We start from the raw sequence: 72,089 nt of genomic DNA on the forward strand, positions 1-72,089 counted from the left end.
CTTGGCCATCCAGTGAGTAATATGTATCTTAGTTTTTTATAGTAAAAGTTTAATATCAATAGTGCATACTTGTGTTTTGACACAAGATTGCGCTGGTGGCTGACCAGAGGACCTAAAAAGCTTTCAGTATTCCTGGCTGTTTTAGTGGTAAGTAATTGGGCCCTCCCCTTATGGGATTGATGGGCCAATATTGGCGATCCTCCCGGGTTAATTTTGTTATATAAAGGCGCAGTATTGACGTGTGTGCGTGCCCCTGATGACGTCATATATGACGAAACCTGTAGGGCGGAGCCACACGCATGCACGAATGATGGCTGCCCATTTTAATTCCTATAGGAAATATGAGCTTTGATGTGTCACGGAGCTTACCTTTGTCGGAGTCTGTAACGCAGAGATGTACGCTCACCCTTGCAGATATCCACAGTCCAAGGTGACCAGGTAAGAAAGCCACCTGGGGTGTGAATTTGTGCACGGGGGCTTGGCAGGGACAGTGCTCCAATAGGCAGGACCGGCAGGAATACAATGGGAAGGGAAGTCCAGGAATAACTGTAGTCACTGGATGACACGGGTCCGGATAAGGATCTCAGGAACAACAAGGAGTGAAGGAAAGGATGGAAGCCGGGGTCAGTCTGGAACACACGCTTGGGAAACAGGAACACAGGAGCAAAGTCTGTCAAACAGGAACAAAGATCAGCAACACAGGAACAAGGATCAGCAATGAACTGACATGGCTCTAGGCGAGAGGCAATGTTATATAGCTTGCTTAATTGAGCAATTAGCTTCAGGTGGTCAATGAGAGACAAGAGCACACTCAGGTGAAGTCCAGCCCCCTAGTACTGCAGGCAATACTAGATTAACAAGACAGGATCCATATGAGCTGTAGTGTGGCTCAGAGGTAGGATAACAGGACAGAATGTCAAAGTACACAGGTTCAAATCCCATGTCAGGTACTTAACGGCGATCATGCCTGACCGTCTGAAAGCCATGGCGGGAACCATGACATGATGTTTTACATGCATGTGATGCTCCTATTTATGTGAGTGTTATTCTTTTAATGAATGGATCCCTTTTATACAATACTACACAGATTATATTTTATTGCATGTCTCCTAATATGGATTTATCCCTTGTTGGGAACCTGGATCATTGAGGGCAGTGTTGGCGGCTTTATTTGCTCACTTTCCCAATGGTGCGCTATTACTTGGAGACAGTGGGGGAGAACCAGTAATTTAAATCATTGGCCTTGATATTGTAAATAAGACATGAGCTGACCGCTATTAATAAGGGGGTCACACGATTTCTGGTAAGCGCAGAATTAAATGTAACTGGTGGCACCTGCTCTATCCTGTTTTTCAGCTACCATCACGGCATGTGGGGCTCTTTATCCTGATATACCATCTTGGAATACTCTCAGCTTTGGGACTTTTTTTTTATATATACAATATAATTTTTTCTATTTTGCACTATTTGTATCGTGTTTTTTTGTCAGGCGTCAGGACATGGTGTTCAGCAGCTTATTTTGTATTTTTCACCATTAGCAGAGATTTTTTTTGTTTTGTTGTAATGCAAAGGGGTAGCAAACATTTTTTTTTTTGGAACAGGAGCAAAAATAGAGTCCTTTATTCACCTGCCTGCAAAGGCTCCTAGAGCAGGCATTTCTGAATTAAAGGAAAATATTTTAGTTATCTTTTATGACTTAAAGGGATCATGTTAGGCTGGTTTTGGGCTGGTGGTGGGATCTTTTCTGACTAAAGGTTAGCACTGAATGCAGTTTGGTTCTTGCTTTAAAGCTTATCTGCACAGGGAGGAAAAATCATCCTTTGTAATGGGGCTGCCCCCGCACTGCGAGGGTAAAATGCTTATTCAGGTCTGGCATCTGGTTCTCTTTTCTCCTATGCTCTGGCAGTGGACTGTCCCCCGGCATCCTCACCTCCTCTGCAAGACTATGATAAAGTGTAAAAAATCTGCGATGTGTTAAATATATACTAACAAAGGCAGCTAACACAAAGACAGTATAACAAACCTCAAAAGCATTTACACTATATTGCCAAAAGTATTGGGACACCTGCCTTTACACATGAACTTTAATGGCACCCTAGTCTTAGTACGTAGGGTTCAATATTGAGTTGGCCCACCCTTTGCAGCTATAAAAGCTTTAACTTTTCTGGGAAGGTTTGTCTATGGGAATGTTTGACCATTCTTCCAGAAGCGCTTTTGGGAGGTTAGGCACTGATATTAGACGAGAAGGCCTTGCTCGCAGTCTTGCTTTAATTCATCCCAAAGGTGTTCTATTGGGTTGAGGGCAGGACTGTGTACAGGCCAGTCAAGGTCCTCCACCCCAAACTCACTCATCCATGTCATTATGGACCTGTAGTACAAGTAGTCCGTAATTAGGTGAATAGGATATCAAAGCATTGTCCAAATACATAAATAAAAAGAAAAACGTAAATGGGATTCCAGTGAACTTGGAAGAGTATATCAAAATAGTGTTCAGTCCAGCTTCTGCATGTCGGCGCTCAGCTTCATCCTGATCAGAGGAGGACAAGGAGCAGAGTCCCCGGCATGGAGATGAGTGCCAGCATGCAGAAGCTGGACTCCATCTACAGCTGTCCATGGAAGTAACATTTACAGAGGGATTTAAATATACTGTAAGGCGCATTTGCTCCTGTGTGGGCAGCCATTTGTTCCGGTGAGTTTGCAGGTCACCTGTTGATGGCGGTTCAATCACTTGGACACTATTTTGATATACTTTTCCAAGTTCACTGGACTGGTGGCATCACATTTATGTTTTTCTTTCCATTTATGTACAGTGCATCGGAAAAGTATTCACAGCGCTTCACTTTTTACACATTTTGTTATGTTACAGCCTTATTATAAAATGGATAAAATTCATTATTTTCCTCAAAATTCTACAAACAATACCTTCCAGAAGAACAACCATCTCTGCAGCACTCCACCAATCAGGCCTGTATGGTAGAGTGCAAGACAGAAGCCACTTCTCAGTAAAAGGCACATGACAGCTCACCTGGAGTTTGCCAAAAAGCACCTGAAGGACTCTCAGACAATGAGAAACAAAAATCTCCGGTCTAAAAAAACAAAGATTGAACTCTTTGGCCAGAATGGCAAGCATCATGTCTAGAGGAAACCTGGCACCGCTCATCACCTGGCCAATACCATCCCTACAGTAAGGCGTGATGGTGACAGCATCATGCTGGGGGGATGTTTTTCAGTGGCAGGAACTGGGAGACTAGTCAGGATAGAGGGAAAGCTGAATGCAGCAATGTACAGAGATATTCCTGAAGAAAACCTGCTCCAGAGTCCTCTGGGCCTCAAACTGGAGTGAAGGTTAATCTTCCAACAGGACAACGACCCTAAGCACAAAGCCAAGATAACAAACAAGTGGCTATGGGACAACCCTGTGAATGTCCTTGAGTGGACCAGTCAGGACCCAGACTTGAACCCAATAGGACGTCCCAGTAGAGATCTGAAAATGGCTGTGCACCGACGCTCCTCATCCAACCTGATGGAGCTTAAGAGGTCCTGCAAAGAAGAATGGGGTAAATTGTAAAAAATAGGTGTTTCAAGTTTGTAGCATCATACTCAGAAAGACTTGAGGATGTAATTGGTGCCAAAGGTGCTTCAACAAAGTATTGAGCAAAGACTGTGAATACTTATGTACATGGGATTTTTTTTCTTTTTTATTTTTAATAAATTTGCAAAGATTTCAAATAAACTTTTTTCACGTTGTCATTATGGAGTATTGTTTTTAGAATTTTGGAATCCATTTTGGAAAAAGGCTGTAACATTACATTACAAAATGTGGAAAAAGTGAAGCGCTGTGAATACTTTTCGGATGCATTATATTTGGACTATGCTTTGATATCTTTTTCACCTAATTATGGACTACTTGCACTTATGAATATCATTTTCATTATTTGGAAACTTTAATCACTTTGTCACTTTTATTGTGAATGTTTGCATATCAATGCTGTACGGATTGTTTGCACTTATGATTGCTTTTACTATTATGGTTTAAACATTTTTTGGTGCTACACTTTCACATATATATCTGCAAGACTATGGGCTTTACTTTGCAATTGATGACATCAGAAGACCTATGACCACAGAGTGTAGGGTAGAAGAGGCTGCAGGGACCAGTCTAGCAGCATGGAAGGAGCCTAGATAAGCAGGGAATTCGGTAAATAAAAGTGTCTTTTTCCGGTACCTTGGACTCTTTCCATGGGAGGATTCTCTGATCTCCAATGTATCATTATAATTTTCCGAGCTAGAAAAAAGGTCCTAGTAATAGCCTCTCTAGTATGATTCTACTGTTCAAACTTGTCTAGTAGGTTAAACAAACAAGATTTGGGGTCCAAAGGAGGGGACACTTGAATTACACTGTTCAGGGTGTCCATGACCCCCGTCCAATATAAATGCAATTTTGGGCACCTCCATAATAGGTGTATTAAATCACCATGATCCTGTCTACACCTAGTGCACATTGGTGTAGACAGCAGTCCCATAGTTTAATCTGTGGGGGGTATAGTACACTCTCAAAAGAATATAGAGTTGGGTCTGTCTTTGAGACCACATTCAAGGAGGAAGTGGTCACAGCTTGTAGAGCTTCCTCCCATTGATCCCCATCTAGCTACTGACTAGTATTCTAATGTTTCTCTTCTCCCTCATTTTTCTCCATCACTCAGCTAATGTGACCCCAATGCTGAGGGGCAGGGAAGGGTCAAACAAGGATGCTATGCAGGCGACTGACATCCTCCCTATTAACTGATGACACCATTGGTCATTAGGATGCCAGCAGCTAGAAGATTGTAATGGTGCACAATGAAATCCTGTGACTAAATGGCAGGCTTCATCCACACGTTGGCTTGTATACAATATTTGGGTGATTTTTAGGCATTTTTCCAAGTTAACCCTTGAAGAATATTCAAGGGACCCTGTTCAGAAAAGGTTGCTGTAATGTGAGAAAGAAAGCATTCGATGTATTGAAAGATGAGAGTGCCACACCGGACTGCACAGGCCATAAATGTTTATTCAGAAAACAGAAAAGCCAACGCATTTCTGGGCTCACATCTTCCCCTTTATCTGAGCAACAAATCAAGGAAAAATGTAAAAGAAAAGAAAAAAAAAGAATGACAATTTTATCATTCTTTTATCATTCACAAAACTGTGATATTATCATTATTTTATCAATTATATATCATTATATCACTTTTTTAATTGATTTCGGAGCATGGTTTATATAGTGAGTTTGTTGGGTTTTTTTAAAATCGGATTTTTCATTTTTACTTTTTATTTTATTTTACGCACACATTGTTTTAATTTACACACACACTATACTCTGTACCTTATATTTGCCCTGAAGAACATCAGACATGTTAGTATTTACTTTGAAATTATTTTTAGTGAACCTCATGTCCTTTTTTAATTTTTATTTGTAGTTCTGATGAAAGGGGACATGGGAGCCCCCAAAACACATTGGCTTTTTGTTTTCTGAGTAAGCAATGTATGGCCTGTACAATCCAGTGTGGCATTCTCATCTTTCATAAACTCTAGTGATCACTAGTGTTGAGCGAACACGGACTGTATTATTCGTGTTCGTACCGAATAATTGGATTTTTTGTACCCGAACACGGACACGGACACTTTACTGTATGTTCGGGTAAAAATCCGTGTTCGGTCGTTTTATTTCCGGGTTTTGCATGCTTTGGCGCTCTTTTCATGGCGGGCTTTCAACAGCCAATCAACAATCGTTTAACTGGTGTGCCTTAAGCCATCCCAGCCATGCCTGCAAATGTCTCAGTAGCTGTGATTGGCCGTCTGAAGCATGTGACCAAGTCTTTATAAGTTCGAGGCAGCCGCAGCTGCGTCATTATGCTGCTTAGATCAGGGACAGAGCACACATCAACGTGCTGGCTGCTGATTAGGGAAAGATAGGCAGGAAAAAAACATTTGTGTCCGGATAGAATTGAGGGACAGGTCGGAGTGTTTAGGCAGGGCGAGTTGTAGGCATTTTAGGGATAGAGTCTGCTGAATTATAGGGTCAGTGTCTTCTACAAACTACAATCGATATTGCTGTGTGGGGGGTGGGGTGACTCTGCACTCAATCCTGATCTACGATCTCTTCTCAATCCTGTTAGGGAGAGGCTGCTGCTGCTGAATTTTAGGGAAACTGTGTTCTACAAACTACAATCGATAATTATTTATTTATTTATTTATATATATTTATATTTATATATTTATATATTTATTTATTTATATTTATTTATATATATATTTATTTATTATAATTATTTAATCAATGTATTTAATAAATAATTGTATTTATTTAATTTCATTCTTAAATTATGTTTTAATGAATACACAACTGAAATAAACAGCAATTGTTTAATTTAGCTACATTTTGGTTTTATTGCACTTATTTATCAGCTACACAAGTGGTCTAACACTGGTAGAAAGTGGCAGTGTCATTCAGTTTCCTGTTACTGAAATGACGGAAGCCCAATAGCGTTTGACATGATGTAAAGAAGTACTTTATTACTGGACACGATGCAATACATTCTTCCATTCTATTAACCACAGACCACAGAGGCTGAAAATATCACAGTCTCCTTTTGCTTTTCTGTGATACAGTATGTTACCTATTTGAACTATTTAAGCTGTTGCAAATAAATTAGCAAAATATGATATCGTGTTTGGGCTTTTTTTTTTTCATTATTTATATGCATATATATATAATTACATCTATTTAAAATATTTTTTTTTTCACTGTACTAGCAGCCATCATTGCACCTGTTAAGCAGAATCACTGATCGAGTGGTTAACAGAGTGGGGATCGAAGAGCCAATCCACAAATCCCTGACTCGCTGACTTCCAGGTTGGTTGCCAGAAATAAAAACAGCGATCACATGAACACTGCTTACCCCTTGCACAAGAGTAACCTTGCAGAGGACTGGCTTGTTCTCTGCGCTAGGGTCTCAACAGCCAGCTTGAGGGAGCGTGTGTCTGATTGAACACAGAGCTCTTCTGAGATTTAGCTAGCCATAGTAGACCCCGAGTAAGAATACAATGCCTTGAGAAAGTATTCATACCCCTTGAAATTTTCCACATTTTGTCATGTTAAAAGCAAAAACGTCAAATGTGTGTTATTGGGATTTTATGTGATAGACCAACACAATGTGGCACATAATTGTGAAACGGAAGGAAAATGATAAATGGTTTTCAAAACGTTTTACAAATAAATATGTGAAAAGTAGGCATCGACCGATTATCGGCAAAGCCGATTTATGGAGGGCCGATATCCACTTTTCCCGATTTATCGGAATCAGTCCCCGAGGTTACAGATATTGCCGAAAATGCATGTCCTGGAGTAATGCCTGCAGCTAGAGGCATCACCCCAGTACCGGCGTCCATAGCCAATGGTCGACTGTCTTGTATGACAACCAATGCAGCTGCGAACCTGCTCGGCTGTCATTACAAGGAGTGGGAGGGGACATCCTGGGCAACCAGCCTGCACAGCTGCCGAAGACCCGATCAAAGCCACATTTGGCTCTGATCGGGTTTCCATGCAAAAACCCGGAAGTGATGTCATGAGTGACATCACTTCCGGGTACTGTCTGGCGCCAGATTAAAGAAAAATTACAGCATTCAAAACAGCCAAACTTGGCGTTTTGAATGCTTTTAAGTGCAGAGGAGGGGTTTGGGGTATTTTAGACCCCCAGATCCCTCCACAAAAGTACCTGCCAACAAAAAAAAAACAAAAAACATTTTTTTTAAATGTACAAAAATATCAGCCAATATCGGCCGATACAGATATGCATTGGCCAAAATATCGGTATCAGTATCGGCAATGAAAAAACTATATTGGTCGATCACTAGTGAAAAGTGTGGTGTGCATTTGTATTCAGCCCCCGAGTCAATACTTTGTAGAACCACCTTTCCCTGCAATTACAGCTGCAAGTCTTTTTGGGGATGTCTCTACCAGCTTTGCACATCTAGAGAGGGACATTTTTGCCCATTCTTCTTTGCAAAATAGCTCAAGCTCTGTCAGATTGGATGGAGAGCATCTGTGAACAGCAATTTTAAACTCTAGCCACAACAAATTCTACTTCCACTAATTGGATGTAGGTCTGGACTTTGACTTTGGGCTATTCTAATACACGAATATGCTTTGATCTAATCCACTCCATTGTAGCTCTGGCTGTATGTTTAGGGTCTTGTCCTGCTGCAAACTGGACTTCTTTCAACAATGGCTTTCTTCTTGCCACTCTTCCATAAAGGGCAGATGTGTGGAGTGCATGACTTATAGTTGTCCTGTGGACAGATTCTCCCACCTGAGCTGTGGGTCTCTGCAGCTGCTCCAGAGTTCCCATGGGCCTCTTGGCTGCTTCTCTAATTAATGCTCTCCTTGTCTGGCCTGTCAGTTTAGGTGGACGGCCGTGTCTTGGTGGGTTTGCAGTAGTGCCATACTCTTTCCATTTTCAGATGATGGATTGAACAGTGCTCCATGAGATGTTACATAGTTACATAGTTAGTGAGGTCGAAAAAAGACGTCAGTCCATCCAGTTCAACCTATGATGTGTGTGTGTTTGATGTTAACTGTACATTGTATACGCCTTTATGTTGTGGTCTTTAAGGATAGTTATATAGTTAGTAAGGTTGAAAAAAGACATCAGTCCATCCAAAGCTTTGGATATTTTATTTATGACCTAACCCTGCTTTACTTTCTCCACAACTTTATCCCTGACCTGTCTGGTGTGTTCCTTGGCCTTCAAAATGCTGCTTGTTCACTATGGTTCTCTAACAAGCCTCTCAGGGCTTCACAGAACAGCTGTGTTTATACTGAGATTAAATTACACACAGGTGGACTCTATTTACTAATTAGGTGACTTTAGTAACGGGTATCAGAGTAAAGGATGGGCTGAATACAAATGCTTTCCACACTTAATACATATTCATTTGTAAAAAATGTTGAAAAACATTTATGATTTTCCTTCCACTTCACAACCATGTGCCACTTTGTGTTGGTCTATCACATAAAATCCCAATAAAATACATTGACATGTCTACATTGACAATAAAATACATGACAAAATGTAGAAATGTTCAAGGGGTATGAATGTTTTTTCAAGGTACTGTATATATTGGGTCATTTTGGAGTATCCGCAGTGTGGGGAGTTTGTAGCTAGTGACAGACATCTGCTGGTTAGGGAAAATGTAGACTAGGGGATCGTTTCTGAAGAAAAGGGATAGAATAGGGACAGTCTTGCATTCGCCTTGGGGGACCATTTGGCATTGGGGAAGGACCTTTGTGATCCAGCCTGTTATCTGATGTTGCACATGTTGTGCACCATTCTGCCAGCACAGCACCCTTTCTGTAGGGCTACAAGTTATTAGCCTCAAGGTTACCTGCCCATAGAATCAATTCTTGAGCCTCCTCCAAAAGTAAGTCTTGCATTACTGTATATAAGTGCCTTACTGTCCATAGTGCAACCTTGGGAAGGCATATGGATTGCTGTCATACTGACCCCTCATTACATAAACAAGAAAACCTAAAGAAGTTTTCCCACCTTTAAGTCACAGCTTCATGGCCAGCCTGCAGACATGTGGGCAGCCATATTTTATCACTATATATACAGCAGTGGTGTAACTAAAACCTTCAGGGCCCCCTGGCCTCAGCCTGGGTCCTTCCCTCTGGGCCCAGGGCCCCTCCCACTGACCTCAGGGACCTTTACTACCATTGCGGGGCCCATTATTACAGTCCCGCTGCGGGCTCCGTTCCTGCCATTTTGGAACCCCCCAACTGTGATAGAACATCAGGGCCCGATTGAAAGTGAGACGATTGCAGCCCTGGTAGTTTCGCCACTGGTGTCAGTAGTTTTTTACTTTTGTTATTTTATTATTTTACCATTTTATTTTTAATTATTTCTTACAATTTTTTAGGAGCCCCTTTGGGAGGGGGGTTGGTGAAATATCAGGGGTCTAAACAGACCTCTGATGTTTCGCCTTTGAGACAGAGAAAGGAGATTGAGGACACAGCCTTTAATCTCCATCTCTGTAGCTTCAGCTGCACAGAATAAATGGATAGGAAAAGCTCTGTACAGAGCTTCCCACAAACAGTTTACTAGGCCCCAGCTAGTGATCGCCGCAGCAGTTGGGGGAGAGGGGAGGAGGGAATCTATCAGCACAAATAACAAAAACATAAGCACTCTATAGCCTGAGAAGAGGAGGGCATATGCAGGACTAAGTTCTGGTTGAATTGTCAATAAAGTTCAAGCATGGGCTGATTGCTGGACCATGGAGAAATACTGGATGTAGAAGGCTGCAGGCTCTGATGAGAGCTAGAAGGAACAAGAGAGAAAAGAGAGCAGCGCCATATAAGTGCAGTATAAAAGATGCATTTAATAACAACAGACAAATGCAAACTCACAAGATTCAGCAGGGATCCCACTCCACCTTCTACCTGGAAGTGAAGTTAGCGGCTCTTCTCTGAGGGACACCGCATACCCGGAAGTGCTGGGAACCACGAGTACAGCCGGAACCAGCGAATACTCCCCAGATCCCCACTGCTCGTCCTCCCATTGGAGTGGATGAACCCTTTACATGCCAGGTTATTATGCCCATCTTGTGAGTTTGCATTTGTCTGTTGTTATTAAACACATCTTTTGTACTGCACTTAGATGGCGCTGTTCTCTTTTCTTTCTTGGGGAACCCATCAGCGCTGCGAGGGGGGTGAGGTGGGGGCAGGAGAGCACACTGGAGCCTGGGGGCAGCAGGACCTGGATAGGGGGTGGTGGGGACCGCATATAAAAAAGCAGATATCCTCCATTTTCCTTCTGCAGCCACTAAATGGCTGTGGGAGGGGGAGGAGGGGAGAAGCACGCTTTCAGGAGGAAAATAGAGGGCATTGGTTCGTCTATATGCCACTGCTCCACTTATCCAGGTGTACATGCCCTCTGGAGCATAGGACTGGGTTGCAATTGCAACCCCTGTGACCCCTGTAGGTACATTCCTGATATACAGGCTGTACTTGCTTCTTTTCAGTGCTACATAATGGTTGCACTTTACTGCTCCTTCTCATAGTGCATCAAATGAATCAGCTGACCTACTTACAGCAATGACGAGGCACAGTCTCTGTGTCATGGTCTACTTTACACACTGGATTAAAGCATGCAGTATCTGCTGAGAAAGGTAAAGGACATATCACTCTGCAGCAGAATGTAAGGTTCAAAAAATATTCCACAAAGTACGTGGAGACAAAGAGGTTATAGGGTTGGTTCACCAAATAGGCAGAGAGACAAATTAAGTAATTTCTGTAAATTTAATGGTGATAATAAAAAATGTGCAAATACATGAACATGCAGGTGCTTAGGCAATAATTAATGAATAAAGAAGTGACATAAAACACAGAAGACAAGACTAAAAACACATATACACAGAAATTTCAACGACTGGCCAGTGTAAATTGATATCAATTGTCAGGGGCAAGGAGACATTCTTATGTCTGTTTTGGAACGCACCTATGTCAAATCCAAGAACTTTTTTGCCAACCATCACTGATTAACTATATGAAAGTCTTAATGATATTTGAAGTTCCCTTTTTGTATAATAATTATGCCTGATGCCAGAGCAGCTGAGGAGACATACACTTAAGGAATCAGCTGCCTGACATCCAACGTCCAGACGAAGCTATGGTATCCAATAGCGAAATGCGTTGATGTCATCAACGGCGGTGTCTCGCTTCTAAGAACTCCCCGATGGACGGCGAACCCTAAGTAAAGTCCCGGAATCCACGTCTAAGCAAGGAGTTCATCATTTTTTATTGTCATCATTAAATTTACAAAGATTACTTAATTGGCCTCTCTGCCTATTTGGTGAACCAACCCTACAGCTTCTTTGTCTCCACGTTCTTTATGGAATATTTTTTGAAAATATGGGTCAGGTTGGGCTGGTTTACACTTACAAAGTGGAGGCATCGTAACCTGCATCTAATGTCAGGAAAACAAAGGAGATCATAGTAGACTTTAGAAGAAGCGTTGCCCATTCTCCTATATTAATAGATGGTGAGGGGGCTGAGTGGGTGAACAGTTTTAGGTTTCTGAGAATAGTTATTACAGATGATTTTGTGGAAAGTGCACACGTTAGCCCTAGTAAGTAAGGTACAACAGAGACCTTATTTTCTGAGGAAACTAAGGAGTTTCCGGACATGTACTCCTTGGTTGTTACAGGAGTGAGATAGAAAGTATATTAACATATCATGTCGAAGAAGACATTGCTCATTGTATACTAGCACCCTCCTTATTTAGAACAGGCTGCCTAAAAAATTTAGTTTGGCTCCTCTGTGTAGCATTGCCTGATTGTTTGGGGCTGCTCAGGGTTTCACAGGCTGCTCTTCTGCTACTCCCACCCATCTTCTAGAGCAGCCTTTCTCAACCTTTTCAACACAGAGGAACCCTTGAAATAAATTTCTGGTCTCGGGGAACCCCTGCTAAAAATTAAAAATCTACAACTCATGACACATCAGTGTGACAGTCAGTGAGAAGAATTATCCTTACTCTTGTCATCATTGGGAAGAATTACCCCCTTACAGATAGCTAAAAGGAACAATGGTGTCATTGGAAACTTATCTGAGAGGCAGAAATTGCTCAAGGAACTCCTAGAAACCTCAGGAGGAACCCTGGTTGAGAAACCCTGTTCTAGAGGCTTCATGTTGCATTTTGCGTGACAATTGCACGGCCATGCAAAACTGTACTCAAATGAAATTTTTATAATTTTTTTTTCACACAAATAGGGCTTTCTTATGGTGGTATATAATCACCACTGGGTTTTTATTTTTTACTAAATACATCAACTAAAAAAAGACTATTTTTTTTTAATTCTTTCACTTTTTTTATTTTTTATTACATTTTATTTCTATTTTTTTACAATTTTTTTTAAACACACTCTGAATAGTAACACTGTACAAATCTAGGGAAGGAATCAGGATTTGTTTTAACACATCATGTTTGCTTATACCAGTGAATTTCACTGGTATAAGCAACCATTTTTACTGAAAGAATAATTTAGTGTGCATTGTTGTGATTAGCTGTGATTGGCTACAGCTAATCACATAGTACAATTGGGCTGTAATTGGCCATGTCTGTACCATGTAATCTCTGTGACCAATCACAGCTAGCAATGCAACTGTACACAAAGAATGGCATGAATCAAAGCCACTCAATGTTTACAATTGTCATGTGACCTGCTGTGATTGGTCAAAGCAGTCACATGGTACCGGCAACGGGATGGTACACTGATCAGTCATCGGCTGTCTCTGGTGGACACAACCAGCGACAGATCATGCTGCAGCACGGCCCCACAGTCATGCGAGGAGAGTTCTAGGAGGACATCATATGATGTCCACCCAGAACGACAAAGATCCAATCCAGACGTCATTTGACAATAGGCTGGAAGGGAAGTGGCTAAAGTGGAACTATACTGCGGCTGAGCACCACAAACCAAAATGCTATTTAATTTATTTCATTTATGTGGATTGTTGTGATTAGCTGTGAATGGCAACTGCTAATCACATAGTACAATTGGGCTGTAATTGGCTCTGTCTGTACCATGTAATCACTGTGACCTATCACAGCTATCAATACAACTGTACACAATGAATGGCATTAACCAAAGCCATTCAATGTTTACAATTGTCATGTGATTGGTCACAGCAATCACATGGTACCGGAAGTGGACTGGTGCACTGATCAGTCATCGGCTGTCTCTGGTGGACACAGCCAGTGACAAATCATGCCACAGCACGGCCCCAAGGCCACGCAAGGAGCATTCTAGGAGGACAACATATGATGTCCACTGGGAACGACAAAGGTCCCACCCAGCCTTCATTTGACTATAGGCTGGAAGGGAAGTGGTTAAACAGGAATTATACTGCGGCTGAGCACCACAAACCAAAATGCTATTTAATTGATTTAATTTGTGTGCATTGTTGTGATTAGCTGTGAATGGCAACTGCTAATCACATAGTACAATTGGGCTGTAATTGGCTCTGTCTGTACCATGTAATCACTGTGACCTATCACAGCTATCAATACAACTATACACAATGAATGGCATTAACCAAAGCCATTCAATGTTTACAATTGTCATGTGATTGGTCACAGCAATCACATGGTACCGGAAGTGGACTGGTGCACCAATCAGTCATCGGCTGTCTCTGGTGGACACAGCCAGTGACAAATCATGCCACTGCTAGACCCCACAGCCGCGCGAGGAGCATTCTAGGAGGACATCTTATGATGTCCACCAGGAACGACAAAGGTCCCACCCAGCCTTCATTTGACAAAAGGCTGGAAGGGAAGTAGTTAAATTGAAACTATACTGCAGTTGAGCACCACAAACCAAAACTCTATTTAATTCTTTTTTAATATTCAAAGAAATCGTACCCATCCATCCATGGAGAAATCACTTTCAAAAACACCCCCCCAAAAAAGTCTAAAACGTGTAAATATAATTTACTTTCCTGTCTATTCTATTTCTTGTTTAATATGCTGGTGATAATGTGTTTTTTACATGTAGTTTGTTTTTATGTGGAGTAAGAGGGAATTTCATTGTATGGTTTTATATTGTATAATGATAATTATAATAAGATTGAAACCTTTAATCAAGTATCATTAAATGCAAAGTCCCCGACTCATCACTCCAACAGTCTTTTTTCCGCCATTATCAAAAAATCTTTATGTACCCCTAACTTTACTGTTGCATATCCCAGGTTGGGAATGACTGATTTACAGAATTAAAGTCCAGTTGGACATTCTGTACATGTTCTCTTAGCTGCTAAATTCATGAATCAGCCCCGCTGTGACCAGCAAAGGACAGGATGTTCGATACACGGAATATATATGTGAAAAGGGCAGGAAGTCAATCACAGATCACACAAGTCATCTAAGCTGCTACTGGTAACCAGCAAAGGAAAAATGACAGCCAAAACGTTGATCGTGTTTTATATTTATATGCATGGTAAGTAAATAATTTCTTCATTCAACAGTGTCTAGTGAGAATTTTAAATGGACAGATTGTATTGTATTCTTTTTGTGAATGCTCTTTACATAAAAGAAAAAGTATATGGCTATATAAAAAGTATATGGCTTTTTATAGTAGCTTTTTTATATTTTATATTTTATATATATTTATATTTTATATATATTTTATATATATGTTATATTTTATGTTTTTTTTTTTATAGTAGCTTTTTGGAACAAAAAGTATATGGGTCTATTTGTGTGTCAGACTTTCCATTGGGTTACGCTTATAGTTTTTATTTCGTATTTTTCTTTCTTTTGCAGGTAAAAGAAAGGGGTTGATTAAAGGGGTTGAACATCTTCACTATAAATAGTAGCTGAATTTACAATTAATTACCCAGTTATGCAGATTATTATTTACTTTTTTTATTATTTACCTTTTCTTAGTGAGCATTCTCTTCTCCTTTAGCAAAAAAATATATAGCTAAGTTACTAAAGGATTTGAAGATGTTTGCGCAATAAAATGTGGAAGATTAATTTTAATTATCCAATCACGTGCTCAAAGAAAATAGAGACATTCTGATCACATGGCTAGATAATTGAAGCAAATCATTCCACATTAATGTAGAAATAAAAACGAGCTACCAAGAGCGTGCCATAATCCAAATAAACAGACAAAAAAAAAAAAGAAAAAAGCCCGGTTGTAGGAGACAACTGAGCACAATGGTGGACTTTAAAGGCACATCATAGGATAGACTTAAGCTGGATCAACACTATACAATTTTCTTTAGATTTTTTCCTTTAGATTTACCAAAACCATATAATATGAGGTCACATCTAAACACTTTCAATTTGGGTGCAATTAGGGCGGCCCTTCTACTACATTGTTAAAGGTAAATCTAAAGGAAATAAAACAACAAAAAGTTGTATAGTGTGTATCCAGCTTTAGACACAAAAATGATATAAAAGAAGCATTTATTAAAAACGAGCTACCAAGAGCGTGCCATAATCCAAATAAACAGACCAAAAAAAAAGAAAAAGGCCCGGTTGTAGGAGACAACTGAGCACAATGGTGGACTTTAAAGGCACATCATAGGATAGACTTAGATACAAAAAAATTATATAAAAGAAGCATTTATTAAATTTAATTTAAGTCTCAGACTTTCGAGCAGACATATATTCTCATACTCACGCAATGTTTGATACGTAATCCAATGCTTATATATGACCAACTATTGGGTCAGGAACATGTACCTATATGTGGGATGACTTAGAACTGTTTTGTTTGGTCAGGTTCATCCTTTTTATTGTATAAATTATTTTAAATTTAATTTAATAAATGCTTCGTTTATATAATTTCTGTGTCTAAGTCTATCCTATGATATATCAAATGGAGAAAGAGTGGGGACAAGAAAAAGGGAGTAGAGAAATCCTGAATACTGGGATATTTTCTCTACAATGCCTTCACAAATTAAGTGGGGATCAGCCTAACCAAAAAAACGCAAGCAAAAAATATATCCCACCTGAGAGTGGGAAAGAAAGAAGGTTATACGGCTAGATCCTTAGAAAAGGCAGAGAGACAAATAGATGATTCTAAATATTTATTAATCATTCAGTAAAAAATATGTCAATACATAGACATGCAGGTATATGCAAAATATCATGATAGAGTGCAGTGACATGAAACATATGCTTATATATGACCAACTATTGGGTCAGGAACATGTACCTATATGTGGGATGACTTAGAACCGTTTTGTTTGGTCAGGTTCATCCTTTTTTATGTAAAAAATGATTTTAAATTGAATTTAATAAATGCTTCTTTTATATAATTTTTGTGTCTAAATCTATCCTATGATGTGCCTTTAAAGTCCACCATTGTGCTCAGTTGTCTCCTACAACCGGGCTTTTTTCTTTTTTTTGTCCACATTAATGTACATACACTGTAATAAACATCCTTTATAAAATAAAAAAAAAAAAAAAATTTTTTTTAAAATAAAATCCTTTAGTAAATCAGCCTAATACGGTCTATAAAAAGTATTCTGGGTACATTACTTTTTTAAGCGATCTCACGATAGCCGATCAATTATGATATAGGAAAGAAAGGAAACTTTAAAATCTTCTAAAGCGATCTCATGATAGCCGATCAATTATGAAAAGGAAAGAAAGAACACTTTCAAATCTTCTAAATAAATATTTTCCATTTTATAACACTGGTGTTCCCCATTTCCTGAAATGGTATGAATTGTTATCACAGTCCTCTTTGTATAAACAGATATATATATGTAAACCAGATGTATCAGCCGAATGATCAGACAAGACTAAATAATAGAAAGGAAAGTTTTTGTTGCGTTGTCATCAAATAAATCTCATTAAAAATATATATCATATATATAAAGTGTCTCACACCAATATGTGACGTGATAAAATAAAAAATACAAAATTGCAAAGAGAATATTAAGTCGGGAACACCTGTATGGTAAATACTGGAATAATCCCCCTGATTGATTAGAAAGACAAAAAGGTATATCCCAGGTCACCCCACGGGGAAGGGGGAAGACACTGGGAAATGGAGATTTTAGTTTGCCCAAAAGACAATCACTATATACCAAAACTAAAAGCAATTATTATTTTATTATTTCATACAAAAATTTTAAAATTACAAAAAATATAGTTGACATAAAAATATGTCACGTTATACATATCACCATATGATAGAATAAAGTGCATTTGGGAAAATACCACAAGATATGGATTGACACGTTTCGCCCAAGGTGCAGGCTTCGTCAGGATCCAATTTTTTTTTAACTTTCTATTTTATTTAACAACGTTACAGGGGTTTATTCATTCTCCTCACTGCGCAGTCTGGCGTTGGGATTTGTCACTTTGATGGCGAGCTGTGTTGCTCTTTCCACAATAGTCTTGCGGTTCTTGGAGGAGACGTTATGAGTGATTTCAGAGCAGAATGACTTGTTTCTCATCATTAGAACTTCGAGTTCCTTTACGTTGTGTAGAAGGAACTTCTTGAAGCCGGTGGGCAGCATGTGCTTGGTTTTCTTGTTGCTACCATAACCGATGTTGGGCATCAGGACCTGACCCTTGAACCTTCTGCGGGCTCTGTTGTCAATACCTCTAGGCTTGCGCCAGTTGGGCTTAATCTTAACATAACGGTCTGACTGGTGACGGATGAACTTCTTCGTCCGCTTCTTAACAATCTTGGGCTTCCTCAGAGGTCTAAGAGCCACCATGGTGCCGATCCGGAATGTCCGCCTTCTGCGCAGACAGCCCGAGAAAGAGAGGATCCAATTTTTAAAGTTTCTAAACCTCAAAAACAAAACCCAGAAATACATGTATTATAGGATGTGTTGTGTGTATATATTCTAAGGGATCTGAAAGATCCTCTGAACCAAGGTAAAGCATTAAATCTAAAACATCAGTTTGAAGATTATGAATGGGATCGCCATTAGGGGGACAAACATTAAATTGGTCAAGTGTGAAAAAGAGGGGAGATGAGTGAAATCAACAAGCCCTCCCCAAGGAGGCACCAAGTGCCAGGAAAATAAACCCTCAATTAATGTCCATACTGGTGAAAATCAATTGTGGTTAGTGGCGTCCATAAAATTATCCCTGTCCCAGGTCCAAAGGATAAAAAATTCAGTGCAATCATTCACCCAGTGACAACGTCTCCTACAACAAAATGTACGTCAGGCGGAGGAAGTACCGGTGACGCCAGCAGGCCCACTGATACATGAATGACTTATCTTTTCAGCTCTTGAGAGTAGATATCCTTTAGTTAATGTTTTTCTACCGGACATTGTTTAATGAGGATTTCTTCCCATCTGCTATGCCTCATGTGAATGGTCGTCAACACTTTCTGGTAAAATGCCATTTGGTGAAGGAGACTCCACAGAATGTGTCCAGAGCAAGTGATCACCTATAAGGGCTTTTCCTGCTGTGATTTACTTCATACACCTATAGTGGGGGGTACTCACTAAAAGCAAGGCCAGACCCATTTAGGGTCTCATCTTCTGGTAAGAGGCCAATTTTATCTGTCTTGGAGTGGGTCATTTACAGCAGTGGTCCTCAACTCCGGTCCTCGGTGCCCACTAACAGGCCAGGTTTGCAAGATAACTAAATTACATCACAGGTGATCTCATTTGCTGCTCATTGATTTCAGTATTCTAGTCTTCATCTCCCCAAGGTAATATTTAAAATCTGGACTGTTATTGGGCTCCGAGGACCGGAGTTGAGGACCACTGACTTACAGCACCAGCATACTGAAGATGAGCAGAACTTGATCATCATACTCTAATTTATTAATTTTGGGGATTTTTTACCTCTTCTTTGGATTTTTTTACTTTTTCTTTGGATATTATCTTTGCATGATTGACTGGAATTTTTGTATGAATTTTGTATATTTATTTTATCACATCACATATTGGCATGAGACACTTTATGTATATGATATATTTTTTTTATGAGATCTATTTGATGACTGTTTTTTTTATTTATTTTTTTTATAATGGTATGTGCAATATATTTGAGTGCAGCTGTAAACACTTACCAAGATACATCTGACCACAGACACGTGGTCTAGCAAACATGGGCAGGGAAGGTATATAGCTTTTACTGCCCACTGGGTGAACCTTCTGATGGCTGTCAGGCATGTAACCCGTGGCACCCATCTAGATTTGGTTTTACCGCCACGGATTGCATGCAGGCCTTCCTCTATACCTACAGGATAGACTGACAACGTAAAGATGATGGTAATCGGGGTTTGTTAAAAGCACAGACTAAATAACAGGCAATGCAACAATAACAGGAGCTGCCTTGGAGAAGATCCCCAATAAGGACACTTGGTGGCTTCACAGTACAGTCTATAAGACTCATAGAAATTCTATAACAGGCTGTCCCCGGGTTACAAACATCCGACTTACAAATGACTTCTACTTACAAATGGAGGTGAAATCTACCCCTAGGAAGGAAAATTCACTCCTGTAAGAGTTCTCATGGGAAAAAGGTGTCTCCACTGAAGCTTTATCATCAATCCTTGTTTCCATAACAACATTTTCAAAATCCAATTGTCATGGGGACAGAAAGTGGGGTGAAATCTTCTGAAAACTTCTGAACAGGGGCACAGACAGAAAAACAAATGTTACAGGGGTGTTAACTATTCCCTATGCTATCCATAAAAAAATAAAAAATATTATTTTGGCTTGAGCTACACTTGAAAAATGTACCTGTTCCAACTTACAAACAAATTCAACTTAAAGCGGAGTTCCAGCCTATTCACACACTCACCTGTCCCACGGTCCAGCGATGTGCCGTCTTCTCCCTCTCTGCTCTGCGGTGCTGGCATCACTGGTGTGGGCACCCGGCTGTGACAGTTTGTGGCTTCACAGCCGTGTACGCACTGCGCATGCGCGAGTTGCGCTACGCGTCGTGATTGGCCGGCAATTTTCTGGGACCTCTGACATGTCTCAGAAGATCGCAGACAGGGAGGGGGAGAGGAGAACTTCCGGTCAGGGCGCCGCGGCGCTCCGAGTGGAAGAGGGAGCGGGTATCTGTTAAAACTAGGTAACCTCCCCCCCCCCCAAAAAAATGACATGCCAAATGTGGCATGTCAGGGGTTAGAACTACCTAAAGCGGAAGTTCCACTTTTGGAACTTTTAAGAACAAACCTACAGACCCTATCTTGTTCGTAACCCGGGGACCACCTGTACAGGGTTTATGAAATTCTATAAAAGTACAAATTACTACTTTAGTTTCCCTTGGGGCAACACCTCTCTCACAAGTAGGTAGGCTCTCTCTGATAGCCCAGGTGGCCGGCTGAAGGATTCCCCAAATCTGTTCCACAGGAAAGTGGCATAAAGGGATTGTTATATGTCACATTTGCTTGTGCTGAGTAAAATATTCTTATTGATATACTTATCATTGTGATAATTCTTTGCTCAGTGAAAAATATTTATATTTAGATTTTAGTGGTATTGGGTCAGCCTTATGTTAAAGTGATAGTAAACTGCCACAAAAAGAAAAAAAAATCAGGTCTTCTGCAGGTTTTACCCTTTCGCTGCCAGATCCTTACATCGTACGGACCTGACAACAGGGGGTATCACACACTGGGAGATTGTGTGTAAAACTGACAGACAGGCAGAGGGCTGCCGCCTGATTGCTCTCACACACCCCCAGCACCAGTGCCCCCATTGTGCGTGCCATGCTTACCAGGCTCAGCTTCCCCATCTGCGGGTCGGGGAGCGAGATTGTGGGTGCCGGCGTCAGTGGGAGAAGGAGAAGAGTGGACACATAACCCCTCTCCTCCCCTTCTTGCTGTGACCTGGAAAGCGACATCCGTGAAGTCACTTCCAGGTCAGCATCTAGGTTTCCCCAGCTAGCTCAGCCAGGAGGAATGCTTTGCAATGCGATCTGCATTGCAAAACATTTAGTGGAGTCCAAAGGTGACATGCAGGGTCTTTTGGACCCTGCATATCTCAATAAAGAGTACCTGTCACTAAAAATCATAAAAGAAGAAAAGGGCCGCACACCACCACGGAATCCAATAAAGAAAAGTTCCTTTATTCATATAAGTGGTACAAGATACAGAAGGGTAGGACAGTAGATTTGTTTCACACGATTGCTACGTGCTTGTTCACTACAAAGATCATCACATAGCCGGAAACAAACAGGAATATGCAAAGATATGACAGTAACTTAACAACCACTTTAACTGTAAGCACAAGTGGACTTTATTTCCCCTTTAAAGGGGTATTTAGGGTTTAAAGGTTAAATATAAAGACGAGTTTATGTTAAGAATTACATTTAGAGATTGGGTCTATGGATTCGATTTACTCCTCTTTATCACTATTAGCGACTGATTGTATGATTACTTGTTGATCACATGGAATGATACAATTAATAAATATAATATTTTTCATGTCATCTTGCAGGTGTATTCACAAGTGAACTTGCCCAGAAGTTTCCTTATGTCCAATTTGTGAAAGCTGGGGAGACAGTCACCATTCTTTGTAATAAGACTGCAGAAAATCATTTTGCTAGCGGGCAGTGGTACAAAGAAAAGGAAGATGGAGGGTTACAGGATGTGGCACAAAGCACATGCTCATTATCGGCACCATCATCATCATCAGAACGAATTGTACCAAACTGTAAAGGAAAACAGCTTGCTGTGGAAATTAAAAACGTGGACAGATCTGATTCGGGAGTATATTATTGTTCCGTGCCCGGACTGGACCAGACCTTTTATGCGGCCAACACAATAATTGTTACAGGTAGGAAATCATGTTGCACTCATGTTCCACTGATCACACAGTGTCCCTCCGGCCCTCAATCTTTCAACTACTATACAGAAGATGAATAAGCCCATATTAATAATCACATGAGATATAGTATATGCTTGGCGGGGACTTCAAAGATGTCAAAAAGTGTGCATCTCCCTGTGAACTACCTAAATACTTCTTATTAAATAATAATTTTTATTAAATGTTCACAAAGACAAATTAATGGTAATAAGAAAGCACCAAGTACCTTCTGATAATACCATTCTCTGAAGGAATTCAAGTCTATCACCAGCGTCTCATAATCCGTTGAGTTTTTTTGTGTGATAACATTCCTGCAGTTGTTTGGACACACTAGCTTCATGACCATTTATGTAAGTATACTCCCAAAAAGCTAATACAAAACATAACGCCCAAAAAGCTAAAACGTATGCTTAACTTTAGCTTAACACCAACCATAATTTCATTTTAAGACATAATATGTGTATATAGCCAAACTTGTTTTCAAATTGGATAACATTAGGAAAGTTAAAGCCCTTGTCAGTTTATTTTTGCTTCCTGTGTCCCATTGGAGAGATTTTCTTTCACTTCATGTGCCCTGAAAGTGCCCATCTTGCTGTGCATGGGTGCACTTTTATGAACAAGCGAATGTGCATGCGCATTCACCATTGATACTTGTGCCAAGTAGCTTATATACTGTAGCTGGTTCATTGATGTCTGATCTGCAGCTACACCCGTGTTCCTGTATCTAATTCTGCTGATTTGCTTAACCCAGCTTGTTCCTGACCTTGCTTGAAAGCTACCTACCCCAACCTTGGCTTGTCTCTGCCTTCGGCTCATCTGCCTGATCTTGCGTTGATGACCTCTGCCTGTATTCTGCTGATTCTCTTCCTGCTGTCCAAACCTGTACCTGTCCATCTGTTGCTGACCTGGCTTGTCTGACCTTGCATCCAGTTGTTCATCTGTCCTGCTTGCTAGTGATCGACTGATATCGTTTTTTTGTTGCCGATACCGATATTTTGGCCATTGCATATGGGTATCGGCCGATATGGGCCGATATGTGCGTACATTTTTTTTTTATTTTTATCACTCGACAGCTACTCTTGTGGAGGGATCTGGGGGTCTAAAAGTCCCCAAAGCCCTCTTTTGCACTTAAAAGCATTCAAAACACCAAGTTTGGCTGTTTTGAATTCTGTAATTTTTTTAAATCTGGCAGCAGACAGTACCTGGAAGTGATGTCATGACATCACTTCCGGGTTTTTACATGGATAATAGCTGAATGCGCCTTTGATCGGGTCTTCGGCGGCCATGCAGGATGGTTGCCCGGGTCTCCCGGTGGGATGGGAGACCCGGGCAAGCCATGGAAGGCGGCGGGATGTCCCCTCTGCTCCTTGTAATGACAGCCGAGCAGCTTCTCAGCCGCATCGGTTGTCATTGCAAGACATCCGACCGCCGGCTATAGACACCGGTACTGGGGTGATGCCTGGGGTGAGTTTACGAAACGCTGTACATAATTACATAGTATTTAAGGTTGAATAAAGACAATAGTCTAGTTCAACCTGTGTAGGTGTGTGGGGTCGTAATCATCTCTCATACCCCTTAATGTTCTGATCCTTGAGATGTATGTCTAAGAGTCTTTTGAAAGCCACCATACTTCCCGCGGAAATATGCTTAAATTCTCCTGACTCCCTATGCCAGCTAATTTGCATTACTTTTCCTTCCACCCCAGTTGATTTGCTAGCCTCTATGCCAGTACACCTAGACCAAAGGACTGGAAGCAAAGCATTACTATTTTCAGCAGTTTGATTCCAGATATATTGTTTAAAACAATTCTGGTTAATATATTTGGCATACAAATGTTTGGCCAAAAATTATTTAATTGAAAAAAAAATTCCTGTGAAATAATATGCATATTTTGTTCACATTAACTGTATTAGCACTTACTATTCCCACAATAGTACAAACAAATCTTTAACAATTAGACAATAAAATATTAAAATCAAATACAATTTACTTGGCTGAATTATAAGGGGGTAATTTTTACAGTGTTTTTAAATTATTTTAAACCGATCATCATTATTCATTTAAAGTGAGCATAGGCAAGGCAGATAATTGCTGCATTCGAAAATTATCCCCTATATGTCAAATAGTAATAAAAAGTAAGTCAACTTTAGGCCTCATGCACACTGGACATTTTTTCAGCTGCTGTTTTTGGCTTTAGGCGTTTTTTTCTGCAGCCAGTAAACTTTCCAGCATGTTATCCTATGTGTCCATGCATACATAGGTTGTTATCAGCATTTTTTGGCAGGGGCGTTTTCTGGCTGGAAAAAAAAAAACAGAACTAGTGCATTTTAGAGGAGTTTTTCAGCTGTAAAAACGCTCTAACTCTGATAAAAACACTGAAAAATGCTAAAAAACTTGGCTAGTAGACATTTATCAGTGTTTTTGAGCTATAAGCTTTTGTGGGAGTATAGTTTTGCTAAAAAAAAAAGCTAAAAAATGCTACTGCTAAAAAACGCAAAACTCATTCTTCAGCTACAGCTTCCTACAGCTAACGCTACTGGCGTTTTATAATGTCCAGTGTGCATGAGCTTATAGCTATCTCATTGTGAGCAAGCAGCAGGTTCCTGAGTGTAGGGTTGGTGAAAAGAAAAAAAGAAAACAACAATATATATTATTATATTAATATTATTATTGTAATATATTAAAATAATATTTAATTTTAATATATCAAAATGTTAGTATTATTATTATAAATATTACTAGTATTAGTATTATTAATATTATTATTAATAGTTAATACTAATATATGAAAATATTATATTATAATTATTATTATTATTATTATTAATAATAATAATAATAATAATAATAATAAGAAGAAGAAGAAGAAGAAGAAGAAGAAGAAGAAGAATTACAATTAGACATTTTTGTTAGTTGACTGTAGGGAATCCCAGCTATATACACATTGCCACCTACAGTATATATTAATTGTTTTATTGTTTTTCTTCTATATTGCCAATCTATAATTCAAAAACGACACATTGGGATTTTGTTGAAGTTTGTGATGTTTTTCCAAGATTTGAAACAATAATATATAAGCGCCACAAAAAAATTTAATTCAGGAGCATGCAAACAGTGTATATACAGTGCATTGCGAAAGTCTTCTGCCCCCTTGAACTTTTTGACCTTTTGCCACATTTCAGGCTTCAAACATAAAGATATAAAATTGTAATTTTTTGTGAAGAATCAACAACAAGTAGGACACAATCATGAAGTGGAACGAAATTTATTGGATATTTCAAACTTTGTTAACAAATAAAAAACTGAAAAATTGGGCGTGCAAAATTATTCAGCCCCTTTACTTTCAGTGCAGCAAACTCTCTCCAGAAGTTCAGTGAGGATCTCTGAATGATCCAATGTTGACCTAAATGACTAATGATGATAAATAGAATCCACCTGTGTGTAATCAAGTCACCGTATAAATGCACCTGCACTGTGATAGTCTCAGAGGTCCGTTTAAAGCGCAGAGAGCATCATGAAGAACAAGGAACACACCAGGCATGTCCGAGATACTGTTGTGGAGAAGTTTAAAACCAGATTTGGATACAAAAAGATTTCCCAACCTTTAAATATCCCTCTAAACTTTCAGCTCATACAAGGAGAAGACTGATCAGAGATGCAGCCAAGAGGCCCATGATCACTCTGGATGAACTGCAGAGATCTACAGCTGAGGTGGGAGACTCTGTCCATAGGACAACAATCAGTCGTATACTGCACAAATCTGGCCTTTATAGAAGAGTGGCAAGAAGAAAGCCATTTCTTAAAGATATCCATACAAAGTGTTGTTGAAAGTTTGCCACAAGCCACCTGGGAGACAAAACATGTGGAAGAAGGAGCTCTGGTCAGATGAAACCAAAATCAAACTTTTTGGCAACAATGCAAAATGTTATTTTTGGCGTAAAAGCAACACAGCTCATCACCTTGAACACACCATCTCCACTGTCAAACATGGTGGTGGCAGCATCATGGTTTGGGCCTGCTTTTCTTCAGCAGGGACAGGGAAGATGGTTAAAATTGATGGGAAGATGGATGGAGCCAAATACAGGACCATTCTGGAAGAAAACCTGATGGAGACTGCAAAAGACCTGAGACTGGAACGGAGATTTGTCTTCCAACAAGACAATGATAGAAAATATAAAGCAAAATCTACAATGGAATGGCTCACAAATAAACATATCCAGGTGTTAGAATGGCCAAGTCAAAGTCCAGACCTGAATCCAATCGAGAATCTGTGGAAAGAACTGAAAACTGCTGTTCACAAACGCTCTCCATCCAGCCTCACTGAGCTCGAGCTGTTTTGCAAGGAGGAATGGGCAAAAATGATAGAGACATACCCCAAGCTACATACAGCTGTAATCGCAGCAAAAGGTGGCGCTACAAAGTATTAACTTAAGGGGGCTGAATAATTTTACACGTCCATTTTTTTCAGTTTTTTATTTGTTAAAAAAGTTTGAAATATTCAATAAATTTTGTTCCACTTCATGATTGTGTCCCACTTGGTGTTGATTCTTCACAAAAAATTACAGTTTTATATCTTTATGTTTGAAGCCTTAAATGTGGCAAAAGGTCAAAAATTCCAAGGGGGCCGAATACTTTCACAATGCACTGTATACTAACACTAACAGTGGACAATCAAAAGAAGGTTGCAGCGCTGTGTATTCAATAATATCCAATAATAAAATACAATTGACCATATCACAATGCTGGGTGTGACATGAACAAGTAATATATAAAATATAAAAGTCCAAATATCAAAATTCAAGTGAAAATAAACTGTGGTAGTTCCCGGTGCTCAACGATAACTCCAAGCTCCTGAAGAAGTGCGTGACGCGAAACGGCCGTCGAGCAGAGATACACGTCTGAGGTCCCAGCCGCCATCCTATTCTTAGTTTGATGGCTCTCATAGTTTGGTGCTTCATCCTTCATGACTGGTTAGAATACCCTGTGTGATGACATCTTTTTAAAAAGTACGGGAGCACATAAATCTCTGTTATGGAGGCCACTTCCAGAGAGAAACTATATCAATACCATGGCGTTGTTGCCTTTTGTTCTGTGTACCTGTGCATACACCCCAATTATTTTCGTAGCATGCACCTATACACATCTAGATGCAGAGAGCTCTTTACACAAAAGAGGTAGTTCAATCAGCAATACACATTTATTGAATGGGTTACATAATATATACCTATATACAAATTACACACTAAACAGTATTACAACACATTGTTAGTACAAATCTCCTGGCTTTCAAGGTTTTTTACAAATTACCCACAATAGCCCTATTTACATTACCATGTACGTATTGAGCATGGAGTTAAGTTACCTTTTCACTTCAGGCATGGTGCCTGCCGTGTGTATTCAAACACTAAAGAGAAAAAGCATGTATACATTCTAAGTGTGAGAGGTATAGTCTATATTAATATAGACCCATCTCGTCTTGTTCAGAACCATTCTGATTGGTGTACCCTATATTTAGCATAACTCAGCCTCTCGATAGCCCTCTTCTCTGGGTGGGGATTAATCATGCTAGGTCATCTCCTGAGCCAAATTGTCAATCCTTGGACAGCCAACTAACTTCATTACATATCTAAAGACACAGTCTTTGAAGTAGAGGGCTAGATAAAGGAATGACCTGTCATGGAAGATTATCAATTATTTTCTGGCCCCGTAATGTCTGGGGAAAAGGAACATAATTACGGGCTGTACAACCGTTTGTTTATCAGTGTAAATAGCAGACCCCTCCTAGGTTTCCCAGGCATGCATTTCAAACATACTTATCCATTTGAAATCAATACTCAATATCTTGAAAAATAAATATTTACATCCATCTATTTACAATTATTTTAGGAGATTTATGCATAACTCCTCATCCTCACAACGCGGTAAGGGAGATTACGCCTAAACGCCTAAGGCAACAGCGTGTTTGCTGTCCTATAATCTAGACAGCATTTGGTTCTGGTGAGTTCGCAATTTTACTATTTGGTGGAGGATATCACCGTGGTGACATATTGGAGTTATGTCACACTCAGCCTTGTGATATGGTCAATTGCACTTTATTATTGGATATTATTGAATACACAGCGCTGCAACCTTCTTTTGAATGTTTCCAAGATTTGCTATGACATTTCAACCAATACCTATCATGCTCTCTCAGTAGTAGATGTGTTACATAGTTACATAGTAGTTGAGGTTGAATAAAGACAGGCCATCCAGTTCAACCCGTGTAGGTGTATGTGGACGTATTCATTTCCCGTACCCCTGAATGTTTTGATCTTGGAGATGTATGTCCATGAGTCTTTTAAAAGTAGCCATACTCCCCGCAGATACCACCATTTGTGGAAGAGAATCTTATTGACCTTACTGTAAAAAAAAAACTCTTGTGTAGTCTGAGGTTGAACCGTTTCTCCTCTAGTCGCATTGTATGGCCTCGTGTCCTCTTACATTCCTTGTGTTTGTGACCCTTTTCACAGATCCTGACCCAGAAGAGCCCACTCTAACCTTACTTGCTCCAGTCGCAAAACAAAATGCAGAGCCTGGGACAATGGTATTACTGTGTATGGCACTTAACTGGTCCAACAAATGGAGCTTACTGAAGTGGTCTATCGATGGAAATACAATTGAGGGTTGGCTGACTCTTGATCCAGATGGCAGTTTGATAAATCAAATTTTTCTACCTACGATCAGTAACGTTGAAAAAGCTATCTGTTACATTGAAAACCTTCATGAAGGCCGAAATATCTCTGCCCATTATTCCACTGCTTCTGAATCGCTAACAACTGAAGGTAAGTACTGAAGTTTTTGTCATAGATAATTTCAATTATTTGTTTGTTGCTAAACTTTTTTTCAGTTTTTCACAATAATAAGGGTAACCAACAGTATATTCATTGTATTATATATTCAAAAAGTATATCAAAATACATGGTAAACCAAAAATTATTTTTATTATTTATTTTATTTTTTTAAATAAAGTTGAGAAGGATTGGAATCCATTTTATTGCACTGTTGGAAAGATTTTCTCTCGATTCCTGTATTTCCTACATTTGTTTTAACATATGGAAAGTGAGAGGAAATCTGCAATAGAAGCATGCACAAAAATAAAAATCTAAAGGGGTTTTAGCCTCCCTCTAATCCACAAAAAAAATGATGTTGTCTTAAGCCCCGTACACACGTACCGATCGTCGGCATACAAACGTCGGTGGACGAAGGATCTGCCGATTGTACGCGTGTTAGTATGGTGCCTCCGACAGATGTCTGCGCACAATCCGCGGACAAAAGTCTTTCTTGCAAACATGAAAATATTTGTATGCCGACACCAGAACGGACGATTGTTCGCCTGTCAGTACGCAATTCTGCCGACACACAGCTACAAATCCCAACACGCATGATCAAACCAAATGAGTTCCCGGAAGAATTTTCTCTAGTAAACTCAACATTTTATTCAGAAAGAACTTTCGGCTCGCGGAAGTCCAAGAAATAGGTGAAATGCGGAGCACATGCTCATCTTGATAAATGTGAGAAGAAGGAAGATGCTGCTCATAATGCCATACTTTTCTAATAAAAAGGCATGTGTTCTGTTATGATGAAGATAATGTTTGTCTATTCTATCTGTTCTATCAAATTTTAGAATTAAATAATTTGAACTCTTCACCATTATTTTTGTATTTTCACACCAAAGATCTAACTATTGATATGACCCTTTATTCTTTTATGAATTAATGTCTAAAACATATTTTTCAGGTTATGCACAATATTAAACATGTTAACAAATTCAGATAGGCCATTTTTTATTTTCATTTTCTTTATTTTTTGGATCTCAGCAAAAAAAAAACAAAGCAAACATCAATACTTTCCGTATAATAAACTAAACATAAAAAAGGTCAATTTGGACAAAATTAAACTAGAAACTGGCAAACAGGGGTAAAATAAATAATAGGGGGTTACACAAATTAAAGTTGCTGGTAACTGAAATCAGGTTGCCATGAGGGCAGGTTTGGATCCTGCTGGCCATATTGCCACTGGCCATGTGGCATTTGGCGAGGTGGTGGGTGTTGTGGAGGTGGAGGTGGAGGTGGAGGGCACGGGTGCTCCTGGCATGCATGGCTGTGCTCAGTAAGTATGCCGTTTTCAGCGTTTTGCAGCACATCCAGAATAATTTTTCTGGCATACTGACACTGCCTGGGGTCCACCTTATCCAGGATTTTGGCAGTCATATTCCCGAAGGACTCATTGGCCTCCGGTTTCCGACGTAGGGCTATGGTGGCCTCCTGGATAAACTCGTCGGTGATGTCATCCACGTGCTTCCTCTTTTGCCTCCGTTTGGCAGGAGGAGGTGGTGGTGGAAAGAGTTCCGCAGGCTCCTCAGGCTCCACAGGCTCCCCAGGCTCCTGGCTGCAACCTGGCTCCTCCTCAGTGACACTTCCCTGTTGATGAAATGAACAATTGATTAGAATGTTATAGTGTATATAAAAATGCATGTTTGTTATATTATTGTGATCAAATAGCAGACTTTACATACAGTGGCGTATCTAGGGTCTCCAGTGCCCTTGTTGAGGAGCTGTATTTGGCAACAACCCCCCCCCCCCCCAAGATCAATGGAAAACTGTAACCCACCCCCCCAAAAAAAAATTAAAGGGCATTAAAAGTTTCTAATTTGCCCCTTGTTTGCCCAGTGTAGAGCTCTCTAGTGGGCAATCATTGTCTCAGGTGTGAAAAAGAAAGAGAGGGTTGAGAGATAGAGAGAGGGAGAGAAAGAGGGGGTGTGAGAGAGAGAGGAGGGGGTTGCAGAGAGAGAGGGGCCTGAACTTGCAGAGGACTTGATGTAGGGCATTGAGGGTGAAGCAGTGCAGGGAAACATGAATAAGGAAGCCACCTGCCTTGCTGACCCAGAGTGAGAGACCAGAGACATGGAAGCAAGGATGGATGGATCATTTGCAGGAGCTGTTAGTTTTGTATTAAAAAAGGTTGAGCCAGAGGAATGCTGAGGCTACAGCAGTGTTTCTTTGGACCAGAGGTGTGCTGGGGATGCAGCAGTGTTTGTAAGACCGGAGGGGTGCTGGGGATGCAGCAGTGTTTGTAAGACCAGAGGTGTGCTGGGGATGCAGTGAGAGGCAGTCTCAGTCTCCTGGTCTTTTGGCTCAGCTGCTCTCAATGTTTTACACCTGCATGAATCTGCTCTCAATGTTTTACACCTGCATGAATCCGCCTGCAAACTGGGGGTTCTGGGGTGTGCAGGCTGAGTGGATTGTTCAAATAAACAATAAAACAATGCCAATGTTTTTGTGACCCACCCCCCTTGGCCTGCGCCCCTGGCGGTTGCCTGTCATGCCAACCCCTTGCTATGCCCGTTTACATAAAGGGTCAATTATGGTTTAGCTTATAATTTTGTTACATGATTACATTTTAGCAGACAATATATTGTGAAATGCCATACCTGAGTAAAACTCTCCTCCAGGAAATCCTCATCCTGGCTTGGATCAACCGACACTGAGCCCTCTGCCGATGTAGAAGGCAGTGTTGAAATTGACGGCCTGGATTCCATGGTGTCTGCCAGGAACCGCATGTTATCAAAGTACCACAGCCGTGGTACATATACATTCCGTGCCCCTGCTCCAGACTGGGTGGACTCCTCTATTTTTTTTAACTCCCGCCTGTAGGCAGTGCGAATACTGTTTATTTTTTTGCGGATATAAGTAAAATTTGCCCCAGGACAGACGGGCTTGTAGAAGGCCACCAAATGTTCCATGGCCTGTTTTCTGAGTTTTCGATTTTTATAATCCGCCGACTTCACTTGCCACAAACAAGGCAGTTGCCTGAATTCATCAATGAAACTTATTAAAAAGTTGTGGGTGGTGAAATTGTCCACCATATTGCAGGACAGTATATGCCTGCAAGACACAAAACAACACAAAACATATTAAAAGAGCATGTATTTTGGCACATAATAAAGATATTCCTAATAAAAGCTGTATAGGGCCCAAAACACACACTTTCTATTAAAAGAGTCGTACCTTTGTTTGTGGGGAAAAGTCGTGATTCGCCGCTCGATCGTGCTCCAACTCTCGATATGTCCGCTAGCGAATCGTCGGCCGAACGATCTGGCGTCCTTTAAATACAGCGCAGGCGTCAACTCCTCCTCCAGTGGCGGGCTTGTGCAGGGGTGTGTACGTGCCGAAGATCAGGCCTACATGCGACACTCACACCTGAGGCAGTGGAATAATAATTGTTTAATTAGGAACCATGTCTCAACAATCTGGGAGCTCAATTAGTGGGGGCCGAAGTGATTGGGCCACCCGAAAATCAAGGGCTACACCCATGTCAAAGCCAGAAATGGTGGAGATGGTCTCCATTTTAGAAAAAATGGATTACGATGGAAAGTTGGCAAATTACGAGCGGCCCAATGCCAGGAAAGATGGCATCATGGACAAGGTGGTGGCCTGTTTGGTCAGAAAATTCGGTGTCGAGCGATCGAAAGATCAGATTAGGAAACGATGGTCTGACCTCAAACACCGTGAGCAGGATCAGCTTTCCCAAATCCATCGGATTTTGAAAAAAAGTAAGTTTTATTTTTTCTTTATTTTTTTAATCATGCAATATGTTTTTTATAATTTTGTGTATGTTGTATTAACATGTCTAGATTATAATGTCTATGTAAAAAGTTAGATTACTCATTTTAGTTGTCATGTCGTGATTTGATCGATCTATTGTTGATGTTTTAGTATATGACATTAAAAGTCAGGAAGCCATAGTGAAAAATATATGTATTGTGTTGCAACGAACGTTCTTTCCTGCACGAATCTTCTCAGCAAACATTCCTATTAATCACAGATTATTATTCAAACCTTTAAATAGGAGAAAAACGTAAACTCCGTGCCAAACAGTGGGAAAGGAGGAGGAGAGGTTTGGCAGCTCCATCTGCAGTGGAGGAAGAAGAGGAGGACATGGGCACAGAAGGTGGCACAGATTCCACTAAAGGTAATTGGTTCCTATGCACTGTCAAACATTAATGTACCATATTTTTCGTAGATAACCATGTACATGTCTTCATATTTGTTACTAAAAGAGCTATCAAGCAGGGCACCATGTCCTAACAAATGTACCTCTTGTGACTTTTATGATATGGCCAATGTTTTGTATTATGTAGATGAAGACATTATGCCGGAAATAATCCTGGTGGAGCCTACAAGTGACCAGACACCAGAGCAACAAGAAGGTTGGTAGTCACAGATTTTTGTGTAGTGGGATCATAGAAATATGTGTATTTGCAATGATTGTTTAACCTTATATTCTTGTATTCCCTTACAAATTTACATTGCAGATGTTGCATCATGCCAGGATGTGGCATCCCCAGCCAGGTCAGAAGCCCGATCTCCTGGCAACGTGCCAAGCAGCATGGAAGCCAGTTCAGAAACTGTGGAGGAACCAGGACCAAGTGTCCAAGAGCCAATTGTGTGCCCACGTAGGTTTTTTCAGAATGATTTTTATCAGTGTTATTTTTAGCCTCCAATTTACAACACTAGTTCCCTATGGGAGCCTCTTTATTTGAATGGAAGTCGCACCGTAAGTCGGATCAGGATGCTCTGACTTGCGGGGCCACTTGCGTTGTGAAGATTTTTGAGGGGGAACTACACCAAAAAATTGAAGAACCCACCGTGGGTGTCCCCCCAAGTTCACAACCAGGCCTTTTGTGTGTGGTATTGAGTTTGAGGGTATGCCCACAACAAAAAGACAGCGTGGGTTACCCCCAAAACCCCTACCAGACCCTTATACAAGCATGCAGCTTGTCAGGCCAGGAAAGAGAACGAGCAAGCGGACCAAACACCCCCTGGACCACAGCAGGACACATGCCCTCAACATGGGGGGGTTTTGTTGCTTTGGGCCAGGGGGCCTCTGCACCGCACACCCAAAAGCACCTTACTCCCATGTAGAGGAGGACAAGAGCCTCATCCCCACAACCCTGTCTGGTGGTTTTGGGGGGTCATGCGGCCAGGGGGTTCCTAGGACTTTGGAAGCAACCTTTAACAAAGGGTGGCCCCCAGATCCCAGACCCCAATCACTATGTGAATGGGTATGGGGTACATAGTACCCCTACACATTAACCACATAAATGGAAGTGTATGTGAATAACGACAGGAGACGTTTATGAAATGTTCTTAAAGATCTTCATCCGGTCTTCTCCACTCTGCTCTTTGGATCTTCTCCTCTCCAGTCTTCTGCTGTCCAATCTTCTGCTCTTATGTTGTCTGCTCTTTTGCCCTAGGCTCTTCTTCTTCCTCCTGTCCTCCTCCAATGCTGTTGCCGTGCATTCTGCCCGTCTCTGGTCTCTGCATCTTAATATATATACATTACAACCATGCCCTCACAATGACGTCATCATGCGTTCACACCCCTAATGAATATATAGTAAGCTCAGGAGACCGGCAGAATCATCAGCAACAGCATTGGAAGAGGTCAGGAGGAAGATGAAGAGCCTAGGGCAAAAGAGCATAAGAACAGGGTAGGTATTAACTCGAGAGGAATTTAAAGATTACCTGCACACCAAATGTTTCTATATTATGACCTCATGTAGGTGATTCACATTGACTCCGTTGTATTTTATTTTCCAGATCATGTATTACACACTTGCACATTGGCCAAATTGACCCGTGAGGCTCTTCAATGCTGCTCAGACCTCGAGCAAATAAAAGAGACTGCAACGGCATTGCAAGGAAAGATGCGTGATTTTGTGGACATGCTTGCCAAATTTTAAAAATAATTATTATAAAATTTTTTACAGTTTGTATTGGGATGTTCCCATTTTTATATAATATTTTAGGCCAGTTTTATGACACTCAGATGTTAAAGAGTGTACCCAAGTTTGGGAAAAGCACTTTCCAACACCCTAACCCTAACCCTAACCCTAACCCTAACCCTAACCCTAACCCTAACCCTAACCCTAACCCTAACCCTGTGAATGTTTGATACTAAAACATTTTTACATTCAACAATGTGTGTTCAATTCTTTATTAGACTTTCGTTGGGGGGTCGAGGTCTAAAGCTGTGTAAAGAAGCACTAAATGTATGATGGCTGTCCTATTCACATACTTACATGTTAATGAAAGCATTTTGGACACTGCCATATGCAAGTTGCTGGAGGTGTCAATGAAATGTTAAAGATACCCCCAGTTTTAACGCATATCACAGTGCGATCTGACATTTCACACAGGATCGGAGCACACAAGTTTGAACGACTGTGCGATCCTATCCTGATGCGGCTGAATAAATGCATCATGTGCGACTTTTGTGCGAGTGCAGTGCGAATTGAGCCATACAAACTGTATAGCTGATTTTCGCATGAACATCTGATCGCATGTAATAAAGGAGCAGTGCGCTACGATATTACATGCCATCAGATGTGCAGTGTGAATTGAGACATACACTTTGTATGGCTACATTCGCACTGAACACGCATACAAGTCGCACATGACCCTTTATTTCTGATGTATCTGGATTGGATCGCACAGTGCTTAACACTTGTGGAATACAATCCTGTGGAAAAAGTAAGTGGCGGGTCACCCTTATGCAATGCTGGAAGGCTGCAAAGTCGCAGACTTCCCGCATCGCATAAGTGTGACTCAACACTCAAGGTACTAGCAGTCCTAGGATTCAATATGGCATTGATATTGCCAGTAGCAATCAGTGTAGGGAGATCAGTGTAATCTATAGTGTATTGCTTGTTCGTTGCTCTAGTTCACTTTCCATTACCTGTATATATATAACACTTTGAGATGAACAATGATCAAGTTTCACATAACACTGACATATCCTAACATTGGTGGGCAGTGAGAAGGATGTCATAAATGAACACAACATAACAGGTGTAGGTACTTTGTTAATACCCTAATGTATTATCTGAAATATATAGTATGGGCAACTTCTGGACAATGAACACCAATATAAGGTGACATTAGATGAACCTTGGGTGTGACCTAGTTCTCAATGTGACAGGGTTTGTGTACATTTTGTGGGGTGCAGAAGGCCCTTGTATTTACACCACTGGCTAAAAAATAACACATGGCCATCATCACTTTGGATCAGCTGGTGAGAGACTACAGTCAAGAAACACACTGATGAATGTATTAACCCTTCCAAAGTCACACATATATAACACATGATTAACCCAAATAATTGTGTTTGGCATATGTGCCCAAATGATTATAATCCACAATACAGAATCATTGCAATTTTTGTTTAATGTGTTGAAAAATAATATATCTCTGACATTTATCTTGTGTGTCCAATCTTTAACAAGATTAATGTGTTTGTGACAGTGATTGCTGCCAGGACACAGCTCCTCTCCCCACGAAATAGTCCAGATATTCCTGGCGGATCTGACGGGCCCTGTGTGATGCCAATGCTGACCGTCCAACTTCCATTGACGTCATGGACTCCACTTGGTTAGAAGGTTGGGCCTCTCCACTTGTACCTGGCATAGCAGGGTCAGTATCCAGTTGCTGCAAGACATAATTTTGTGCATTCCTGCGTAGGAAGTTGTGCAAAATGCAGCAACACAAGACCACATTATCCACTTTGTACAGTGCCAGGTTTATGGACGTCAGGAATATCCGGAACCGGTTGGCCATTATCCCGAAGGCATTCTCCACAACTCTGCGAGCTCTGGACAACCGGTAGTTGTAAATCCTTTGGTCTGGGGTGAGGTTCCTCTGAGGGTAGGGCTTCATGAGATGCTCCCCAAGCGCAAAAGCCTCATCTGCGATAAACACAAAGCTCATACCCTCAACAGTTTGCTCCCTGGATGGCAGGTTCAGAGTGCCGTTCTTTAGACGACGAGCGAACTCCGTCTGATCAATAACTCCCCCATCCGAATTGCGGCCATTTTTGCCAATATCCAAAAAAATAAACTCATAGTTTGCATTAACTATGGCTAGCATGACTATACTAAAAAAACCTTTATAATTATAATAAAATGTGCCGGAATTCGGAGGGGGGACAATGCGGACGTGCTTCCCATCAATAGCACCCCCACAATTGGGAAAATTCCACTTCTCCAGAAATTGATCAGAAATCTCCAGCCATTGCTCTGCGTTTGAAGGAAACTGTGGGGAAAAAATACAAAAAATAAAATTAGTGCTTGAGCACATCACATTATTAATTACACACACAGTTGTCTGTTAAATGCTTATGCAACTTGGTAAAAAAATATACAACAGGAAGGCAAAGGTTTGGATATGGGGATGTAACATCTACATACATTTCTTTTCAACCTCCTATTGTTCTTATATTGTAAAGGGCCATACACACTAGAAGATTCTCTGAAGACTTTTTCGTGCAGATTTAACTTTTCTATGTAGTGCAAGGGCCTACCAGATTGCATAGGATTTGAAAGTGTTTGTTGGACCTCATATTATTTGGTTTTGGTAAATCGGAAGGATAAATTGTTCTGACAATCTTCTAGTGTGTATGGCCCATTATACTCACCAGCTAGAGCTGAGATTTACAAACTACGGCCCTCCAGCTGTTGCAGAACTACACATCCCATGAGGCCTTGTAATTCTCTGACATTCACAGACATGACTAGGCATGATGGAAATTGAAGTTCGTGAACAACTGGTGGGCCATAGTTTGAAGACCTCTGAACTTGAGCTTTGGTATATGCTGACTTTGAGATTTAGCATGTGGGTGGGGGGATGGGTAAGTAAAACTGGGCATTTATACATCAATTAGGGCTTGTGGTCAGTGAAGGTTTTAACATCATTACATAAACATACAGAATCATAGGTGGGAATGGATGGACTGATGTATTTTAGATAAATCATTAACTAGGTACTAAAACATTGGCCAAGGAATAATTGTTTGAGGGAAAGCAATAAAATGACCCAAATTCAAAAATACTGTTAACAGGCAATGCGTTTAGGGACACATAGGAGAGAATGGTGGGGTGGTTAGTGGGTAATTTTACAAATGGTTAAAGATAATCTACATCTTTACTACTATGTGCATGCGGACAGAGGGTAGTTTACAAATAATGGCCTGTGTCAATTGCTGTACATACAAAAACATCATAATTCGGGTGAAACTAGTAATACATGTAATGTAATGTAAAAAATCAAACATACCTTGATATAGTCCTTCTGCAAGACCTTGATGATGGCAGAGCAGGTCTCAGGGATGATGATACCAAGAGCTTGGGGGGAGATGCCTGTGGTGAACTTCAGATCCTGCAGGCTTCTCCCTGTTGCAAGATACCTCAACGTCGCAATTAACCTTTGCTCAGGAGTAATTGCAAGCCGCATACAAGTATCCTGCTTCAGAATATAGGGGGACACCAGGGCAAGAAGACGGTAAAAGATGGGATCCGTCATCCTCAAATAATTCCTGAAGTCATCAGGATTATTTTCCTGGAGCTCCCTCAGCAAGGACATATGAGAAAATTGATCACGGTTAAGCAACCAATTTTTCGTCCAGGAGGTCCGCTTCTTCTTCCTATTGCTCGTACGTCGTCTCAGAGCCAAAACTCCAACACTAACGACAGCAACGGACGAATTCACGGTCGCCATAATAAATTCTCGAACGATGTCTCGGAAAATAGCGAAATGTCGTCAACCAAACAAATGCTACCGAAATCAGCGCGAGATGCCCAGAAGGGTCACGGCCAAACACTCACTTCCTCTTTTGTAGCGGCGAACGTGCGTGGAACGTAGTGACGTCATTTTCTGTCGGAAGACAAATGTCCTGGGCAAGTTTGGAGCACTTTTCAACAGACAAACAACAAACACACCAGCCGCGAACATTTGTAGGACGTTCCGTCGGCCGACGATCGGTACGTGTGTACGGGGCTTTATAGAGCACTGTTAACAAGACAGAAAGTCCTTCCCAATTCTATCCAAAACTAGTAGCTGAGTTGTCGGTAAACCCTCAGCATCCTCACTTACAATATAGAACTGTTGGTTTTGCATCGTACATGATGACACCAGAGTGCAACCAATGGACAGAGCCTTGAAGAGAAGAAGCTTTAAGCACTTCGGCCCCGAAAGGTTGCACCCCCTCAATGACCAGACCATTTTTTGCGATACAGCACTGCATTATTTTAACTGACAATTGCACGGTTGTGCGACACTGTACCCAAATAAAATTGATGTCCATTTTCCCCACAAATAGAAATTCTTTTGGTGGTATTTGATCACCAGCGCTGTTTTTATTTTTTGCACTTTAACCACTGGAACGAGCCCATTTCTGACACACGTTGTTTACAAGTTAAAATCTGTATTTTTTGCTAGAAAATTACTTAGAACCCCCAAACATTACATATATATATAGATATATATCTATATATCTATATATATATATATATATGTATCTATCTATATATATATATATATATATATATATATATATATATATACATATATATATATATATATATATATATATAGAGATATATATATATATATATATATATATATACATATATCTATATATATATAGATAGATAGATATATATATATATATATATATATAGATATATTTAGCGAAAACTCTGGAGAATAAAATGGCGGTCGTTACATTATTTTTTGTCCGTGAAATTTGCGCCTGGGTCTTCCAAAACCATTTTTTGGAAGAAAAAAAAACATTTCACTGCATTTAAAAAAAAATCAGTGAAGTTAACCCATTTTTTGTATATTGTGAAAGATGATGTCACACCGACTAAATAGATACCTAACATGTTATGGTTTAAAATTGCGCACACCATCGGAATGGCGACAAACTACGGTCAATAAAAATCTCCTTTGGCGAGATTTAAAAAAATGTTAACAGTTACCAGTTTAGAGTTACAGAGTAGCTATTTTTTGTAAAAGATTGTTCTCGCTCTGGCGATTGCGGCGATACCTCACATGTGTGGTTTGAACAGCGCTTTAATTTGCGGGCGTGACTTCCGTATACGTTTTGTTTCGTGCACAAGCTCACAGCGACGGGGGCGCTTTAAATTTGTTTTTCCTATTTATTTTATCTAATTTTTGAACTTTAGCACGTTTTAAAAAAAAAAATAAAATCTGATCACTTTTATTGCTGTCACAAGCAATGTAAACATCCCTTGTGACAGCAATTTGCAGCGACAGGTACTCTTTATGGAGGAATCGAGGGTCTAAAAGACCCTAGACCCCTCCACTGCACTTCAATGTATTCAAAATACCAAAAACTGCATTTTTGAATATTGTCACTTTTTAAAATTCGGCGCCTTCAGTCGCCGAGTAACCCGGACATGACGTCATGAACGCCGCTTCTGGGTTACATCATCGGAGACACGATCGAAGCCGAATCTGGCTTCGTTCGGGACTCCAACCAGCTGCCAGAGGTGCCGGCTCGTTGCTTGGGTCTCCCGGTGGGCAGAGCCGCGGAAGGTGGTGAGAGGGGGGGTGTCCTCTCCCGCTCGCTGGGGTAATGACTGAGCGGCTCCCGAGTTGCATCGGCCATTACCGCTGACCACTGGCTCTAAAAAATAGTACCAGGATGATGCCTCCAACTGCAGGCCTCATCCCGGTACAACCACTTCTTGCAGATCACGTAGATCTACGTGGGTTTACGGGAAGTGGTTAACCGCTTGCCGACTGCTCACAGTATATTTACTGCGGCAGTCAGCCCCTCACAGGCAGAGTGACGTAGGTCTACGTCGCTCGCCTGTGAGGCTCTGGGGACCCCCCCGCGCGTGTGACCAGCGGACCCGATGTCCGCCGGTCACTCGGCGATCGGCGGGGGAGAGGGAGAATGTCAGGCAGCTTGTGTAAACAAGCCACCTGTCATTCTCCTCGCTGTAAAGACACTGATCACACGGATCTACTATGTAGATCCGTTGATCAGTGTCCTTACAGCTCAAGCCACAGCCAATCACAGTAGAAAGCACGCCCCTAGGGACACACACAGCCCCTCCCTCCCAAATAAAGTTAACCCCTTCACTACCAGTGTATTTTTACAGTAACAGTGAATATGTATAGCAATGATTACTGTAGAAATGTCACTGGTAACCCCAAAAGTGTCAAAAATGTCAGTCAAGGGTCCGATCTGTCCGCCCCAATGTCGCAGTACCGCAAAAAAAATCGCAGATCGCCGCCATTACACGTTAAAAAACAAAACAACAAAAATGACAAAAATCTTTCACTTTGTTAGTAAACGCGATAACTTTTGCGCAAACCAATCAAAATACGCTTTTTGCGATTTTTTTTACCAAACATAGGTAGCATAAAACAAATTGGCCGAAAATGTTAAAAAATTTTGATTTTTACATTTTTTTTGGGGAATTTCATATAAAAAAATGTAAAAAATATTGTTGTTTTTGCAAAATGTACGCTCTTTTTTGTTTATAGCGCAAAAAGTAAAAATCGCACAGGTGATCAAATACCACCAAAAGAAAGCTCTGTTTGTGGGAAAAAAGGACGTCAAATTCGTTTAGGTACAGCGTCGCACGACCGTGCAATTGTCCGTTAAAGTCACGCAGTGCCGAATCAGAAAAATACCCCCTGGTCGTTAAGCAGGAAAATCCTCCGGGGCTTAAGTGGTTAAACAAAAAAAGAGCGACAATTTTGAAAAAAAAAAATAATAATATTTTTTACTTTCTGCTATAAAACACAGCCAATAAAAAAAACTAAAAACTCGAATTTCTTCATCAGTTTAGTACAATATGTATTCTGCTACATATTTTTTGGGAACAAAAAATTCCAATACTGTGTATATTGATTGGTTTACGCAAAAGTTTTAGCGTCTACAAACGATATAATATTTTTATGGAATTTCTATTTATTTTTTATTTTTTTTACTAGTAATGGCAGCCATCAGCCATTTTTAGTGGGCCTGCGGCATTGCAGCGGACAAATTGGACACCTAACTGACACTTTTTGACACTTTTTTTGGAGACCAGTGACACCAATACAGTGATCAGTGCTAAAAATATGCACTGTTACTTTACTAATGACACTAGCAGGGAAGGGGTTAACATCAGGGGCGATCAAAGGGTTAAGTGTGTCCCTAGGGGGTTGATCTGACTGGATGAAGACAGAGATCAGTGTTCCTGCTTAGCAGGAACACAAGATCTCCCTCTTCTTCCCTGTCAGAATGGCGATCTTCCTTGTTTACATAGGCAGATCATCTTTCTGCCTCTCTGGAAAACTATCGCGGGTGGCCAGTGGACATCAGGTCCGCTGGACCCGCTTATTGGCATCCCCTGTGTCCAATCAGCGGGCAATCGTGCCTCTGGCGGTGCGTGTGTGCCACCCAGTGGCTATTGCATGAAATGATGTACAGGTGTGTGATTTCGCGCAATAGAGCCGACTTGCCACAGTAAATATTTGGTAGGCGGTCGGCAAGTGTTTGAGGACCAGTTGATTGGTGAGGATGAACTCTGCGGGAGCAAGGAATAAGGTAAGCAAAAATGAATTAAAGATACCCAAGGCAAAAACAGCATTTAGCCCTTGAAGTGTGGAGGTAGCCATCATTGCAAGGGTAGTTTAGAATTTTTCCAGTTAAGTTTTAAAGGGTAACTCCACTTTTGTGGGGGAAAAAATAGCAAATATGAGAAAAATATTTAGTGTATACAATTGCGACACAAGTCATATTTAATTTGAATAAGATTAAAAATTACCTTTCGTTTTCAATAATCTGCGGCTCTGTAATTTTCTGAAAATCTAAAGTAATAAGGCTACCTCAAGGTGTTCTGTAAAGAGAAGGTGCACAGAACGCCCCCCAGAAACATCATTTCCTGCTTGTGTGATTGGCTCATTGATTTTCCCAGAAGTTTGCCTTAGGATACAAGTCAGATTAGAGGCATCCCCTGCAACAAAAATGTAATTTTTGGTGGGATACTTCTAACAGGAACACATCTAAAGAAATGCAGCCCAAGCAGATTTCCCCATTAGAGCCCTGCAGCTGCACAGCTGGTTGATAATTATCAAACCACTCCCATTAGACTCACTTTCCCACATGGGCACAAACAAATACACAGGGATTTCTTCAGAATAACAAAAGGTAGGAATCTGCAAAAAAGTTAGTTAAACTTATTGTAATGTATATAGATCACCCAGAAGGGAATGTTTTTTTTTTTCTAAAAAAAAGTGGAGTTACTCTTTAAAGTATTGTGGTTTGAGTGAGTTTCCTATTAAGAACTTGGGGCATACTTATATCTTCCCCGACAATGGAACTTGGGTGTAAATGCCAACAACTGCTGATCACTTTAAAAAAATATAGAATCTGTGCTTGTAAAAAACAAAGGAAAAAAAAGCTATTTTGTAGTTAGCTAAATATATATATATATATATATATATATATATATATACATACATATAAAATGAAAAAAAAAAATATATATATATATATATATATATATATATACATATATATATATATATATATATATATATATATATATATACATATATATATATATATATATATATATATATATATATATATATATATATATATTTTTTTTTTTTTTTTACCAAAGTCTTTAAAGTGGTTGTAAACCCTTCCATATACCCAATAAAGTGACTAGCCTCGGGTGATACACAAAGATTTAACAAATCCTACTACATAAGTTGAGTCAGAGTCAACATAAAGTCAGAGTCAGAGTATGAGTAGTAGTCAGAGTAAGAGTCAGCGCAAAAAGGACCCTTATTAAAATATTGAATCTGTGCTATGTTGTAGTTATATATATATATATATATATATATATATATATATATACACACACACACACATACATATATATATATATATATATATATATATATTTTTTTTTTAACCAAAGTTTTTAAAGTGGTTGTAAACCCTTCCATACTGTATACCCAATAAAGTGACTAGCCTCAGGTGATACACAAAGATTAAACAAATCCTACTACATAAGTTGTAGAAAGAGTCAGCGCAAAAAATGGACCTTATGTAGTATAATTGACAGAGGGACCCAATGTGGTTGTTCAAAGGATAGGCCGTATGCTTTAGTAAAACATCCAATTACTTTATTTCACCTAATAAAACACGTTTTGTGGCTTTGAATTGCAACTTCCTCAGTTCAAGTTGATAAAAGTGGAGTCTACAGATAATAAGTTGTCATGGGGTAAAATAGGTATTTAATATAACTCAAAAACACAGTCTAAATAAACTGTAAAAAAAAAAGCAATCAAATATGTGAAGAAGAATTGTGCAAATTAATAAAATGTAGTAGTCAGGAAGTTTCTTGTATATTAAATGTATCAGAGACAGCATAAGATTGACAAATAAAAAATATAATAAATGTAGCAGTGAGAGAATCTCTAAAATATGAAACATATCAGAGAAGTCATATAATAATTTATAAATATAATAATAAATTTAGTCATGAGGGGTCTACAAAAATATTTGGCCTAATAAAGATGGCAAAAAATGATGTACAAATAATATAATAAATGTAGCAGTAAGGAGGTTTTTAAAATTATAAAGCATATCAAAGATGCACCAAGTAGATCTTACTGCCAGCTGATACAAAGTATTCTTCCTTTGATATATATAACACAGAATGTTTCTTTCTTGAGGCATTCCTGATATCTTAGATATTTTGGAGACCTCCCTACCGCAACATCTATTATTTTAATTATACTGTGGATTATGGTATACCATCTCTGATGGCCATCAGCCAAGTCATTGCAGATATCTGGCACATTTTCCATATGTGTGATCACCAAATTAATATCATTGACCGCATACAGTATCTGCATTTTCCATTCTGGAGACAGAAATTCAGGTCACAATTAAATTTTTCTTATTTATAGCGGGTATCATAGCCGTAGGCCCCCGTATGGGTTTGGACTTGGGAAATTGTTGATTTTATTTTATGTATTCCTATTCACAAATGACCCAAATATAAATATTAGTCTTAAACCCTAATTGTGTTTGTGAGCTTACGATTTTAGGAACTGCCACTGATTTTCACTATGATGGTTAAGGGCCAGAAAATGTACATAATTCTGAGCCCTGCAAATGGCATCAATTTTCCTGCTATCCAAAAAGATGCTGTTTTCTGTAAAAACATAGTATATTTTTTACCTCTATATTTTTAAATAGATTTGTGCTGATGCATATGCCAAACTCCTCACTTAAACCTCTTAACTTATTTTTTTTTTATATATTTTTTGCATGCTCATCCAAAAACCATCATTGTTGTAGTGCATTATCTGTAGCACTGAACTTGACAAACTTCTTCCTGTGTCTCTTCTCTTCAAGATAACCAAAGTCAGTGTTATATTGTCCTGTATGTGGGATTAGGCTTTGCGGTCCTTCTCCTTGTGATCCATCAGATCATCCTTGCCAAAAGACGGGGAAGTTTGTGTAAAAAGCGTCCAAACAAGCAGACTCGTCCTGGTAAGTTTATACCAAATATTGATAGTAAATTACCTAGATTTATCTTTATGCAGCCACTGAGACTAAGGCCGGCCATACATCTTTCGATAATTTTATCTACGAAATTTAGTTCGAATTTCGCACCATTAGTGGACTGCAGCAACAGCCAATTTTCGTGTAGTCATCAAATTTGAGTAATTGGGCATGTTTTTTGAAAAACAAACGATTTTCTAATTAATGATAGGAGAATCTTATGAGATATATAATAAAAAAAGAAGAAAAGAAAATTCCGGGAAAGAAAAGAAAATTCCCGGAAAGAAAAGAAGATTCCTGGCCACGAAAATTGTTTTCTGTAGCAACATGAGATGAAATTGAAGGCTTGGTTGGTCAAATTTTTGAAATCTTATGCCCCATACACACGTGCAGATTATCTGCAGACTTTTGTCTGCAGACTTACCTTTTCTATGTAGTGCAAGGGCCTGCCGGATTGCATACAAATTGAAAGTGTTTAGGTTTGACCTCATATTATATGGTTTTGGTAAGTCTGCAGACAAAAGTCTGCAGATAATCTGCATGTGTGTATGGGGCATTAGGTGACATCATCGGATCAGAAAGTGCAAGAAATTTCTGATTTTCGACCCATGTATGGCCTGCATATGGGGATGATTTACTTAAGGCTGTAGACTCTGTGCAATGACTCCAGAGCTTAGTAAACGAGGTAAAGATTCACTTTGCAAAGAAGACCCAATCACATGCAAGGAAAAACAAAAATATTTTTTTCTTGCACATGACTGGATGATGAAAGTGAGCAGAGCTTTACGTCACTTACTAATCTCTGGGGCAACTGCTCTTGTGGAGTGCAACTGCACTTTGCAAAGTGCACAGTCTAATTGCTTTTAGTAAATACACACCTAAATGTCAACTGTTAAAAACAAAAGTGCATATTTGTTCACCACACACAGATGCAGGTAGAGGCCCCTTTATTTCCTTTTTCCCCCAACTCCCTCGTTCCTGAACATGTCCAGGGTTTCATGTCCGGGGGTTTCTCTGCTTCCCTCTCTCAGCAGCTCAGTCATAAGGCAGAGGTAGCTGGGCAAGTGATATGCAGCCAGGTGATAGGCTTTCCATTGTCAGAACTGGCATGCAGGCAGCTGGGCAGGAGACTAATAGCACCAAGCTTCTCCAGAAGATCCAGTAACTGTGAGGAGCACCTCCCCAATTGCTACCAAAATCCTCTAGTTTCAGTGGGGTGACCCTTCTGTGTCCTTGAGCCTTCAGCTGGTTGGCTGCTTTACCAAACCTACCCTGGACTTCACTAAAGGGGATGCTTTTTAGAAGGATCTCTTTGTGTTCTGAACTCTTTTGCGGAAGTCTTGATTTCAAGTTATGCTCTGTGTCGGCAAGTACGCACTTAAAGTGGAGTTCCACCCTAAAATGATACTTACCTCCATCTTCTCGCTCCGGGTCACCTAAAAAACAAATGGATAATCGCATTTTTTTTTTTTTTACTTACCTCGTAGAGAAGAAAATATACTTACCTTACTTCCTTCTTCCTCCCCTCGGCGACCACGGCCCGTCGTCACTTTCTGGCTTTGCAATGATTCCTGGGAGCTGAACGTCATCGCTCCCAGGAATCATTGCGCCTGCACCGGCCCCGACGTCAGTTCCGGGGCGTGCGCGTCGTTCCCTTCTAAACAGCTTCTGGGCATGCCCAGAAGCTGTGGAGGGATGACGCGCGCGCACCGGAAGTGACTGCGGGGCCGGTGCAGTGCATCGTGGGACCGAAGAAGACGGAAGAGGACGCAGAAGAGGATCGCGCTGGCTTCAAGCTGCCCACACCTGAGATGGCAGCGCTGGACAATACTTTTTCAAGGTAAGTATTTGTCCTAAAAGGTAAGTGCAACCCGGGACAGATCAGAGGCTAGCCATTGTGGAATGTACTAGCCCTCACTGTCCTGGGGGTATTTTTATTAAAAAAAAGTATTACCAGGGTGGAACTCCGCTTTAATGCAACAAAGTTCACTTAATGCATGCATTTAACTCCACCCTTCTCCTTCAGGCTATCATTTATCCCAACAGTTATCCCCCTATCACAGTGGTTCTCAACTCTGGTCCTCGGGACCGACTAACGGGTCAGATTTGAAGTATAACCTTAGGGAGATGCAAACTAGAGTACTGCAATCACTGAGCAGAAAATGAGATTGCCTGTGATGTAATTTAGTTATCTTGCAAACCTGGCCTGTTAGTGGGCCCCCGAGGACCGGAGTTAAGAACCACTGCCCTATCACATACCCATCCTTTACCCTAACCTTAACACTTAACCTAAATTACCCCATAAAAATAAGGTATATGTAAAATCAACACTTTTTCATTTTGGAGTGAGAAGATCTCTCCAAAGTTCGGGTATCCCTCTTAAACAACTGTCCCCAGAACAAGTTTCCCCATTAGATGGTTTCCCTTTAACTCATGTGACAACTTAGACATTTTGGATATTTCATTGCTTTCTGCACTGGTCACCATAGCAAATGGAGAGAGCGAATCTTCACCATGAGGCTATAGCATAAAATACCCAACATAGATTCCACCTCTTCCATATTGTAGCTAAAAAAAATTAGTCAACCTAACTCAGATCCTTAGCATTTTTCCTAAAATGTACCACTTTAAGCTATCCTAATTCTGAAATGCAATCCTTCACAGCTAGCCTGATCATAAAACTTTGTTCAATTTCTTTATTTACCCTAAAGCTAACCTTTACACTTATAGTGATCCTCTGCTTTGCTCATATGGGCAAATTAAAAGTCCCCCTCCCTTCACATACAGTACTTTTGCTCCCCAGCATCTCCATTTAGTTGTGGGGAATGAAGAGAAGTAACCAGTTATGGTATGGAAATTGATGGCGATTGACCCAGCACTGTCACATTGTGTAAGCTCAACAGCAGTTTGGAGCTTGCTATGTTCTTTCTTTCCGCACTTTAGGACCTCATAACAATATAATATTTAAGCCTTTCGCTGCCAGAGCCGTTTTTGCTGGGGGTTTTTTGCACACATGCTTAAAAATGATTTAGCTCCAAAAAACAATAAGGTGTAGCCACCCTTCTCCTGCGCTTGGTATCCAGACCCCTTGACCACACACTTCACGGGACTGACAACTGGCTTCTCAGATGGCTAAGGTCTTGCTGCCCTTACGGACTGGGGTAGTCCACCGATACTAAAGGCAAAAAAGAACAAAAAAAGGGCGCACCGACCTAGCGCATTATCCTCAATAAAAGGCTTTATTTAAATAACATAAAAAATGGCTACTCACAGACGTAGATAAAGGTATAGCATATCAAGCTGAATTGCTCAAAAGTCCGTGTTTAGTCCATATAAGCGTCCATGATGAGATGACTGACGCGTTTCGAGGACCAGCCTCTTCCTCAGAGTCACTGTGTCATGACTGTCTCTTTGGTTTAAATAATGATGTAGTGAGGTGGCGACCCAGTCACTGCCCCCAGGTGGGAGTGCCTCCTCCCCCGGGGGGTGTGGCTAGAGCACCACCCACCTTCTCTTGTGACATTATTGGTAATTTGCAGTGGCAAACATCAATCATAAAAATAAAAATAAAATGCAAGTGCTAAAATGGTAATATTATATACGTGAAATAAAAACATATGCATAAGAACAGTGCAACAAAGTCTAAATGAAGAAACACCATGAGCTAATGTTAAAAACAAATAAAAATGCTTTCTCGGTGCACTTAAAATCATTACGGACATTCGTAACGGATGACACCCGTTTAGTCTTTCTAGATCTAGAACTGTGTGCTGATTCTGATGGAAGCATTGTCTCTAAAACTCACTTCAAGCCGAGTGGGGGCAATGCTTACCTTCATGCAACCAGCAACCACCATCCCAGATGGATAAGAAATATCCCTTTTGGGCAGTTCTGTAGATTGCACAGGACCTGTACAAAAAGGTCGGATTACGAAGAACAAGGTGTTATCCTCAAAGAAAGATTTGTGGAGAAGGGCTACAAAGTTGAACATATAGAGGAGGCATACGCTAAATATTTGGCGATGTACGAGAGTGACATCCTTGTCGAAAATTCCCCTTCAACGCACAACCCCCAGTACACTAGCCATTCTAAGAAAAAGCCCCCTAAGGCTGGGAGCACTGGGTCAGTCAGGTTCAGTACGGTCTACAGCAACAAAGCCTTCGATATCCAACGCGTGATTCAGCGCAATTGGAAGATTCTCAAACAGGATCCTGTTTTGGGGAGGATATTGCCACCAAGACCGGAAATAGTGTTCAGAAAACCAAAGGATCTGAGAAGCCAAATTGCTCCCAGCAGGGTCCGCAAATCCAAAGTCTCTCGAGGGTTACTAACATCCATCCCTTGGTTCTCAGCTTTTGACCAAAAGGGTAACTTTAGGTGTGGGGTCAAAAATTGTGGAGCCTGCTCCTTCATGTGGCATCGGAAGAAGGAAGTAGCTGGTACAGATGGGCGATGCCACGAGATCAAACAGTTTATTAATTGTGGCACCAGCTATCTTGTATATGCCCTAATTTGTCCATGTGGTCTATTATATATCGGACGCACTACACGACCCCTGAGGGTAAGATTCGGGGAGCATAAGTGCAGTATAATTAATAAAAAGACCAAGGAAGGACCGAGAGACCGTAACAACTACTCGGTACCTCGCCATTTCTGCCAGTTCCATGATGGAGACCCTACAGGGTTAAGGGTTTTTGGAGTCGAAGCCATCGGTAAAGATCAAGACGACGGGATGAGATTCCAGAAACTCTGCAAAAGAGAATCCTACTGGATATCTACCCTGGGATCTTTAGCACCAGGGGGCATAAATGAGGATCTAGAGATCCATGGGGTCCTATAAGACCAATGGGGCTCACCAATTGGTCAGCTCCCTAGATCCTCATGTATCCTTCACATTTCAGGCCGGATGCGGGTGTCGTATGGTTCATATGCGCCATGATCACCGCACACTCGGTCTGTCCTATCTCTGCTTTTTCCTTTTTGATTTTGATAATAATTTTAAATTGCATATATTTACATATATATATGTGTATATATATATATATATATATATATATATATATATATATATGTATATATGTATGTATGTAGTTTCATTGCATATTTCTCAATGGTTCAAAATTCCGAAACAGCGTCTAGGGACGTGGTTCCTGGGTTTTAGAACCACATCCTAAATTATGGTCCCATTCGGTTTGTAATGAGCCGTACAGTCATGGGGTTGCTATGAACCTGTGACTGTCAGTGAACGATGACATCAGTTCACCCAGTTTGGAGGACATGTCTTCTCTAAATAATCCACTTTTGGGCCAATCCCCCAAAAAAAGAAGGTGCATCTGTACACCTATATATGCTTTGGGTTATTAACCACTATTAACATCAATTTTAATTGTTTTCTCTATATTGTGACCACATAAAATATCTATTTAGATACATAGTGTAGCATGTTGACATACGTATGAGAGAGATATATATATATGTATAATTCTTGGTTCGGACTTACAGGTTAAATTAGACGAGGGTCCCATTTAATCCATGTGGATATTGTACAGTTGCGATGTTGCGTGCATGCGTGTGTGCGTTTGTGCATTAGCCTGCAGGCTCCTTGTGGGCAATGTATGTGGTTGTACATGGGCGCTCACACGCGTATGCAACAAGGCTGCACCAACATTAACAATAAAAGCAAACAGAATATGCACATGGATAAATACAAACACTGGTTCTTGATTCCATCAAACATATAGTGGCCCAAAATGGTCCATGATTGCACATTTAGAAGGGTAGAGGCTTCCCAATTAGAGACAATAACAATATCGTGACCTGAACACTGGAATCAATAGAAGCGCTGATGTATAATACAGTAGGATGGGATGCTGTATATTGTGGGCGGTGTTGACGTCTGTCAGGCCAATGCTGTGATAGAGAGAGTTGCCCTGGAGACGGACCGCCCCGCTATACACTGCCTCCCCCGGTACAGGAAGTGACGTCGGCGGAAGTGACGCCGGCGGAAGTGACGATGGGTGGAACGCATGACGCAATAACCCGGAAGTAGGGTAGCGGCGTGCGTTCCACGGAGCCGGTGATCGGTGTAACATGACCGATCGGCTCCACGATCCAGTACTGCCTGTGCCCCACTTGTCTAATGAAGCAGGTTAGGGGCACAGTGTACATTATTAGCCTTCTACCCCTCCTCGATCCCTCTTTCCAGTGTGGAGCCCCCCCCTAATAGGATGAAGCCATCAAAGGGAAAATATGGAGAGGGCAGACCATCATGGGGAAAATATGGAGAGGGCAGAATACCACAACTATGAATAGATGAGTCTACAGCCTGGACCAGGTACAATAGATGGTAAAGGTAATATATAAAAATTGTGGGGTAACTACCTAATAATAACACTTGTATAGGCTGCTCTCTACTGTCAGTCCAGGGAATGTCCGTAATGATTTTAAGTGCACCGAGAAAGCATTTTTATTTGTTTTTAACATTAGCTCATGGTGTTTCTTCATTTAGACTTTGTTGCACTGTTCTTATGCATATGTTTTTATTTCACGTATATAATATTACCATTTTAGCACTTGCATTTTATTTTTATTTTTATGATTGATGTTTGCCACTGCAAATTACCAATAATGTCACAAGAGAAGGTGGGTGGTGCTCTAGCCACACCCCCCGGGGGAGGAGGCACTCCCACCTGGGGGCAGTGACTGGGTCGCCACCTCACTACATCATTATTTAAACCAAAGAGACAGTCATGACACAGTGACTCTGAGGAAGAGGCTGGTCCTCGAAACGCGTCAGTCATCTCATCATGGACGCTTATATGGACTAAACACGGACTTTTGAGCAATTCAGCTTGATATGCTATACCTTTATCTACGTCTGTGAGTAGCCATTTTTTATGTTATTTAAATAAAGCCTTTTATTGAGGATAATGCGCTAGGTCGGTGCGCCCTTTTTTTGTTCTTTTTTGCCCTTAAAAATGATTTAGCCCTGAAGATTACATAAAACCCCACAGCATTATATATTTTCTGAAAGCAGACACCCTAGAGAATAAAATGGTAGTTCCAATTTTTATGCCACGCAATATTATTGCAAAGAGTGTAAGAAACTCAAAATTTCAGTGAAAAATACACTAAAGGTAATTTGGGGCACACAAACATAATACATTGCCCAGTTTTTGGGTAAAATCTAAAATATGAGGTTTCACAGAGAAAATAGACACCCAACACGGCCCCTAAATATGCATGCACCAGTGAAATAGCGACAAACTTCAGTACCCTAAATTTTCCAAAGGCAACGCATTAAAGCCCCCTACAAGGCATAAGTTTAGTGTTACAAAGGAGGTCTGGAACTAGAAATAGTGCTCTCACTCCGGCATGCACGGCGATATGTAACGTGCATCGCAATCGTCGTTTTCATGCGGGAGGCCTCAAACGTTTTCTTTGGGGGGGGGGGGGGGGGGGTGCGCTTTTATGTGCTTTGGTGTAACTTTAAATTACTATTTTAAAAAAAAATTTCCATAGGGGACTAAAAGTTCCCTATATGTTGATTTTTTGGTGACATGTTCTCTTTAAAAAAACATGGACCCTGGATCTCCCTGTGCTATAATGAACGTAATGCCGTCCAATCTACAACAGTTAAACGAATGCAACTTCCCCCCAATCCTCACTAGCCTAAAGAAAGACCTACAAGCTTGGACCAAATTGACATTTTCATGGTTTGGTAGGACGGCAATCCTGGAAATGAACATTCTGCCACGCCTACTTTATGCTTTACAAATGATACCGATTTCACTCCCCCCGACCTTCTTTCAGTCTTATAAACAACTAAGCACCGCGTTCCTATGGAATGGCAAACAACCACGCATAACGTACGATCATTTAACACTGCCTAAAAATAAGGGCGGGATTGGACTCCCAGACTTACATACCTATTATACTGCTTGTCACCTTTCCCCAGTAGTTGACTGGAATGTGCACGGACCCCACAAGGACTGGGTGATCATTGAGGGGGGATACACCACGCTAGACTTACACTCCTTACCCTGGCTATTGGACATTCACGTTCCCCAAACATTGAAAAGCCACCCTCTCATTGGTTAGACTATTCGGATCTTTAAACATGCCTGCAAAACACGGGACATATCCGCAGTGCCGGGGCCAATGACCCCGGTCAGGTTGAACCCTGATTTGTATGTACCGCCAATCTAGCACACTATTGGTCCCTTGACCAAATGCGCATCCTTCACTTCTATGAGGGAGATTCCATAATCCCTGCCCCTTCCATCGCTACACGCATGGAAAAACCTCCCATACCCCAATGGCCTTGTCTTCTACTCCACCAATACTTGGGCTATGCAACCCGTAAACACCCCTGTACGACACTCCCCCCCCCCACTCCTTTTGATAACCTCTGTTTGCAGGAAGGCCCACTCCGTAGAATTATATCCGTAACTCACTCCCTCTTGCTCGAGAAAATCGGCCAGCAAAAGGAAAAACGCTGTGAGCTGTGGGACCTCTCTCTGTCCCTCTCTCAGGATGAATGGGAACAAATTTTTACGATCAATCACAAATGCTCTCTAAATGTGTATACTCAAGAAAGCAGTTACAAAATTGTCTCCCGCTGGTACCGCACCCCGCAGCTCTTGCACAAGCTTTTTCCCTCGACTCCACAGACCTGCTGGAGATGCTCATCTGAAACTGGGACACTACTCTACATCCTGTGGTCCTGCCTGAACCTATCTTCTTTCTGGCAGGAAGTTCACAGGATCATTAAACAGGTGACTACGGATGATTTGGCCTTTACTCCGGCCCAATTTCTTCTCCACCACTCCCCTCTCTCATGTAACACATATACCAAATCTCTCACGGTGCACATGATAAACGTGGCCAGGCAATGCATTCCAGTACTCTGGAATTCCACGCAGCCCCCCTCAATTAAGCAGCGGCTTAAATGCCTCAAGGGAATAGCCGAAATTGAAGAACTTATTCACGTTGCGAAAGATTCCCCTACTAAATTTTACAAAACGTGGGCATGCTGTATTCACTACACGTCTACAGCGGAATACGCTCGCTTATGCCAATAAGAGTTTTTCACCTTGGATCAATCCTGAAGTCTGTCTCAATTATGTGACAAGATCTCCCTTGTAGGGGATTACTTCCGCTTTTGGCCAGGCTATCTCCGCCCCCCCCCCTTTTTTTTTTTCTTCTCTCTTCTCCTCTTTTTTATTTATTTTTTTAATTTTTTTTCCCTCCTTTTTCCTTTCCTCCCCCTCTTACCCACCTCCCCCTAGTGCCTCCTTGCCCCACCCATTTATGCATGGTGCCTAAGGGCCGTCTGGCGGGTCCGGACGACACGCACCCTCAGCCCAAACTTCATACCCGAACTGTGTTTACCAATATGCAGACAACTCCCTCTCTCCCGTTCTTGGTTGCCACGCATACGGGATATTGGAATACTTTAGGACCTGTTCTGTTATACCACAATCAACCTGTCTGCACTTTCCCCGACCTACATGGAGCCTTTTCACTACTTAATCGCTCCTCTATTCAGACATAATATAGTTTGTCTGTTACAGGTTCCTTTCCCCGCACTGGGGGTTAAGGCTCCGAGGGTCTTTGGCTGGTTGAGGTTATATAGCTAATGCCCGTCTATATCTCAGGTCAATACTGTATAATACTTTTCTATTGCTGGTTAGTTGTCAATTGTTAGATCCTTTCTTAAGCTTGTACTTTGTACTTACCTAATGTTGCTGACTTATTTGTCTGTTATGCACTTAAAATTCAATAAAAACTGTTTAAAAAAAAAAAAAGAACGTAATGCAATGCAGATTGCATTGCAGTTCATTCCTTTCTAGCCATCCTAGTCTACAAAGTACTGATCTGGCAATGAAGGCGTTAACCCAGATAGTCCCATAATCATGCCCATTAGGTGAATATTTGAGTCAGAAATGTATTAGGTCAATACTTATCCTATGTACTGTAATTGTCCACATCCCATGAAAGCTCTTGATTTGTCCTTAGTGTGAGCGCTCCATTGGCAGTTGACATGTCCACTTTTGCCCTGTATTTTATGGTCCTTCAATATGTAAAGTGTCAGAAAATGTTTTTGAACTTAACTACTTAACACTTGAGAGTCACCAGTCCTCTCATTTTAAAACTTCACTCACTCCCAATGTTGGGATATGCTCAAGTACAAAACAAATACCACCAGTGCCGGAATACAGATATTTTCCAATGTCCCACCAGGTTTATGAACCCAGTCAAACTAGTTGAAGTGTACACAGACCTAAAGACCCTCCCCTGTCCCCATGTGATTTGATGATTGCCCAGTCAGGCACCCAGCACTGACCTGTGGGGAGAAGCAAGTCATGTGTCACATGCTCCTCCCATACCTGGAAACACAAGAATTTTTGGGGGACAGGTAATTAAATCGGACCTTGCACTAAAATGCAAGATATCATGCACCAGGTAGCAGAGCCTGATAGGATGAGGAAGTCTTCTCCTACACCTCAAACTTGGGGCCCCCGATATTGTAAACAGAAGGCACAGGAGTGCAGAGTGGCATGAGTGCCTGTAAGTCTTGCTAGCAGAGTAGGTGTCCATGCCAGGCAGAGGTTTTCACCAGAGGTCTTCAGTGAAGCAGACAGGCTGGGTGGCAGCTGGTGAGCAGCAGAGCAAAGCAGGCCGGTACTGGCAACAGCAGGCAGGTGAGGTATATACTGTTAGCAGGCAGTCGGTAAGGAGGCACAGCCGGTTGGCAGGTAGATACTGGCAACAACAGGAGAAACAGCAGAGTTGGGCAGGCCGGGTCATACACCCGATAGATCAGGTAAAGAGGCACAGGCAAAAGGGATGTCAAGGTACAAGCCGGGTTAGGAGCCGATCAGTGGAATAGTAGCAAATGGAGCAGGCAAAAGTGGTGGTCAGAAGGCAAGCCAAGGTTAGTAAAGGCAGAGTTCAATACAGTCCTGTGTTGCTCCAATCAGTCACTTAATCTCATCCACTGTGCTGTGCATAATGAATTGAAAGAAGCTTTCCACTCCCAAAACAAACAGTGCTCCACCACGTGTGATAATGCAAATACACTAACCAGAGCCCTATGGTAAAAAAGACCAATATAGCCCTTTTTGTTACACCAATAAGACCAGATGTGATTATCAATCCATCTCCTGCAATATCCACACGTGCCTTTCAACATATAAATTCTCACGTCCGATGTCATCAGTTCCCTAAAAGACAAATTACAGGGTGATCGTGCAATAACGTTTATTAAAAACGATTTCCTAAAAACATCTCCAATAAATTGTGCTTACATTTAAAAAAGCCAGACCGGCACCAGCTTGATCAGCCTGTATACATCCACAATCTATTCACTCAAGTATCTGCTATATGTAAACAGTTGCTCCACCATTCCCTCCTAAAACCAGGCATGCATTCCACCTTAACCGAATGTGATGTCACCTTCTATCCAAAACAACGAGTAGCGACCCAACTCAGGAAGTTTGGTCACTGCCAATTTTCTTGGAGAATGAAAATCTGCTCCAGAACGCTCTGGACCTCAGACTGGGGCGAAGGGTCTTCATCCAACAGGAAAAAGGCCCTAAGCACACAGACACAACAAGGGAGTGGCTACAGGACAACATTGTGAATGTCCTTGAGTGGCCCAGCCAGAGCCAAGTCTTGAACCCGATTGAATATCTCTGGAGAAATCTGAAAATGGCTGTGCACTGACACTCCCCATCCAACCTGATGGAGCTTGAGAGGTCCTGCAAAGAATAGTGGGAGATGCAGCTTAAAAATAGGTGTGCCAAGCTTGTAGCATCATACTCAAAAAGACTTGAGGCTGTAATTGGTGCCAAAGGTGCTTCAACAAAGTATTGAACAAAGGCTGTAAATACTTATGAACGTTTTTGTTTTTTTTTTTAAATAAATTTGCATTTCAAACAAACCTCTTTAACATTGTCATTATGGGGTATTGTTTGTATAATTTTGAGGAAAATAATGAAATTAATCAATTTTGGAATAAGGATGTAACATAACAAAATGTGGAAAAAGTAAATACTTTCCTGGATGCACTGTACATTGAAGTTTGACACAAATATTGAAAATAGTTTTCAGATTTTACAAACTTTTTTTGGTTTTAATGGGAATATCGCGTTTTAATGGGAATATCGCGTTTTAATGGGAATATCGCCTTACTGTACTTACTGATCCAAGAGTTCAGAGAGTAGTCAGACGAGCCGGATCAATAACTGGAGTTAGGATGCAGGATCACAGGTTCTCAGAACACAGAAGGCTGAAGAAAAAGCAGCACTGAACCTGAGCACTGGCTCCATTTAAATAGCCTATTTGGCGACACTATCTCTCATAGGTTCCTCTAAGTACACCAACATGCATGGGCATGAGTATTAGCATGTGGCCAATGTCTACATCCATGAGAAGGAATGTGGATTAGCGTGTGAAGATGCACAGAAGTCCGCACAGAGGAGAATCTTGTCTACTGGCATGCTCATCCTGACACAAGGTCTTCTCATTTTATCAGGCCTCTCCCCATCTTAAATAGCCACATAATGGTGTAAAAAAATAAAATGGGAAACAAGGTTAGATAATATACTCACCTTACAGCTGACTTCCGCACTGTCGAGAGTGACTTCGCAATTCTTCCTACAAGGTCCTGGGAATCCCGTGTATCCTGAATCTCATAAAAAATAATTTTATACAGTTGGGGCCGGGGGGGGGGGGGCAGTTTGGGGGTGATTTAAAATTGTATGCCTTGCAGTTTAGTGCAAGTTCCAATATATACTTACATATTAGTACTTATTTAACTAATGCTACTCTTTATTGTTGTTTCTAGAAAGAGCAGTGAGATTTCGTCCAGAGGATGAAATGGTGAGTCAAGAAGCTTCTGTAAATTAAGGTGACCCGATTATTAGTTGACCATGTCCACTTTGAATGGGGTGGGACGGGGATGGGGGCAACATCGAGGCTAAGAGTCTCCAGTGGGGCATGGAACTGGCCTCTGCTCAGACACAGTTTACACCATCCATGCTGGGGGGGGGGGGGGGCAGGGCTTTGTCCTTGTCTTCAGCCCGCACTCAGTAGGTCAGCGGCAGGGACTTTTTACTTCTCTTCACCAGGAATACTTTATTCATGTCTGTGGCAGAAGCAGTGCAGCCTTTTTACGGGACATCGGAGCGGCCCAGGGGACAATTGCCCCCCTGCCCCCTGGCCCAGTCCTCCCCTGGCCAATAATGCATAATGTACAGAGTGCAGGGGTCAGGAGTGCATAATGTAGATTAGCTCACAAACAAACATTCCCCTACCCCCCCCCCCCTTTTCCTGGCAATGCTTATTTACTGACACAAATGTAAGGAAGGATCAGGAAGCATCTCCTTTTCTCTACCTCATTAACTCCCACTCAACTCATCTGCACAAGTCAGGAGACAAGGAGTCAATCAAATGATGCCAGCTGACCAACATGAGCATGCACTGAAGTCATATAAAGCCAGGAGGTAATGCGTATTACCCTCCCACACTCCTGCAAGCAGCAGTTACTAGGCAGGTTTTGACTCTGCGCCCCTGTTCCGAGAATGCCATATTTGAAACAAGGTAGAGAAATTTTAACTAGGGACCAAATCAGGGACAGTTGGCAGGTGTGGACAGCTTCCTAAACTTGGGGACTGTGCCCAGAAACTGGGGATGTCTAGTTACTGTACTCTAAATGTTATTAATTTACTAAGCAGAAAAAAATGAAGCTTGTGTCTTTATTGTTTTCTATTTATATTTCGAGCTCTTTTTTTTTTTTTTACTCTCTCCTATCCTTTTCTTCCGTGTGTTTCTTTTTTGGAATAGTTCCTTCTCTCTCTCTTTATTTTGCTCTTTCTTTCCTCTACCCCTTTTTCTTTCTCTACTAGGAAAAACATGAACATAAGTCTAGTGCACACCGTTTGGCACATTAGTTTTATTATGCTGTGTTTATTTTGCAGGTCACTTATGCTGCTGTGAAAGGATGATCAACTACTTGAAGCCTCTAGAAGTTCCTTTGGAGTTGCTGGGCTTAATTTTTGGGGGATTCAACCAGCTCCCACAGCAGAACTCTCATCTATTATATATTATAGCAGGTTTCCCCATTATCACTGAGGCCATTCAATCCTTTTACCAAGAATAAATTCTCTGTGCTATGAAAGTAAGGAGATTGTTATCTCATTGGGTGGAAAAAAATTGAAAGCCTACAGTATACAAGCATTAAGAAGCATTTTTTTTTGTGGTTAGCTATCGAATAGTAACCATTTTTGTACCCAATTATCGCAAAAGTTGCTTAACTCCCAGCCTTGATCCTGAAGAGGAATCCCTGCGCTGAAGTAATGCGCAGTGAAAATGACCCAGCATTAGGGTGAAGCAGAGGAAACTGAAAGCTGGTATGATGCTGCATGTCATACTTGTTAGCAGCTTTTAGAGTGTCTGTGCACAAATGCAGCAGTCCCTTCACTGTCCCTACATTGTGGTTGGCCAGCGAAGGAGCAGCAGTCCCTTCACTGTCCCTACATTGTGGTTGGCCAGCGAAGGAGCAGCAGTGCCCTTTACTGTCCCTACATTGTGGTTGGCCAGCGAAGGAGCAGCAGTCCCCTTCACTGTCCCTACATTGTGGTTGGCCAGCGAGGGAGCAGCAGTCCCCTTTACTGTCCCTACATTGTGGTTGGCCAGCCAAGGAGCAGCAGTCCCCTCCACTGTCCCTACATTGTGGTTGGCCAGCGAGGGAGCAGCAGTCCCCTTCACTGTCCCTACATTGTGGTTGGCCAGCCAAGGAGCAGCAGTCCCCTTCACTGTCCCTACATTGTGGTTGGCCAGCGAGGGAGCAGCAGTCCCCTTTACTGTCCCTATATTGTGGTTGGCCAGCGAGGGAGCAGCAGTCCCTTCACTTTCCCTACATTGTGGTTGGCCAGCGAGGGAGCAGCAGTCCCCTTCACTGTCCCTACATTGTGGTTGGCCAGCGAGGGAGCAGCAGAAAACTGATAAGGTCATCCCCCTCTTCTCTCCACCTGTCAATATGCTTCTTGTCAGCACATGAACATTCAGCAAACCTAAATTGCCCATAGTCAATTCCTTTCCTAGTCTGAGTTCTACAGAATGAAGAATTACAAGAATCTAATGATCTAATGATCAAAGACACTTACAGAACTTGAATTTAAAAACACACATTTTATGTTTTTTTTTTTTTTTTTTATAGATCTTGTAAATATCTGCATTTGTTGCCGTTTTTCTGGAGTTAAGCTTTTATAAAAATATATAATAAATGTATAATCTTCAAGTGGTAAAATTACATAACATGCTTCTACAAAGTGTGTTTATTTGGTTAGATTTGTGGTCAGTTGCACTATATGTTCTATTACAGGATTTATAGAACCTTTGTCTTTGCAATTTATCATAACCTTGTTTTTGTTTCAATACATTTTAATTGTTTATAATGCCATTTCAGTATACCAAGGTAGATTGAATATTACATCACCAAAAAAGTATTTGAATATTTTTTTATTGCATTATAAAACTTACACTTTAATAATATTTCAGATCATTTTCACTCTCTAAGCTCATTATCCATCTAATATCTGTAATTATGTTTCTCTGTTTGCTATAGTCTACAGAGAATGTATCTATTACGGGAGATCCCTTTACGGTAAATTAGCTGTATAAAGAATACAAAGACTAGAACTTTGCAAAGAAAAAAAGAAAATATGGCCAAATGTAGTAACGATTGTATCAATGCACATTAGTTTAAGCTTAAAGTGGTTGTAAAGTCTATCTTTGTAACTAAAATATAAAAGTATTTATACTTACGTGTCCGTTCACATTAGGTCGCTCCGACTTAGGGGGCGACCTGTGAAGACGCGTGCAGCGCGACTTCGGTGCGACTTGCACGGACTTCACATAATGGAAGTCTATGCAAGTCGCTCCGAGGTCGCCCCAAAGTAGTACAGGACCCTTTTTCTAAGTCGGAGCGACTTGTGTCGCTCCTATTAGAACGGCTCCTGTACTACACTATGGGAGCGTGAGGACCGCGACTTGTCAGGCTGACAAGTCGCGGTCCAAGTCATACCAGTGTGAATGCGGGCTTAGGTTATCTTTGTATCTAAAACAAAAAGGTTGTTATACTTACCTTACCTGCTCTGTGCAATAGAGAACAGGAAATGTGCTAACATTACAGAATATTACAGAACACTTCCCTCTCCCCTTGTCTCCATAGCATAGGTGGTGGAGGTGTTCTGTAGTCTCATGCAGTTAATCGCAAACACAAACCATTGAAACGGATTGGATGTCTTGTACCACTCTGTGCATTGTTTGCATTTTTTCTTTGCACTTTATGACTTGGTGTGGCATGACTTGGCACTTGGATATCACTTGGATATTGATGTTTCCCACAACCGTATTTCGATTTTTGTTATTTCTGGACCTTATTTACCAAAAAACAATGGGGGGAAAGTGCAAATGATTATTATTGTCAGGACCTGGGTCACCTGCTGGTGGCACTGTTCTTCCCGGAGAGGAACGTTGTAGTTCCATTGCTCACCAGTGGGTGTCTCAAAATGAAAAAATAAACTGTGCTAACATGCAAACACAATATTTAATCCCCTATATGCATAAAATTTCCTGGGATATATACACAGTCCAAATCTCATAACATATGCTAAGTTGCGCTAAGAATGATAAGTGTCCATATTTCATCGAATATTGTCAAAATTGATATCCACACATGATGAAAAAGGTCCTTGATTGGAAACTCACCGCTATCCACCACCTTAAAATAGTGAGCTTTTAGTAACACTGCCACCACCATAGGCAGAAATGCTTGCTTACCAACTCATATTGACCTCGTATTATGGAAGGTCAATAGCACTTGTGGCTTAATACCCAGCCGGGGCCTTTATACCGTCCAGGATCCTCCTGTGACTTCTCCCTGCTAGTAGTGTCATAAGGGTATCCCAGAATACAAAAGGCGACACATAGCGTAAAATCGTTAAAACTTTATTAAATATGTCATTAAAGGTTTCACTTACATAGTATTAGTGTCAAAATTACCTTATAAACAAGAATAGTGGCCAGCACATATAAAACAGCCCATCCCTCTGGGATTAGACGTTCGCCATGACGTCAGCACATCACTCCACCCTACGCGTTTCATCACACGTTGACGTCTTCCAGGGTACGGACAGGGTGCTGCATCACCGCTATATATACAGTACATGCAGTAGGTAGCCAAGTCTCAATCTGAGCCTCTGATGGCCACAAATGTCATCGTAATAAGAAATGAGCCTAAACCAAGCCTCAGCTCGAATTCCTTAAAAATGATACCACCTCTACATAAAATAATGATTTATATAAGTGAATAAAGGTTCCACCCTCTCACGAAAATGTACCAGGCTAGAATAAATTGAAAGTCATCAATAAAACATTATCCATTCTTATCATCAAACCCCCTAACCTTACCAGGGAACATCAACTATGTACTCCATTATGGATCTGAATACAACAATCTTCCATTTAGCTATCCTAAATGTAAAGAATAATATAAGGGGTAACTAAGAACTAAAGCCTATGCTTACTTGGCTACCCGTAGAGAACTCATCAGTGGCCATCAGTACAGCCCCATCAGTGGCTACCAGTGCAGCCTATCAGTGCCCATTAATGCAGTCTAAGATATTTGGACTTGTGTTTGCTGACACTGATTGTAATAATAGGAATATTTCACTTATTTGTATAATAACTAGGACGTCAAAGTGCCGCCCTAGGCCTGGGCCTTGTTGGCCTAGGCCAAGATAAAGCACTGGTCGGGGCTCCTTTTGCATGAAATACTGCATCAATGTAGCATGGCATGGAGGTGGTCAGCCTGTGGAACTGCTGAGGTGTTATGGAAGCCTGGGTTTCTTTGATCGTGTCTTTCAGCTCATCTGCATTGTCTGGTGTCTCTCATCTTCCTCTTGACAATACCCACTCTATGGGGTTTAGGTAAGGTGAGTTTGCTGGCCAATCAAGCACAGTGATACCATGATCATTAAACCAGGTATTGGTATTTGTGGTAGTGTGGTCAAGTGCCAAATCCTGCTGGAAAATAAAATCAGCATCTCCATAAAACTGGTCAGCAGAGGGAAGCATGAAGTGCTCTAGAATTTCCTGGTAGAGGGCTGCGCTGACTTTGGACTTGATAAAACACAGTGAACCAACACCAGCAGATGGCATGGTTCCCCAAATCATCCTAACTTCTTGAAGTTTACCCTTGGAGTGGCGGGAGTGGAGGAGTGGGGGATGGGCGGTGGCAGCCCCGCTACAAAAAAATGATTTTTTCCTTTCCATTTAGATGGGCTTTAAAGCAAGGGACCAAACTGCATTTAGTGCTGACCATTGGTAAATAAAGGGAGCAAGTTAGATTGGCTGGTGGTGGGATTTTTAAGTCATAAAAAATACTAATCTTTGCTTCAGAAATGCCTGCTATAGGATCCTTTGCAATCAGGAAATTGAAGGAGTTTTGCTCCTTTTCCAAACAAACATTTTTATGCTACCCCTCTGCGTTAGCCAACAGAGGTAAACGTTGTATGAATTTTGGATGAAGAGACCCCTATATGGCCAAAGTATTGAAAACACATAATCATTATACCTACACTTCTCTACATTTTTGAGTTTAGGTGTTTCCAGTGTATGCTAAAGCATAAAAAGCCATTTTTACTCTTCTACCCTCGTGGTAGGTTTGGGGAAGATCTCTCTTTGTTCCAGCATTACTGTACCCCTGTGCATAAATCAAGCTCCATAAAGTCATGGTTTGGTTTGGTTTGGTGTAGAGGAATGCTGAAATCCAAACACAGGTGTGACCGCTCCAGGTGAGGTAGGATTCAGGTGCAGGTCGGATCCGTCGTCCAGTAAGCTAATCAAGTATGGAAAGAAGTGACCGCACTCCGAAGATTCAAATCAAAAAATGAGTAATTTTATTCTTCATCATATATATCAAAGATCGGACTGGTGAGACATTGGACAAAAAAGGTTGACGCGTTTCACGACACGAGGGGTCGCTTACTCATGTGGTTTTGACTAAGCGACCCCTCGTGTCGTGAAAGAGTGTCGACCTTTTTTGTCCCATGTCTCACCAGTCCGATCTTTGATGTATATGATGAAGAATAAAATTACTCCTTTTTTGATTTGAATCTTCGGAGTGCGGTCACTTCTTTCCATACTTGATTGGTGTAGAGCAGCGGTCACTAAATGGCGGCCCACGGTCCATTGGCGGCCCGCGCGATGCTTCCGCCCGGACCGCCACCTGTATTCTGCCCCCTCCTCACTGCGGCTCCCGGCTCACTTGCAGCCGGTGTCCTGTCAGGCCGCGAGCCGCGAGTAGGGGCGTGACGTCACGCGCGCGCCCTGCCCCCTGCTCCTGACTGATAGACATTGCGGTGTCCTGTCGGGCCGCGAGTAGGGGCGTGACGTCACTCGCGCGTCCCGCCCCCTGCTCCTGACTGCGGCTTCCTCTAAGCAGGGCAGCGAGCTAGGGTGTGACACTATGTGCACGCCCCGCCCCCCTGTTCGCGGCTTTTGGACAGCTCCTGGCTCCAGGTATGTGGAGCACATTTTTAGAGGGGAATATCTGCATTTAAAAAAAAACCTCTCAAGCTTTAACAAGTGTGCAGACAAGTGGCATATTTTGTTGTGCTCATTAGAGTGCCCCATAAAAGAAACAAAATATGCCCATCAGAGTACTCCCTTGACATAAAATGTGCCCCATATTTTATGCTAAGGGACAAGCTGATGGGCATATTTTATGTTAAGGGGCACGTTAATGGGCATATTTTATGTTAAGGGGCACGCTAATGGGCATATTTTATGTTGAGCGCAACGCTGATTTACACGTTTTGTTTTGCCCATCAGAATGCCCCCTAACATAAAATGTGCCCATCAGAGTGCACCTTATTTTATGTTAACGGTCACGCTGATGGGAATATTTTATGTTAAGGGGCACTCTGATGTGCATATTTATGCTGTGGTACACACTGATGGGCATATTTTATGTTAAGGGGCACTCTGATGGACATATTTATGCTATGGGGAACTCTAATGGGCATATTTTATGTTAAGAGCAACGCTGATTTACACGTTTTCTTTTGCCCATCAGCGATCCCACCATCATAAAATATGCCCATCAGGGTGCCCCCTAACATAAAATGTGCCCATCAGCATGACCCTTAACATAAAATATGCCCATCAGCGTGCCCCTTATTTTATGTTAAGGGTCACGCTGATGGGCAAATGTTATGCTAAGGGGCACGCTGATGGGCATATTTTATGTTAAGGGTCACGCTGGTGGGCACATTTTGTTCTGCCCATCAGAGTGCCCCTAACATAAAATGTGCCCATCAGCGTGACCCTTAACATAAAATATGCCCATCAGCGTGCCCCTTATTTTATGTTAAGGGTCACGCTGATGGGCAAATGTTATGCTAAGGGGCACGCTGATGGGCATATTTTATGTTAAGGGTCACGCTGGTAGGCACATTTTGTTCTGCCCATCAGAGTGCCCCTAACATAAAATGTGCCCATCAGCTTGCCCCTTATTTTATGTTAAGGGTCATGCTGATGGGCATATTTTATGTTAAGGGGCATGCTGATGTGCATATTTATGCTGTAGTACACACTGATGGGCATATTTTATGTTAAGGGGCATGCTGATGTGCATATTTATGCTGTAGTACACACTGATGGGCATATTTTATGTTAAGGGGCATGCTGATGTGCATATTTATGCTGTGGTACACTCTGATGGACATATTTATGCTATGGGGCACACTGATGGGCATTTTTTATGTTAAGAGCAACGCTGATTTACACGTTTTCTTTTGCCCATCAGCGATCCCACCATCATAAAATATGCCCATCAGGGTGCCCCCTAACATAAAATGTGCCCATCAGCATGACCCTTAACATAAAATATGCCCATCAGCGTGCCCCTTATTTTATGTTAAGGGTCACGCTGATGGGCAAATGTTATGCTAAGGGGCACGCTGATGGGCATATTTTATGTTAAGGGTCACGCTGGTGGGCACATTTTGTTCTGCCCATCAGAGTGCCCCTAACATAAAATGTGCCCATCAGCGTGACCCTTAACATAAAATATGCCCATCAGCGTGCCCCTTATTTTATGTTAAGGGTCACGCTGATGGGCAAATGTTATGCTAAGGAGCACGCTGATGGGCATATTTTATGTTAAGGGTCACGCTGGTAGGCACATTTTGTTCTGCCCATCAGAGTGCCCCTAACATAAAATGTGCCCATCAGCTTGCCCCTTATTTTATGTTAAGGGTCATGCTGATGGGCATATTTTATGTTAAGGGGCATGCTGATGTGCATATTTATGCTGTAGTACACACTGATGGGCATATTTTATGTTAAGGGGCATGCTGATGTGCATATTTATGCTGTAGTACACACTGATGGGCATATTTTATGTTAAGGGGCATGCTGATGTGCATATTTATGCTGTGGTACACTCTGATGGACATATTTATGCTATGGGGCACACTGATGGGCATTTTTTATGTTAAGGGGCACTCTAATAGGCATATTTTATGTTAAGAGCAACGCTGATTTACACGTTTTGTTTTGCCCATCAGCGTGCCCCCTAACAAAATGTGCCCATCAGAGTGCCCCCTAACATAAAATGTGCCCATCAGCGTGCCCCCTAACATAAAATGTGCCCATCAGAGTGCCCCCTAACATAAAATGTGCCCATCAGCGTGCCCCTTATTTTATGTTAAGGGTCACGCTGATGGGCAAATTTTATGCTAAGGGTCACGCTCTCGGACACATTTTATGTTAAGGGGCACTCAAATGGGCATATTTTATGTTAAGAACAACGCTGATGAACACGTTTTGTTTTGCCCATCTTTCTGAGTCATAGCACAGACTTCAGATCCGGACCTCGGCCCAAAGAAAATTTTAGCGACCGGACCTCCTTGAATTTTAATTCATTACCCCTGGTGTAGAGGAACTCAAGTGGCTTGACTTCAATCCTTTTGGGATGAACTTGAATATTGACTGCAAGAGAGGTTTTCTTGTCCAGCATCAATACCTGACTATAGTGCTTTTTTTGCTAAACAAACACAAATTTTCATAGACATTCTCAACGATCTTGTAGAATGCCTAATCAAAACAGTAGAGGCTGCTATAGCCACAAAGTGGGTTGGCAAACTTAATAAAACTGAAAATTAGTAGTTTAAAAACATTTGGCTCAGTAGTCTATGAATAAATTAAAAAGCCAACAGGAAAAGTTGAAACTCCATATAATAGCCACCACACATGCAGACCTGGGAACTCAGTGCAGAGATCTCACCAATACCAATTACCTGAAATATCAGTTCTAAGAGGACTGAACCTTTTATATTGCAAGCACTGAATTTCCTGCACTAAACTGGCAAACTGAGTAATATGTTAAAAATAACTTCTACAAATTAAAAGCGTTAATAACTCCATGTGTAAGAACCATGTGTAGTGCCCGGAAAGCTGAACTCTGGCCGTTACACTTATGGAGAGATCTACCGCAAGTCATCTTCTATTTTAAGAATGTATTTATTGTTTTTGGCTAACACCTTTGATGAAAATAGACCTTATCTACAAACAGGATGTCACGATTAATGTCCAGTATTTCCATGGTTTGCAACCACACATCATGTGATCACACAGAAAATGTAATGAAATATAAGAGTGCTACACCAGACTGTATAAGCCATACTCCATTTAATCAGAAAACAGAAAAGCCGATCCTTTTCTGGGGCTCACATCTCTTCCTTCATCAGGGAAAAAAAAAAAAAAAAATGTAAAAAACAAAACACAGAACAGGGTTTTATCATCAACAAAAATGTGATATTTATATACGGTATATATATATATACATATATATTTATTAGGGATCGACCGATTATATGGAGGGCCGATATGCACTTTCCCTGATATTTCGGAATCGGCCACCAAGGTGGCCGATATTGCCGATATTTCGGGAAAGTGCATGTACCAAAGTGATGCCTGCAGCTAGAGGCATCACCCCAGTACCGGCGTCCATAGCCGATGGTCGACTGTCTTGTATGACAACCAATGCAGCTGCGAACCTGCTCGGCTGTCATTACAAGGAGTGGGAGGGGACATCCTGGGCAACCAGCCTGCACAGCTGCCGAAGACCCGATCAAAGCCACATTTGGCTCTGATCGGGTTTCCATGCAAAAACCCGGAAGTGATGTCATGAGTGACATCACTTCCGGGTACTGTCTGGCGCCAGATTAAAGAAAAATTACAGCATTCAAAACAGCCAAACTTGGCGTTTTGAATGCTTTTAAGTGCAGAGGAGGGGTTTGGGGTATTTTAGACCCCCAGATCCCTCCACAAAAGTACCTGCCAACAAAAAAAAAACAAAAAACATTTTTTTTAAATGTACAAAAATACTCATCAGTGCCGTCAGTGCCGCCTATCAGTGCCCATCAGTACCGCCTATCAGTGCCCACCAATGCTGCATATCAGTGCTACCTATCAATGCCCACCAATGCTACATACCAGTGCTACCTATCAGTGCTACATATCAGTGCCCATCAGTGCTGCATATCAGTGCCTCATCATCAGTGCCACCCCATCAGTGCCTCCTCATCAGTGCCTGTCAGTGAGGCCTCATCAGTGCAGGAAAAAACGTATCTATTTACAAAATTTTATATACTTTTCAGTCTTTTTTATTTGTGTAGCAAAAAAGAAAAAAACTTTGCAGTGATCAAATACCACCAAAAGAAAGCTCTATTTGTGGGGAAAAAATGACATAAATTTGGTTTAGGTACAGTGTTGCATGACCGCGCAATTGTCATTCAAAATGCAACAGCGCTAAAAGCTGAAAATTGGCCTGGGCAGGAAGGGGGTGAAAGTGCCTTGTATTGAAGTGGTTAATAATGTTTTAATGAAAATACAACTAAGGCTCCTTTCACACTTATGCAACCTAAAAGTCGCGTGATGTTACCGCGATTTTGCCACGGTTTTTGCCGCGATTTTACAGCAATTTTGACACGATTGTGACTGGCCTTGATCCAATGCCTATGGACCTCAAAACGCATTAAGATTGGCCCAAAGTAGTGCAGGGACTACTTTGAAATCGTACAGATATGAACGGTACTCATTGGAAATCGTGGAGTACAACTTGTCATGCGACTTTGCAGTCCCAAGTCGAACAAGTGTGAAAGGGGCCTAAAACAAACAGCAATTGTTTCTAGCTACAGTTTGGTTTTATGGCACTTATTTATCAGCTACACAAGTGGTCTAACACTGGTAGAAAGTGGCAGTGGCATTCAGTTTCCTGTTACTGAAATGACGGAAGCCAAATAGCGTTTGACTTGATGTAAAGAAGTACTTAATTACTGGACACGATGCAATGAGTTGTTCCATTCTGTTAACCACAGACCACAAAGGCTGAAAATATCACAGTCTCCTTTTGCTTTTCTTAGAGTATGTTACTTATGTGACTTATTTATTGCAAATGAATGAGCATATTCTGATATAGCATTTGGTTGAAGAGCATGCATAGTTTTATATTTATTTCTATTTAAAATATTTTTTTTCACTGCACTAGCAGCCATCATTGAACTTGTTAAGCAGAATCACTGATTGATAGCAGAGTGGGGAGTGAAGCAGCGATTCATAGATCCCTGACTTGTTTGCTTTCCGGTTGGTTGCCAGAAATAAACACAGCGATCACATGATCACTGCTTACCTCTGGCATGAGGATAACCCTACAGAGGACTGGCTTGTCCTCTGTGATGGGGTTCCTGGGACCATCTGGAGGGAGCCTGTATCTGGATTAGGGATGATTGAACTTTTCAAAAGTTCGGTTCGACCAGAACACCCAAACTTCCAGAAAGTTCGGCCCAGATTTTAAGAACCCCATTGAAATCAATTGGACCCGAACTTCGGTAATCAAAAAACACCATTTTGAAGCCCTAAAACCCAATAAATGCCCCTAAAAAGTGCCTAGGGTTCTGGGTCATGCCCCAGAGACTATTAATCACACAAATCACACATTTTTGATAGAGAGCCAATTATTGAAAAAATTATTGAAAAAAAAAAAAAAAGAGATTTCTTTGGATTTAGTGTCTGGGGGGTCTAAAAAGTGTACCTATGAAGTTTCAGCTCTGTAGCATGCCCAGAACCAGAAAGAAAAAAAAGATTGTTTATATTAGAACACTTATAGAACAGGGATATGGCTCCGCTATTTTCACACCTTGCCGGTTTTGTAGCAAGCGTTTTTTTTGGGCATTTTTTGGGGGTTATTGGAGGCAGGCATAACATCAGAACTTCTGTGTAGGGGTATATATACACATACACATATATAGGTGTGAAAGTAGCAGAACACTATACTTGCGCTAATTAAATAATTACAGACATATGTCTCCGCTCCTATCACACCTATATGTGTGTATGTGTATATACCCCTATACAGAAGTTCAGATGTTTTGCCTGCCTCCAAAGACCCCAAAAAATGGGCATTTTTTTGGTGTCTTCGGAGGCAGGCAAAACATCTGAACTTCTGTATAGGGGTATATATACACACGCACACTTATATGTATTTATACACATACACGCTATCTTATATACTGGGGGGGCGTATTCACTAATGATTGGCCTCTGGACCCCCTAGTCACTCCAATCACATTCCTAGCATTCTCCTGCCCCCTCAATTGGCTTTTACTGATGGTTCTGGTCCAATCACAGGCTTTTAAAGCCCAGTTCCTGTCCCATTGCATTTCGGTCGGTTCTGGTTGCCGAATTCCGAACTTTTTCAGCAAAATGTTCGGAATTCAGACGAATTTCGAACAGCCAATGTTCGGGTCGAACCGATGGTCGACCCGAACCGTTCGATCATCCCTAATCTGGATATTAAGCTAGCCATAGTAGAAGAAGACCCAGTAAGTATATATGTAGCACTACTCCCTTGGGAGCTGCTTAAAGCGGATTCCCATAGCAACAGCTTATGAATTCTTAAGACTTTTAGTTCTTGGCTCAGTCAGAAAACAGTCCAGGGGACTTGTTTTTTTTTTTTTTGTTGTTTTTATTTTATGATGGGATGGGAGAAGGGATGAGTGGGATACTCCAACTTGATGAACTATGCACAACTTGAGGACTTCTAACTAGTGTGGCAAGGTCGCTGCTTCACCCTGCCACTGAAGTGAAGTACTTGAAAGGCAAATTACTTGGTAGATTACTCTTCAGGGTTTTACTTGGCACCCCCTTTACTCAGTGACTGTGTGAGCTGACCTTCTGT

At 41.2% G+C, this 72,089-nt stretch overlaps 2 protein-coding genes across 2 annotated transcripts; one reads left to right on the forward strand and one right to left on the reverse strand.

Annotated features, from left to right (window-relative positions):
• Positions 1-14,987: 14,987 nt before the first annotated feature.
• LOC309569672 (uncharacterized protein) lies at positions 14,988-59,784 on the forward strand (the record flags this gene model as incomplete). The annotated part of the gene is made up of 6 exons (XM_082275609.1): positions 14,988-15,030; positions 21,977-22,315; positions 28,855-29,166; positions 45,623-45,760; positions 58,626-58,660; positions 59,758-59,784. 6 exons carry the CDS (start codon positions 14,988-14,990, stop codon positions 59,782-59,784), a joined length of 894 nt encoding a protein of 297 aa, XP_082131735.1.
• LOC309569590 (large ribosomal subunit protein eL32-like) lies at positions 17,873-18,327 on the reverse strand (the record flags this gene model as incomplete). Its single annotated transcript, XM_082275472.1, has 1 exon — positions 17,873-18,327. Exon 1 carries the CDS (start codon positions 18,278-18,280, stop codon positions 17,873-17,875), a length of 408 nt encoding a protein of 135 aa, XP_082131598.1. The 5' UTR covers positions 18,281-18,327.
• Positions 59,785-72,089: the final 12,305 nt, after the last annotated feature.

The sequence above is a fragment of the Pelophylax lessonae genome, assembly GCF_965119305.1.
Source record: "Pelophylax lessonae genome assembly, chromosome: 13".
In the NCBI taxonomy this organism is placed as follows: domain Eukaryota; kingdom Metazoa; phylum Chordata; class Amphibia; order Anura; family Ranidae; genus Pelophylax; species Pelophylax lessonae.